Source organism: Manihot esculenta, chromosome 10 (genome assembly GCF_001659605.2).
Source record: "Manihot esculenta cultivar AM560-2 chromosome 10, M.esculenta_v8, whole genome shotgun sequence".
Taxonomy (NCBI): Eukaryota; Viridiplantae; Streptophyta; class Magnoliopsida; order Malpighiales; family Euphorbiaceae; genus Manihot; species Manihot esculenta.
The window spans coordinates 19,683,540-19,755,628 of record NC_035170.2 but is presented as its reverse complement, the minus strand read 5'-3'; the positions used below and the strand labels follow the sequence as shown (position 1 = coordinate 19,755,628).

The 72,089-nt window shown below is 40.6% G+C and overlaps 3 protein-coding genes across 3 annotated transcripts; 2 read left to right on the top strand and 1 right to left on the bottom strand.

The window, feature by feature from the left end:
• Window positions 1–35,808: 35,808 nt before the first annotated feature.
• Window positions 35,809–36,932, top strand: LOC110624208. The gene is made up of 3 exons (XM_021769323.1): window positions 35,809–36,235; window positions 36,407–36,589; window positions 36,751–36,932. Exons 1-3 carry the CDS (start codon window positions 35,809–35,811, stop codon window positions 36,930–36,932), a joined length of 792 nt encoding a protein of 263 aa, XP_021625015.1.
• Window positions 36,933–47,423: 10,491 nt separating this feature from the next.
• Window positions 47,424–54,035, top strand: LOC110624765 (mitotic checkpoint protein BUB3.2). Its single transcript, XM_021770059.2, has 9 exons — window positions 47,424–47,698; window positions 47,811–47,941; window positions 48,709–48,791; window positions 50,873–51,139; window positions 51,297–51,372; window positions 51,833–51,913; window positions 53,327–53,405; window positions 53,490–53,590; window positions 53,669–54,035. Exons 1-9 carry the CDS (start codon window positions 47,576–47,578, stop codon window positions 53,754–53,756), a joined length of 1,029 nt encoding a protein of 342 aa, XP_021625751.1. The 5' UTR covers window positions 47,424–47,575; the 3' UTR covers window positions 53,757–54,035.
• A 673-nt stretch (window positions 54,036–54,708) lies between these two features.
• LOC110624763 (ATP-dependent Clp protease proteolytic subunit-related protein 1, chloroplastic) lies at window positions 54,709–60,459 on the bottom strand. Its single transcript, XM_021770058.2, has 9 exons — window positions 60,096–60,459; window positions 57,782–57,897; window positions 57,401–57,604; window positions 57,204–57,308; window positions 57,003–57,065; window positions 56,585–56,696; window positions 55,392–55,453; window positions 55,103–55,285; window positions 54,709–55,020 (listed from the first exon to the last, which is right to left on the bottom strand). The coding sequence occupies exons 1-9, from the start codon at window positions 60,322–60,324 to the stop codon at window positions 54,937–54,939; spliced, it is 1,158 nt and encodes a 385-aa protein (XP_021625750.1). The 5' UTR covers window positions 60,325–60,459; the 3' UTR covers window positions 54,709–54,936.
• Window positions 60,460–72,089: the final 11,630 nt, after the last annotated feature.

Genomic DNA, 72,089 nt, shown 5'->3' with positions numbered 1-72,089 from the left:
GCCTCCCAAAGCTTTCAACATGCATATAACTCATCCAAAACATGCAAATATACATACATTGGCTCCTAGGGGCTTCAAACTAACTTAAACCCCAACTACAACACACAACAACAACACAAAAATCAACATACATGCTCAAAACATAACATTAACTCAAAAACCTAACTATGAGCTAAACATGCATTCTACCCCATAGATCTTGCATAAAACTTACTTTAAACATGAAATGAGCTTAAGATCGGCTCTTACCTCTTGAAGATCGAGAGAGAGACGTCCTAAACTCGAAGGTGGGAGATTTTGAGTTCTTGGACCTCAAAGCTCCAAAACTTGCTAAAAACTTGGAAATCTTCAAAACAAGATGAAAACTTGTGAAAATCTTGAAAGATTTGAAGAAAAGAACTCAAGGGTGGTGAGGAATGGCGTAAAAGCTCACCTTGGCCGAAAATGGGGAAAAAGCTCGCCCGTTTTCGGCTAAGGGACCCTTTTATAGTGGCTGGCCAGGCCACGTTTGGGGGCCGAAAGTGCCTCCGCATGCATGCCATGTTCGGCGGCCGAACCTGGGCTTCCCTCACTTATGCCTTCGGGGGCCTAAGGCTCACCCGAAAGGCATGCATGTTCGGCGGCCGAACTTTGAGTTTCGGCGGCCGAACCTGAGTTTTCCTCCAAGGTTGTTTTCATTCAAAAACTCAATTCCTCTTTACTTAAAATCATCAAAAACATTAAAACATTTCATGAAAACATGGTTTTACCCTTCTAGAGGTCTCCGACATCCGAGATTCCACCGGACGGTAGGAATTCCGATACCGGAGTCTAGCCGGGTATTACAACCAGGTAGAGGATTGCCACCAGTATGTGAGCATTGTGGCAGGAGACATGGCGGAATGTGCAGGAGATTAATTAGGGCTTGCTACTTATGTGGAAGCTTAGACCACTTTATGAGGGATTATCCTAGAGGCTAGTCAGTGCAACCTATACAGACAAAGAGATCTATGTTGACAAGGTCTAGAGGCAGAGATAGAGGTAGATGTGAATCTAGTAATATTCAGAGTCACAGAGTATCAGAGACAGTAGATAGACTAGACACTAAAGCACCTGCCAGAGCATATGCTATTTGTGCAAAGGAAGACCAGACAAACTAGATGTTATAGCTGGTAAATTTTCTATCTTTGGAAAATATGTTTATGCATTAATTGATCCTACTTCCACACATTCATACATCGGCATACCCATCAGTAATGAGAAGGGAACTCAAGTATAACCTTTAGAACTTGACATAGCAATGACTAATCCCTTAGGACATCTTGTAATTATGAGTAGGGTTTACAGAGATTGTCCTATATGTGTGCAAGGTCAAACCTTTTTAAGTGACTTGATAGAGTTACCTTTTAGAGAGTTTGATGTGATTTTGTGTTAGGAAACTCAGAGATTTACTGCAACCCAAACACGCAGCGGAAAAATAAAAAATCTCTGTTTTTCCTCCTCGGAATCCGTGTGCTTCGTTTAATTTAAAAGGAAGGATAAGGACTAACCTATTAAACTTGACAATAAGATACTATTGCGGATTGATGGTGCTGCTTTTCAACGAACACCCGCTATGGTATCCACACGAACGTCTTTTACCCTTCTAGAGTGCTAGCTCTCTCAAGATGGATAAACTATGTGCTTCCGATTTGCAACTCAAAACGAATTTTCGAAAAACCTTCACGCCACAATTCGCAGCAGCGGTTTTTATTCGTTTTTAGCCTTTTGTTTTCCCACAACTCTTTTCGTGAAAGAGTTGTATTCATAACCCACTATCACGATCTCGCAGATACTCAAATATCTTATGTGATAGAGTCCTTTATTTATAATTGTAACGACCCGAAAATCGGACCGCTACCGGCGCTAGGATCCAGATCGGCTTAAGGCCGCCGGGACCCGTAGCAAGCCTGACATACAACTTAAAAACCTGTTTAATCCCATACATGATCAACAACATACATAAAAAAAATTGAACTTTTCTCAGTCAAATACCAAACTCAACCTGTGCATGCATAAATCATAACTATATTCGTTAACCCCACATTGGAGTCCTCATCAATGCTCCAATGGGGTAACATTCATACATTAAGTTTGGTGGAACATAAACATCATAAAACATAGATCATGTTTACAAAAGGGATTACTATACAAACTCGGTCAAGCACATTTTCTAAACCTCAATCTCAAAATTCAACATTTACATGACATAACTATTCATAACTTTACATCATTTTACAATTTATCATGTCCACATTCTATCTATTACATATACATGACTTCATTCATCTTGACTTCTCTGCCTAGCCCGTACCTGCAAACCTGGGGGATTAGGGAGAGGGGTGAGCTACTAGAGCTCAGTGAGCAGAATAATAAAAACATTTGAATCATATGCCATAATGGAATGCAACACATCACAAACAAATCACATCACGGATGGTATTGTCACCAATAGTCCTCTACATTCCAAAGTGCCGGGACGTAGAATGGGTCAACCGGTCTTTTTCTTAAACATACCATAACATAACATTTCCAAGGTGCCGGGACGTAGAATGGGTCAACCGGACTTCCATACCATGACATACCGTACCATATCACATCATATCATATGAGGACTAAAGGATCATCCAATAACCAATCCACATCAACATCATAGAATGCAATGCAACATATTCGTGAATTCTAATGCAAACAACCTAGTATATCGCATGGCATTCATGATGCATGAATATGCTCAAAACTTTATAATTTATTCGCTTTGAAACGTAAAGGTTTATTCTACTCACCTCAGCTAGCTCTGACAATGACTGAAGCAGCTGACTTACTGCTGGGGTCCTCGGTTCCTCGGGTCTGAACCTACACAGGTGGACTCAAATGAGGGACCAACATACTAGAACATGACTCTAAAAACATCCCCCTAAAACACCTCAAAACAAACATGCAAAACATGCAAAGGAAGGCTGAACAGGGCACTTTCGGCGGCAGGTTCGGCGGCCGAAAGTCCCTCCAGAGCCAAAAGTCAGGCAGGTTCGGCGGCACCTTCGGCGGCCGAAAGTGCCCTCCAGAGACAAAAGTCCATTTTCGGGGGCACGCTTCGGCAGCCGAAAGGCTTACCTCCCAGGCAGGTTCGGCGGCCGAAACTCCTTCGGCTGCCGAACCTGGTTTCTGCCAAAAGGGCAAAAACTCGGCTCACACACGCACAAATGCCTCCCAAACATTCAATCATGCATACCACTCAAGCAAAACATGCGTAAACACATACATAAGCTCCTAGGGGCTTCAAACTATCCTAAACCCCATCTACAACACATCAACCATGCATATACAACATACATTGTCCATAAAACACATAAAACCTAAAAATGCTCAACTAACATAAACATACATTTCTACCCCATGAATCAACTTAAAACTTGTTTAAAACATATAGTGAGCTCAAGATCGGCCCTTACCTCTTGAAGATCGAGAGAAAAACGACCCTAGCTCGGAGATGGGAGAGATTGAGTTTCTTGAACCTCAAAGCTCCAAAACTTGCTTTATGCTAAAAAAATCTTCAAAACAAAGTTGCAAACTCATAAAAATCATGAAGAATGGAAGGAAGAAACTCAAGATTGGCGAGGGACGGCGGAGAGCTCACCTTGGCCGAAAATGGGGAGAAAAGCTCACCCGTTTCGGCTAAGAGACCCTTTTATAGGTGGCTGGCCAGGCCACATTCGGGTGCCGAACGTGCCTCCGCATGCATGCCATGTTCGGCGGCCGAACCTGGACTTCCCTCACTTATGCTTTCGGGGGCCTAAAGCACTCCCGAAGTGCATGCATGTTCGGTGCCCGAACTTGAGGTTCGGCGGCCGAACCTGAGTTTTTCTCCAAGACTATTTTCATGCAAAAACTCATTTTCCTTCTAGCTTAAAAACATAAAGTACATTAAAACATTTTACAAAACATGATTTTACCATTCTAAAGGTCTCCGACACTCGGGATTCCACCGGACGGTAGGAATTCCGATACCAGAGTCTAGCCGGGTATTACATTCTCCCCCCCTTAAGAACATTCGTCCCCGAATGTTCCTCAACTAGCACATGCAAGGCACACAACATAACATACATATAAAAGACATGAACTCACAAGGAACTAACCTTAGAAAAGATAAGGGTATTGCTGGAGCATGGACTCCCGTGTCTCCCAAGTGCATTCTTCCATATTGTGGTGGTTCCAAAGGACTTTCACCATCGGGATTTCCTTGTTCCTCAACTTCCTAATCTGGGTGTCTATGATCCGTACTGGCTGCTCAACATAGGTGAGATCTTCTTGGATCTCCACATCAGGCTCACTAAGAACCTTGCCCGGATCTGACACGAACTTCCTCAACATGGAAACATGGAAAACCGGATGGATTCTTTCCATTGAAGCAGGTAAATCCAGCTTGTACGACACATTCCCAATCTTTTGCAAGATTTCAAAGGGTCCGATGTATCGTGGGGCTAGTTTACCTTTCTTCCCGAAGCGAACCACTCCTTTCATAGGAGACACCTTGAGCAATACCAGATCTCCCTCTTGAAACTCTACCTGCCTCCTGCGGATGTCTGCATAACTCTTCTGTCTGCTTGCAGCAGTCTTGATCCTTTCTCTGATTATGGGTACCACCCTGCTGGTGATCTCTACTAGCTCAGGCCCTGCCAAGGCCTTTTCTCCAACCTCTTCCCAGCAAACAGGTGATCTGCACTTCCTCCCATACAAAGCTTCATATGGAGCCATCCCGATGCTAGCCTGATGGCTGTTATTGTAGGAAAAATCCACCAAAGGTAGATGCTGCCTCCAAGAACCGCCAAAGTCCAGCACACACATTCTGAGCATATCCTCTATTGTCTGGATGGTCCTTTCTGATTGTCCGTCCGTCTGTGGATGGAAAGCAGTGCTAAAATTCAACCTGGTACCCATGGCATTCTGCAGACTCCGCCAAAACCTGGAGATGAACTGGGGTCCTCTATCGAACACTATTGAAACAGGAACCCCATGCAGCCTGACGATCTCATCAACATACACCTGCGCCAACTTGTCCACAGAATAGCCACTCCTGATAGGGATGAAGTGAGCAGATTTGGTGAGTCTGTCCACAATCACCCATATGGAGTCCAATCTGTTGGACGTCGCCGGTAACCCCACTACGAAGTCCATAGCTATATTCTCCCATTTCCACTCTGGAATAGGTAGCGGGTTAAGCATTCCAGCCGGCTTCTGATGTTCCAGCTTCACCCTCTGACACACTTCGCAGGCTGACACAAACTGTGCCACTTCTCTCTTCATAGCTGGCCACCAATAAACTTTCTTCAAATCTTGATACATCTTGGTGGCTCCTGGGTGAACACTGTACCTGGCATTATGAGCTTCCCTCATAATGTCTCCCTTTAGACTGATGTCATCTGGTACACATAATCTGCTCCCATAGCGGAGGATCCCCTTACTGTCATATCTGAATTCACTATCTTTGCCTGACTGAACAGTCCTGGCAATCTTCACTAACTCTGGGTCCTCGTGCTGTTTCTGAGCCACCTGCTCCAGAAACACAGGTGTCACTCTCAACTGGGCTATCAAAGCACCTGTACCAGACAACTCAAACTGTAGATCTTCATCAATGAGCTTGTAAAACTCCTTCACCACTGGTCTCCTCTCCGCCGTGACGTGGGATAGACTGCCTAGTGATTTCCAGCTTAGGGCGTCTGCCACAACATTCGCCTTACCCGGATGGTACTGAATCTTGCAATCATAATCACTCAGCAGCTCTACCCATCTTCTCTGTCTCAAGTTCAAATCTCTTTGACTCAGGATGTACTGCAGGCTCTTATGATCTGTGAAGATCTCACATTTAACCCCATAGAGGTAGTGCCTCCACATCTTGAGTGCAAAGATTACTGCTGCCATCTCGAGGTCATGTGTGGGGTAATTCAACTCATGCTTCTTCAGCTGTCTAGAAGCATAAGCAATCACCCTTTCATTCTGCATTAACACACAACCCAATCCCACTCGGAATGCATCACAAAACACTGTGAAATCTTCATTGCTAGCTGGCAGAGCTAACACTGGTGTCGACGTTAACCTCTTCTTAAGCTCTTCAAAACTCTCTTCGCATTGGTCGGTCCACACAAACTTCTGATTCTTCCTGGTCAATCTGGTCAGAGGAGCCGCGATCTTAGAGAAGTCCTGAACGAACCTCCTGTAGTAACCTGCTAAACCCAAGAAACTCCTGATCTCTGTCACTGAAGTGGGTCTAGGCCAGTTAGCCACAGCTTCTACCTTCTTGGGGTCCACCTCTATTCCATTTTCCGATACAACATGCCCCAAGAATGAGATGCTCCTCAGCCAGAACTCACACTTGGAGAACTTGGCATACAAGCCATGTTCCCTCAAGGTCTGTAGAACCAACCTCAGATGATGGGCATGCTCCTCTGCATTCCTGGAATACACTAAGATATCATCTATGAAGACAATAACAAAGTGATCCAGGTATTGGCTAAACACTCTGTTCATGAGATCCATGAATACTGCAGGGGCATTGGTTAACCCGAACGGCATAACAAGGAACTCAAAATGCCCATATCTGGTCATGAAAGCTGTCTTTGGCACATCTTCCTCTCTTATCCTCAGCTGATGGTACCCAGATCTCAAATCTATTTTGGAGAAACAACCCGCTCCTGCTAGCTGGTCGAATAGATCATCGATCCTTGGCAAAGGGTACCTATTCTTGGTAGTGACTTTGTTCAACTGCCTGTAGTCGATACAAAGTCTAAGGGATCCATCTTTCTTTCTCACAAACAAGACTGGAGCACCCCAAGGTGAGGTACTCGGTCGGATGAAGTCCTTTTCTACCAGCTCTTGCAACTGTTCTTTTAATTCCTTCAACTCAGCTGGAGCCATCCTGTAGGGAGGGATAGAGATCGGTCGAGTTCCAGGCATTAATTCTATCTCGAACTCTATCTCCCTAGCAGGTGGTAAACCTAACAGCTCGTCTGGGAAGACATCTAAGAACTCTCTGACCACTGGCACCAAGGCGGGCTCTCTAACCTGACTGCTAAGCTCTCTCACATGAGCCAAATACCCCTGACATCCCTTCCTAAGCAACCTACGAGCCTGAAGAGCTGATATCAGACCTCTAGGTGTACCCCTCCTGTCTCCCCTAAAGACAACCTCTGACCCATCCTGACCTCTGAACCTGACTACTTTGTCCCTGCAGTCCAAGGTAGCACCATGGGTAGATAACCAGTCCATCCCTAGAATGACGTCAAAATCTGTCAAGTCTAGAACCACAAGGTCGGCGGAAAGGCATCTTCCCTCAACAAAGACTGGACTGCACTGGCAGACTGACTCTGCCACTGATGGATCACACTTGGGTCCACTGACCCAGAGAGGACACTCTAACCCAGAGATCATCAGACCCAACCTCTCTACGGCTTTCGGAGCAATAAAAGAATGAGATGCACCAGGGTCCATCAAGGCATACACATCTGAACAACCAATGACTAAGTTACCTGCCACCACGGTGTTAGATGCATCTGCCTCCTGCTGAGTCATCGTGAAGATCCGCGCTGGAGCTGATGGACCTTCACCTCTGAAACCCGCTGAAGAAGAGGCTGACCCTCTCCCTCTGCCTCTGCCACTGGCCTGAGTCGTGGCTGGAGCTGCTGGCTGCGCTACACTACCTGAAGCTGTCTGCTGGGACTGAGCCATAGGTTGTAACGACCCGAAAATCGGACCGCTACCGGCGCTAGGATCCGGGTCGACTTAAGGCCGCCGGGACCCGTAGCAAGCCTGACATATACCCTGTAAACCTGTTTAATCCCATACATGATCAACAAACATACATAAAAATTTAAACTTTTCCTTTCATTCATCCAACTCAACCTGAACATATATTGTGCATAGTCATAATCATAAACATAATCCCTCTGTGGGATCTCAACAATGCCCCAATGGGCAATACATCATGAGATGAGTTGGCTTACATAACATTATAAAACATTTTGATCATGTAATAAAAGGGATACCTCAATACATAATGTCAAGCACAATATCTAATCCTCAATATCATTACACATAACATAACTATCATAATACAACTGTCATGTCCACAAACTAACTATTACATACACTCTTCATATCTCTGGCTAACCTCCTGGTCTACCCTGTACCTGCACATCTGGGGTTAGGGGAGAGGGGTGAGCTACAAAGCCCAGTGAGCTGAACTATAAAACATTTTAACACTATGCTTTAATGAAATGCATCATAACACAGACAATTCACATAAGGGTTGGGTGAACTTGTCACCAATTAGTCCAAGCTAACATTGTGCCAGGCCGTAGCATGGGGTCCTGGTCTTCCTGTCATACATACATTACTTACCATTATTCCAGGGCCTCCTCTGGGCTCCTGGTCTTCGAGTCCACAATCGTGCCAGGCCGTAGAATGGGGTCCTGGTCTTTCATTTCCATGCCAGGCCGTAGAATGGGGTCCTGGTCTTCCTGTCATGGACTAATTGGGTCATCCAACATTCACCCACATCAACAACAATAGATGCAATGCGGCATATTCGTGAAGCTAATGCAATCATCCTATAGCATAATCATGATGCATGAAACATGATAAAACATTTAATTTAAAAGATTAAGTTTAGTTCCACTCACATCTGGCTGACTCTAACAACACCGAAGCAGCTGACCTCACTGCTGGGGTCCTCGGTTCCTCGGGTCCGAACCTACACAGGTGGACTCAAATGAGGGACCAAACATACTTGAACATAACTCTAAAATACTCCCCAAAAACCCCCTAAAACATCATGAACCAATCATACAAAAACATGCAAAGAAGGCCTGGACAGGGCACTTTCGGCGGCAGGTTCGGCGGCCGAAAGTCTCTCCAGAGCCGAAAGTCAGGCAGGTTCGGCGGCACCTTCGGCGACCGAACCTCCCAGACAGATCCAAAAGTCTTCTTTCAGGGGCAAGCTTCGGCAGCCGAATGCTGCCTCCACAAGGGGGTTCGGCGGCCGAAACTCCCTTCGGCGGCCGAACCTGGTTTCTGCCAGAAGGGCAGAAACTTGGTTCACATGAACCCCTTGCCTCCCAAAACCTCAAATCATGCATAAATCTCAACCAAAACATGCATACAAGTTCCTAGGGGTCTCAAACAATCATATACCCCAACTACAACACTTCAAACACACACAATCAACACACATTGTTCAAAACATCAATATTAACCCATAACCCAACATAAAACCTAACATGCATTTCTACCCATAGATCTTGCATAAAACTTATTTAAAACACATAAGGAGCTTAAGATCGGCTCTTACCTCTTGAAGATCGAGAGGGAGACGACCTAAACTTGGAGATCCACGAAAATGAGCTCCTGAGTTCCCAAAGCTCCAAAACTTGGTTTAAATGCTCAAAACTTGCAATGTGAGTTTAAAACTCAAGAAAAATGGAAGAGATTTGGAGGAAGAACACAAGAGTTGCAAAGGGAAGGTCGGAAGCTTGCTGTGGCCGAGAATGGGAGAAAACTCGCCCATTTCGGCTAAGCGCCCCTTTTTATAGGTGGCTGGCCAGGCCACGTTCGGGGGCCGAATGTGCCTCCGCATCCATGCAATGTTCGGCGGCCGAACTTGACTTTCGGCGGCCGAAACTGGACTTCCCTAACTCATGCTTTCGGGGGCCTAACGTGCCTCCAAAACGCATGCATGTTCGGCGGCCGAACTTGACTTTCGGCGGCCGAACCTGGGTTTTCCTCCAAGGACTTTTCATGCAAAAACTCATTTAATTTCATATTTAAAATCATAAAACACATTAAAACATTTTTATAAAACATGATTCTACCCTTCTAGAGGTCTCCGGCATCCGAGATTCCACCGGACGGTAGGAATTCCGATACCGGAGTCTAGCCGGGTATTACATTCTCCCCCCTTAAGAACATTCGTCCCCGAATGTTCCTCAACTAGTACATACGTAGCAAACAACATAGCATACATACATGAAATACATAGAGACTAACCTTAAAAGAGATGAGGATATTGCCGAAGCATAGACTCCCGTGTCTCCCAAGTACATTCTTCCAAATTGTGGTGGTTCCAAAGGACTTTCACCATCGGGATTTCCTTGTTCCTTAGCTTTCTGATCTGGGTGTCTATGATCCGTACTGGCTGCTCAACATAGGTGAGATCCTCTTGGATCTCCACATCAGGCTCACTAAGAACCTTGCCCGGATCTGATACGAACTTTCTCAACATAGAAACATGGAAAACCGGATGGATTCTCTCCATTGAAGCAGGCAAATCTAGCTTGTACGATACATTCCCAATCTTTTGCAAGACTTCAAAGGGTCCGATGTACCGCGGAGCCAGCTTACCCTTCCTCCCGAACCGAACCACTCCTTTCATTGGAGACACCTTGAGCAATACCAGATCCCCCTCCTGAAACTCTACTAGTCTTCTGCGGATGTCTGCATAACTCTTCTGTCTGCTTGCAGCCGTCTTAATTCTCTCTCTGATTATGGGTACCACCCTGCTGGTGATCTCTACTAGCTCAGGCCCTGCCAAGGCCCTTTCTCCAACTTCCTCCCAGCAAACAGGTGACCTGCACTTCCTCCCGTACAAAGCTTCATATGGAGCCATCCCGATGCTAGCATGATGGCTGTTATTGTAGGCAAATTCCACCAAAGGTAGATGCTGCCTCCAAGAACCGCCAAAGTCCAGCACACACATTCTAAGCATATCCTCGATAGTCTGGATGGTCCTCTCCGACTGTCCGTCCGTCTGGGGGTGGAAGGCAGTGCTGAAATCCAACCTAGTACCCATGGCATTCTGCAGACTCCGCCAAAACCTGGAGGTGAACTGGGGCCCTCTATCTGACACTATAGAAACAGGAACCCCATGCAGTCTGACTATCTCATCTACATACACCTGCGCCAACTTGTCCACAGAGTAGCCACTCCTGACAGGGATGAAGTGAGCAGATTTGGTGAGTCTGTCCACAATCACCCATATGGAGTCCAATCTGTTGGACGTCGCCGGTAACCCCACTACGAAGTCCATAGCTATATTCTCCCATTTCCACTCTGGAATAGGTAGCGGGTTAAGCATTCCAGCCGGCTTCTGATGTTCCAGCTTCACCCTCTGACACACTTTGCAGGCTGACACAAACTGTGCCACTTCTCTCTTCATAGCTGGCCACCAATAAACTTTCTTCAGATCTTGATACATCTTGGTGGCTCCAGGGTGAATGCTGTATCTTGCATTATGAGCCTCCCTCATAATGTCTCCTTTTAGCCCTATGTCATCTGGTACACATAAACGACTCCCATAGCGGAGGATCCCCTTGTTGTCAAATCTGAACTCCCTGTCCTTGCCTGACTGAACAGTCCTGGCAATCTTCACTAACTCTGGGTCCTCATGCTGTTTCTGAGCCACCTGCTCCAGAAACACGGGCGTCACTTTCAGCTGAGCAACCAAGGCACCTGTACCAGACAACTCCAACTGTAGACCTTCCTCAATGAGCTTGTAAAACTCCTTCACCACTGGCCTCCTCTCTGCCGATATGTGGGATAAACTGCCTAGTGACTTCCGGCTTAAGGCGTCTGCCACAACATTCGCCTTACCCGGATGGTACTGAATCTTGCAATCATAGTCACTCAGCAGCTCCACCCATCTCCTTTGTCTCAGATTCAGATCTCTTTGACTCAAGATGTACTGCAGGCTCTTATGATCTGTAAAGATCTCACATTTTACCCCATAGAGGTAGTGCCTCCACATCTTGAGTGCAAAGATTACTGCTGCCATCTCCAGGTCATGTGTGGGGTAATTCAACTCATGCTTCTTCAGCTGCCTAGAAGCATAAGCGATCACCCTCTCATTTTGCATTAGTACACAACCCAGTCCCACACGGGACGCATCACAAAAGACTGTAAAGTCCTCATCACTAGATGGCAGAGCTAAAACTGGTGCTGAAGTCAACCTCTTCTTAAGCTCTTCAAAACTCTCTTCGCACTGGTCGGTCCATAGAAACTTCTGATTCTTCCTGGTTAGTCTGGTCAGAGGAGCTGCTATCGCTGAGAAGTTCTGAACGAACCTCCTGTAGTAACCTGCCAAACCCAAGAAACTTCTAATCTCTGTCACTGAAGTGGGTCTAGGCCAGTTAGCCACAGTTTCTGTCTTCTTGGGGTCCACCTCAATCCCATTCTCTGACACTACATGCCCCAAGAACGAAATGCTCCTCAGCCAGAACTCACATTTAGAGAACTTGGCATACAAGCCATGTTCCCTCAAAGTCTGCAAGACCAACCGCAGATGATGGGCATTGCAATACCCGGCTAGACTCCGGTACCGAAATCCCTACCGTCCGGTGGGACCTCGGATGTCGGAAACCTCTAGAAGGGTAAAACCATGATTTTATGAAATGTTTTCATGTATTTCATGTTTTTAAGTAAGAATTAAATGAGTTTTTGCATGAAAAATCTTTGGAGGAAAACCCAGGTTCGGCCGCCGAACTTTGAGGTTCGGCCGCCGAACATGCATGCTTTCGGAGGGACCTTAGGCGCCCGAAAGTTTTGAGTGAGGGAAATGCAGGTTCGGCCGCCGAACTCCAAGTTCGGCCGCCGAACCTTGCATGCATGCGGAGGCACCTTCGGCCCCCGAACGTGGCCTGGCCAGTCACTATAAAAGGGACCCTTAGCCGAAATGGGCGAGGTTTTCTCCCATTTTCGGCCACAACAAGCTTCCGATCTCCCTCTCCTCAAATCTTGTGTTCTTTCACTAGATCTCCTCCATCTTTCTTGAGTTTTAAACCCACATTGCAAGTTTTAAGCTTTAAAGGCAAGTTTTGGAGCTTTGGAAACTCTGGAGCTCTTGTGCTTGGATCTCCGAGTTGAGTCGTCTCTTTCTCGATCTTCAAGAGGTAAGAGCCGATCTTAAGCTCAATGTATGTTTTAAATGAGTTTCATGAAGTTTTAAGGGGTAGAGAAGCATGTTAGAGTTAGTTGAGCATATATTAGGTTTATGTGATTTTTTGAACAATGTGGCTTGCTTGATGTGTGTTTGAAGTGTTGTAGTTGGGGTATATGTTTGTATGAGGCCCCTAGGAACTGGTATGATGTGTATGCATGAGTAGAAACAAGTTTATGCAGGTTTTGAGATGTTTTGGAGGCTGTGGACACAAGGGAGCCAAGTTTCTGCCCTTCGGCAGAAACTCAGGTTCGGCCGCCGAAAGTGACTTTCGGCCGCCGAACCCCCTTGTGGAGGCAGTTTCGGCTGCCGAAGCCTGCCCCCGAAACTCAAGGTTCGTCTCTGTCTGGGAGGTTCGGCCGCCGAAAGTGCCGCCGAACCTGCATGACTTTCGGCTGCAGAGGGACTTTCGGCCGCCGAACCTGCCGCCGAAAGTGCCCTGTTCAGCCATTTCTTGCATGTTTTCATGTGATGTTTTCAGGATGTTTTAGGGGGTTTTTGGGGAGCTTTTCAGAGTCACGTTCATGTATGTTTGGTGCCTCATTTGAGTCCACCTGTGTAGGTTCGGACCCGAGGAACCGAGACCCCCGGTTGTGAGATAGTTGTTCAGAGTTCATTGTCAAAGCTTCAGTTACCAGGTGAGTGGAACACCCCTTAAGTTTTAAAGTAAATGAATAAATGAATGAATCATAAAGCATTGCCCATGCATCATTATGCCATGCAATATTAGGTTGTTTGCATTAGAATGCACGAATATGTTGCATTGCATAATTTGTTGTTGATGTGGATGAACATTGAATGATCCATTAGCCCTTGTATGTCATGAGAGCCTATGTGAGTCCAGGTGTGCCTGCTACGGCTCTACGCCCCTGGCACTATGACTGTTTATGGAAGTCCGGGTGTGCCTGCTACGGCTCTACGCCCCCGGCACGTATAAGTAAGAAGGATAGGGGCTAAATGGTGACAAGTTCATCCTTGTTGTGGAATGTTTGTGTTATGACGCATACATGAAAGCATGAATAAGAAAAGAAATGAAAATAAAAGTTATTTGATAATAAAAATAAAAATGAATAATAATATACCTAAAAATGGTGGAATTAAAACAAATGTTTTTAGTTTCTGCTCACTGGGCTTTTAGCTCACCCCACTCCCCTTATCCCCAGAGTTGCAGGTGCAGGAGAGATCAAGAAGTCGGCTAGAGTGAAGTCAAGTCATATGTATGTAATAGCTAGAGTATGTGGACATGATATACGATAAGAATGTAATGTAAAGTTTGACAGTTATGTTTATGTAACTATGTTTTTGAGGTTAGAGTTGTACTTGACCATAGTATGTGTTAATCCCTTGGTATGTACATGATCTTATTTTATGATGTATATGTGAACCAACTCAACACTGAATGTATATTGCCATAGAGGCTTTGATGAAATCCCACAGAGGGATTAGTGTTTATGTATATGATGAATACAGTGCATGCACAGGTTGAGTTTGGTATATGAAGAAAAAGAAAAGTTTTTAATTCTTATGTATGTTTGTTGATCATGTATGGGATTAAACAGGTATACAGGATGTATGTAGGCTTGCTACGGGTCCCGGCGGCCTTAAGCCGATCTGGATCCTAGCGCCGGTAACGGGTCGGATTTCCGGGTCGTTACAGAGTGGTATCAGAGCCAGGTTCATATGATCGGACCTAGAGTGTCGGGCTCATAGATGTTCTAGAAGGTCAAGCACACTAGGAAAATCATGTCCACTAGGATAGGATATAGAGTCCTGTCTGTATGATGATATGATATGCCATGATGATATACATGTGCATAAATGCTATGATGTGATGCTATGTATGTGATGAGGGTTCATGTGTTTCCACATGAACCATATGATGCTAATGATTGTTTATGTTATGTGCTGTTTTTCAGAAGATAGAATGAGAGGAACTCGTCGATCTGCACGATTGACTGGAGTGCCACCTCAGGACGAGGGCGCTGATGCCCGTCCTCCAGCATTGCCTAGGGCAATGTCCAGTAGGTCCAACAGAGACAGAGTAGCTAGAGACCCTAGAAGGTCTTTGGATCTGGGAAGAAGCAGATCAGTAAGGGGAACAGTGCAGGGAGGAATGTCTGAGGATATGGAGGTAGATCAGAGGAGGGATGGCAGTCTTGGTGTGAGCATGCCGGAAGAGGGCATGGGAGAATCAGAAGGAGGCACTCAGGCCTCGAGTTATGTCCAGCCACATCACTACCCACCCTATTCACACCATCCAGGGTATTCGATGGGAGGTACATCGGATTACCCCAGTTTTAGCCCTTACCCTCCACATATGCCATACCCACCTTACTACCCACCATACTCTCAGTACCCCATGTACCCACCTCCACCTCCCTATACCAGTACAACAAACCCTACCCCAGGGGATGTTGTACCTCCACCACCACCAGTATCTACTGTCCCGGAAACACGAGTACCCAAACCTACCTCATCTGGAGGGAGCAAGGTCAAGATGACCGATTATATGAAGCTGGGTGCTCCCCAGTTTGAAACCGGTGATGATCCGTTCGTGTACTTGGAGCGGGTCAAGGCAATTACAGATGAGATAGGGGCTGACGACAGTAGAGCCATTCAGATGGCTGGGTTCACGTTTAAGTGCAAGAAGGCACGGGAATGGTTCAAGAATTATGTGAACCCGAGAGTGGACAGCATGAATTGGGAGGAGTTTGCAAACGAGTTTGCAGGTTGGGCTTTCCCTGATAGTTCAAGGGAATTGAAGATGATAGAATTCGAGCAGTTGAGGCAAACTGATGACATGAGTGTAGACGAGTACACAGACAGGTTCCTGGAGTTGTTGCCATATGCTGGGCTGAATTTGGACACAGATCAAAAGAAGTCAAGGAGATATATTATGAGGCTGCACTCCAGGTATTCCTCTTTGGTACAGTCAGCAGAGAGGGAGAGTTTCCATGCCATAGTAGATATGGCTAGGAGAATGGAGGCTAGTGCTATCGTTGAGGGGAAGGTAAAACAGTCAGTGGCACAGTCTTCTGGTTCCAAAACCCCAGGTGGGGAAAGGTTAGACTCTTCTTCTCTGAGTGCGGCAGTTGCAGGCAGTAAGAAGTGGGACAGAGGCCACAGAAAATCTAAGAAGAATAAGTTCTGGAACAAGATCAAGTCAGGTCTGGGTTTAGGCAGTGGCTCAAGCTCTGGCGCAGAGGTTACAGTATGTATGAGATGTGGGAGACCACACAAGGGAGTATGTCTGGCAGGGACAAACACATGTTTCAGATGCGGACAGGCGGGTCATTTGGCTCGAGACTGTCCTAGAGGAGCCTTTACAGCACCGTCTCAGCAGACAACCTCCGGCAGTGTGGTGCAGCCAGTAGCTCCAGCCGCAACACAGGCCAGTGGCAGAGGCAGAGGGAGAGGGTCAGCCTCTTCATCAGCAGGATACAGAGGCGAAGGTCCATCAGCTCCGGCACGGATCTTCACTATGACTCAGCAGGAGGCCAGCACATCCAACACCGTGGTGGCAGGTACTCTCATCATTGGTTGTTCTGATGTGTATGCCTTAATGGACCCGGGTGCATCTCATTCTTTTATTGCTCCGAGAGTCGTGGAGAGGGTAGGATTGATGGTCTCTGGGTTAGAGTGTCCCCTATGGGTCAGTGGACCCAAGTGTGACCCGTCAGTGGCAGAGGCAGTCTGCCAATGTAGTCCAGTTTTCATAGAGGGAAGATGCCTTTCCGCCGACCTTGTGGTTCTAGATTTGACAGATTTTGACGTCATTCTAGGGATGGATTGGTTATCGACCCATGGTGCTACCTTGGACTGTAGAGACAAGGTAGTCAGATTCAGAGATCAGGATGGGTCAGAGGTCGTCTTCAGAGGAGACAAGAGGGGTACACCTAGAGGTCTGATCTCAGCTCTTCAGGCTCGTAGGTTGCTTAGGAGGGGATGTCAGGGGTTTCTAGCTCATGTGAGGGAGTTAGATAGTCATGTCAGGGAGCCCGCCTCAATGCCTGTGGTGAGTGAGTTCTTAGATGTTTTCCCAGACGAGCTTCCAGGACTACCACCTGCAAGGGAGATAGAGTTTGAAATAGAGCTGATGCCTGGAACTAGGCCTATCTCTATCCCTCCCTACAGGATGGCGCCAGCAGAGTTGAAAGAGCTAAAGGAACAGTTGCAAGAACTGGTGGACAAGGGTTTCATCCGACCGAGTACCTCACCTTGGGGTGCTCCAGTGCTCTTTGTAAAGAAAAAGGATGGATCCCTTAGGCTTTGTATCGACTATAGACAGTTGAATAAAGCCACCATCAAGAACAAGTACCCTTTGCCGAGGATCGACGATCTATTCGACCAGCTAGCAGGAGCAGGTTGTTTCTCCAAAATAGATCTGAGATCAGGGTACCATCAGTTGAGGATAAGGAATGAAGATGTACCGAAGACAGCTTTCAGGACCAGGTATGGGCACTATGAGTTCCTTGTGATGCCGTTTGGGTTGACCAACGCCCCTGCAGCATTCATGGACCTCATGAACAGAGTATTCAGTCAGTATCTGGATCACTTCGTTATTGTCTTCATAGATGATATCTTAGTGTATTCCAGAAATGCAGAGGAGCATGCCCATCACCTGAGGATAGTTTTGCAGACCTTGAGAGAGCATGGCTTGTATGCCAAGTTCTCCAAGTGTGAGTTTTGGCTTAGGAGCATTTCATTCTTGGGGCACATTGTGTCAGAACAGGGTATTGAAGTAGACCCCAAGAAAGTAGAGGCTGTAGCTAACTGGCCTAGACCCACCACAGTGACCGAGATCAAAAGTTTTCTGGGTTTAGCAGGTTACTACAGGAGGTTCGTTCAGGACTTCTCAAAGATTGCTGCTCCTATGACCAAATTGACAAAGAAGAATCAGAAGTTCATATGGACCGATCAGTGTGAGGAAAGCTTTGAGGAGCTTAAGAGGAGGTTGACTTCAGCACCGGTGTTAGCTCTGCCAAAAGGTGATAATGACTTCTCAGTATATTGTGATGCGTCCCGTGTGGGACTGGGTTGTGTGCTAATGCAAAATGAGAGGGTGATCGCTTATGCTTCTAGGCAGCTGAAGAAGCATGAGCTGAATTACCCCACACATGACCTAGAGATGGCAGCAGTGATCTTTGCACTCAAGATGTGGAGGCATTACCTTTATGGGGTAAAGTGTGAGATCTTCACAGATCATAAGAGCCTGCAGTACATCCTGAGTCAGAGAGAACTGAACTTGAGGCAGAGGAGATGGGTAGAGCTGTTGAGTGACTATGATTGCAAGATTCAGTACCATCCGGGTAAGGCGAATGTTGTTGCAGACGCCCTAAGCCGGAAATCGCTCGGCAGTCTATCCCACATTTCAGCAGAGAGGAGGCCGGTGGTGAAGGAGTTTCACAGACTTATGAGTGAGGGATTACAGTTGGAGTTGTCTGGCACAGGTGCTTTGATTGCACAGATGAAGGTAACACCAGTGTTTCTGGAGCAGGTGGCTCAGAAACAGCATGAGGACCCAGAGTTAGTGAAGATTGCCAGGACTGTTCAGTCAGGCAAAGATAGTGAGTTCAGATTTGATGATAAGGGGATCCTCCGCTACGGGAACAGACTATGTGTGCCAGATGACATTGGTCTGAAGGGAGATATTATGGGGGAAGCCCATAATACCAGGTATAGTGTTCACCCTGGAGCCACCAAGATGTATCAGGATCTGAAGAGAGTGTATTGGTGGCCAGCTATGAAGAAGGACGTGGCACTGTTCGTGTCAGCCTGCGATGTGTGTCAGAGGGTGAAACTAGAGCATCAGAAGCCGGCTGGAATGCTTAACCCGCTACCTATTCCAGAATGGAAATGGGAGAACATAGCTATGGACTTCGTAGTGGGGTTACCGGCAACATCCAACAGACTAGACTCCATATGGGTGATTGTGGACAGACTCACCAAATCTGCTCACTTCATTCCAGTTAGGAGCAACTACTCTGTGGATAAGTTAGCGCAGGTTTATGTGGATGAAGTCGTCAGACTACATGGGGTCCCGGTATCTATAGTGTCAGATAGAGGGCCCCAGTTCACCTCCAGGTTTTGGCGGAGTCTGCAGAGTGCTATGGGTACCAGGTTAGATTTCAGTACTGCCTTCCACCCCCAGACCGATGGACAGTCAGAGAGGACCATCCAGACCGTAGAAGACATGCTCAGAATGTGTGTGCTAGATTTTGGCGGTTCTTGGAAGCAACATCTACCTTTGGTGGAGTTTGCCTACAATAACAGCTATCATGCTAGCATAGGGATGGCTCCATATGAAGCTTTATATGGGAGGAAGTGCAGGTCACCCGTTTGCTGGGAAGAGGTAGGAGAGAGGTCCTTAGCAGGGCCTGAGCTTGTAGAGATTACCAGCAGGGTGGTGCCCATGATCAGAGAAAGGATAAAGACTGCCACCAGCAGGCAGAAGAGTTATGCAGACATCCGCAGGAAACAGCTAGAGTTTCAGGAGGGGGATTTGGTTTTGCTCAAGGTGTCTCCTATGAAAGGAGTGGTTCGGTTCGGGAAGAAGGGTAAGTTAGCTCCACGGTACATCGGTCCTTTCGAGGTGCTTCAGAGGGTCGGTAATGTGTCGTACAAGCTGGACTTGCCTGCTTCGATGGGGAGAATCCATCCGGTTTTCCATGTTTCTCTATTACGGAAGTACGTGTCGGATCCTGGAAAGGTTCTTAGTGAGCCTGATATGGAGATCCATGAGGATCTCACCTATGTAGAACAGCCAGTGCGGATCCTAGACACTCAGATCAGAAAGTTGAGGAACAAGGAAATCCCGATGGTAAAGGTCCTTTGGAACCACCACAACTTAGAGGAATGCACCTGGGAGACACGGGAGTCCATGCTCCAGCAGTACCCCCATCTGTTTTGAGGTGAGTGTTAGTTGTTCTATGTGTTGCATGTATGATATGTTGTATGTTATGATTGATGCCATGCTTTGTATGTTAGTTGAGGAACATTCGGGGACGAATGTTCTTAAGGGGGAGAGAATGCAATACCCGGCTAGACTCCGGTACCGAAATCCCTACCGTCCGGTGGGACCTCGGATGTCGGAAACCTCTAGAAGGGTAAAACCATGATTTTATGAAATGTTTTCATGTATTTCATGTTTTTAAGTAAGAATTAAATGAGTTTTTGCATGAAAAATCTTTGGAGGAAAACCCAGGTTCGGCCGCCGAACTTTGAGGTTCGGCCGCCGAACATGCATGCTTTCGGAGGGACCTTAGGCGCCCGAAAGTTTTGAGTGAGGGAAATGCAGGTTCGGCCGCCGAACTCCAAGTTCGGCCGCCGAACCTTGCATGCATGCGGAGGCACCTTCGGCCCCCGAACGTGGCCTGGCCAGTCACTATAAAAGGGACCCTTAGCCGAAATGGGCGAGGTTTTCTCCCATTTTCGGCCACAACAAGCTTCCGATCTCCCTCTCCTCAAATCTTGTGTTCTTTCACTAGATCTCCTCCATCTTTCTTGAGTTTTAAACCCACATTGCAAGTTTTAAGCTTTAAAGGCAAGTTTTGGAGCTTTGGAAACTCTGGAGCTCTTGTGCTTGGATCTCCGAGTTGAGTCGTCTCTTTCTCGATCTTCAAGAGGTAAGAGCCGATCTTAAGCTCAATGTATGTTTTAAATGAGTTTCATGAAGTTTTAAGGGGTAGAGAAGCATGTTAGAGTTAGTTGAGCATATATTAGGTTTATGTGATTTTTTTGAACAATGTGGCTTGCTTGATGTGTGTTTGAAGTGTTGTAGTTGGGGTATATGTTTGTATGAGGCCCCTAGGAACTGGTATGATGTGTATGCATGAGTAGAAACAAGTTTATGCAGGTTTTGAGATGTTTTGGAGGCTGTGGACACAAGGGAGCCAAGTTTCTGCCCTTCGGCAGAAACTCAGGTTCGGCCGCCGAAAGTGACTTTCGGCCGCCGAACCCCCTTGTGGAGGCAGTTTCGGCTGCCGAAGCCTGCCCCCGAAACTCAAGGTTCGTCTCTGTCTGGGAGGTTCGGCCGCCGAAAGTGCCGCCGAACCTGCATGACTTTCGGCTGCAGAGGGACTTTCGGCCGCCGAACCTGCCGCCGAAAGTGCCCTGTTCAGCCATTTCTTGCATGTTTTCATGTGATGTTTTCAGGATGTTTTAGGGGGTTTTTTGGGGAGCTTTTCAGAGTCACGTTCATGTATGTTTGGTGCCTCATTTGAGTCCACCTGTGTAGGTTCGGACCCGAGGAACCGAGACCCCCGGTTGTGAGATAGTTGTTCAGAGTTCATTGTCAAAGCTTCAGTTACCAGGTGAGTGGAACACCCCTTAAGTTTTAAAGTAAATGAATAAATGAATGAATCATAAAGCATTGCCCATGCATCATTATGCCATGCAATATTAGGTTGTTTGCATTAGAATGCACGAATATGTTGCATTGCATAATTTGTTGTTGATGTGGATGAACATTGAATGATCCATTAGCCCTTGTATGTCATGAGAGCCTATGTGAGTCCAGGTGTGCCTGCTACGGCTCTACGCCCCTGGCACTATGACTGTTTATGGAAGTCCGGGTGTGCCTGCTACGGCTCTACGCCCCCGGCACGTATAAGTAAGAAGGATAGGGGCTAAATGGTGACAAGTTCATCCTTGTTGTGGAATGTTTGTGTTATGACGCATACATGAAAGCATGAATAAGAAAAGAAATGAAAATAAAAGTTATTTGATAATAAAAATAAAAATGAATAATAATATACCTAAAAATGGTGGAATTAAAACAAATGTTTTTAGTTTCTGCTCACTGGGCTTTTAGCTCACCCCACTCCCCTTATCCCCAGAGTTGCAGGTGCAGGAGAGATCAAGAAGTCGGCTAGAGTGAAGTCAAGTCATATGTATGTAATAGCTAGAGTATGTGGACATGATATACGATAAGAATGTAATGTAAAGTTTGACAGTTATGTTTATGTAACTATGTTTTTGAGGTTAGAGTTGTACTTGACCATAGTATGTGTTAATCCCTTGGTATGTACATGATCTTATTTTATGATGTATATGTGAACCAACTCAACACTGAATGTATATTGCCATAGAGGCTTTGATGAAATCCCACAGAGGGATTAGTGTTTATGTATATGATGAATACAGTGCATGCACAGGTTGAGTTTGGTATATGAAGAAAAAGAAAAGTTTTTAATTCTTATGTATGTTTGTTGATCATGTATGGGATTAAACAGGTATACAGGATGTATGTAGGCTTGCTACGGGTCCCGGCGGCCTTAAGCCGATCTGGATCCTAGCGCCGGTAACGGGTCGGATTTCCGGGTCGTTACAGGCATGCTCCTCTGCATTCCTGGAATACACCAAGATATCATCTATGAAGACAATAACGAAGTGATCCAGGTATTGACTAAACACTCTGTTCATGAGATCCATGAATGCTGCAGGGGCGTTGGTCAACCCGAACGGCATTACAAGGAACTCAAAATGCCCATATCTGGTCCTGAAAGCTGTCTTTGGTACATCCTCCTCCCTTATCCTTAGCTGATGGTACCCCGATCTCAGATCTATTTTGGAGAAACAACCCGCTCCTGTTAGCTGGTCGAATAGATCATCGATCTTTGGCAGAGGGTACCTATTCTTGGTAGTGACTTTGTTCAACTGCCTGTAGTCGATACAAAGTCTGAGAGATCCATCCTTCTTTCTCACGAACAAGACCGGAGCACCCCAAGGTGAGGTACTCTGTCGGATGAAACCCTTTTTTACCAGCTCTTGCAACTGTTCCTTCAACTCCTTCAACTCGGCTGGAGCCATCCTGTAGGGAGAGATAGAGATCGGTCTAGTTCCAGGCACCAACTCTATCCCGAACTCTATCTCCCTAGCAGGTGGTAAACCTGGAAGCTCATCAGGAAAGACATCCTGAAACTCTCTGACAACTGGCACCGAGGCCGGCTCCCTGACCTGACTGTCTAGCTCTCTCACATGAGCTAAGTACCCCTGACATCCCTTCCTAAGCAACCTACGAGCCTGAAGAGCTGATATCAGACCTCTAGGTGTGCCCCTCTTGTCTCCTCTAAAGACAACCTCTGACCCATTCTGATCTCTGAACCTGACTACCTTGTCCCTGTAGTCCAAGGTAGCACCATGGGTAGATAGCCAATCCATCCCTAGAATGACGTCAAAGTCTGTCAAATCTAGAACCACAAGGTCGGCGGAGAGGCATCTTCCCTCAACAAAAACTGGACTATACTGGTAGACTGACACTGCCACTGACGGGTCACACTTGGGTCCACTGACCCATAGGGGACACTCTAACCCAGAGACAATCAGACCCAACCTCTCAACGGCTCTCGGAGCAATAAATGAATGAGATGCACCCGGGTCCATTAATGCATCCACATCTGAACACCCAATGACGAGATTACCTGACACCACGGTGTTGGATGTGTTAGCCTCCTGCTGAGTCATGGTGAAGATCCTGGCTGGAGCTGATGGACCTTCACCTCGGGAACCAGAAGAAGAGGCTGCCCCTCTCCCTCTACCTCTGCCACTGCCCTGAGTCGTGGCTGGAACTGCTGGCTGTGCCACACTACCAGAAGCTGTCTGCTGGGGCTGGCCCATAAAAGGTGCTCTAGGACAATCCCGAGCCATGTGTCCCTCCTGTCCACATCTGAAACATGTGTTAGTCCCAGCTCGACACACTCCCCTGTGTGGTCTTCCACATCTCTGGCATTCTGTACCATCTGAGCCTGAGCTCGAGCCACCGCCAAATCCCAGACCGGATTTCAACTTGTTCCAAAACTTATTCTTCTTCGGCTTCCTGGTGGTGTTATCCCTCCTCTTCTTACCTGAGCTCTGAGAAGAGAACCCTGGTCCTCCTCTGCCTGGGGTCTTAACCCCTGAAGGCTGGGTCACTGACTGCTTCACTGACCCCTCAACTATAGCACTTGCTTCCATTCTTCGAGCCATATCCACCACAGTGTGGAAACTTTCTCTCTCAGCTGACTGAACTAACGAGGAGTACCTGGAATGCAGCTTCATAACATATTTCTTGGCTTTCTTCGTATCTGTATCTAGAGCTTGCCCTGAAAAAGGCAATAGCTCTAAGAATTTATCCGTGAACTCCTCTACACCCATGTGCTCTGACTGCCTCAGTTGCTCAAACTCAATCATCTTCAGTTCTCTAGAACTGTCTGGAAAAGCCCATCCAGCGAACTCATTCGCAAATTCTTCCCATGTCATACCGTCTAGTCTCGGGTCCACATAACATTTAAACCATTCCCGTGCCTTCTTACACTTTAAGGTGAACCCTGCCATCTGAATGGCCCTGCTGTCACTTGCCCCTAGCTCATCAGTTATTGTCTTCACCATTCTCAGATACTCAAAGGGGTCATCCCCTGACTTGTATTTGGGAGCATCTAGCTTGAGGTAATCTGTCATCTTTACCTTGCTCCCATCAGCTGAGCTAGGTCTAGGAGGTTGAGTAACCGGGGCTGCTGGTTCTGTAGGTGGTGGAGGTGGAGGTGCAGCATTCCCCGAGGTGGGGTTTGCCGGGTTTGGATAAAAAGGTGAGGGTGGATAAGCTGGGTACTGTGTGTAAGGTGGATAGAAAGGTGGATAAGGCATGTAGGTAGGGTAGGGGTTAAAGCTGGAGTAATCCGATGTACCTCCCATCGGATACCCTGAACCCTGTGGGAAGGGTGGATAGTGGGGTGGAAAACCATACCCCGAGGCCTGAACGCCTCCCTGAGATTCCCCTGTCCCTTCTTCCTCCATGCTCACATCCAAGTTCCCATTCCTCCTCTGATCCTCTCCTGTAACCTCCCTCACATCTGAAGAACTTCCTCCTCTATCTGTCCCCCTTCTGCTAGCATCAAAAGACCTTCTAGGGTCCCTTGACACTCTTTCTCTGTTGGCTCTACAAGACATTGCTCTAGGCAATGTGGGAGGACGGGCGCTCGTGCCCTCATCCTCAGGTGGCACTCCAGTTAATCTTGCAGATCGACGAGTTCCCCTCATCCTGTTTTCTGTAAGACAGTGCACATAATACAAGCATTAGCATCATATGGTTCATGTGGGCACACATGAACCCTCATCACATAAACATATCATAGCATCAATGCACATGTATATAATCATGGCATTTCACATCATCATGTAAGACAGGACTCCACATCCTATCCTAGTGGACATGACCTTTCCTATTGTGCTTGACCTTCTATAGCCTCTATGAGCCCGACACTCTAGGTCCGACCATATGAAACTAGGGCTCTGATACCATTCTGTAACGACCCGAAAATCGGACCGCTACCGGCGCTAGGATCCGGGTCGACTTAAGGCCGCCGGGACCCGTAGCAAGCCTGACATATACCCTGTAAACCTGTTTAATCCCATACATGATCAACAAACATACATAAAAATTTAAACTTTTCCTTTCATTCATCCAACTCAACCTGAACATATACTGTGCATAGTCATAATCATAAACATAATCCCTCTGTGGGATCTCAACAATGCCCCAATGGGCAATACATCATGAGATGAGTTGGCTTACATAACATTATAAAACATTTTGATCATGTAATAAAAGGGATACCTCAATACATAATGTCAAGCACAATATCTAATCCTCAATATCATTACACATAACATAACTATCATAATACAACTATCATGTCCACAAACTAACTATTACATACACTCTTCATATCTCTGGCTAACCTCCTGGTCTACCCTGTACCTGCACATCTGGGGTTAGGGGAGAGGGGTGAGCTACAAAGCCCAGTGAGCTGAACTATAAAACATTTTAACACTATGCTTTAATGAAATGCATCATAACACAGACAATTCACATAAGGGTTGGGTGAACTTGTCACCAATTAGTCCAAGCTAACATTGTGCCAGGCCGTAGCATGGGGTCCTGGTCTTCCTGTCATACATACATTACTTACCATTATTCCAGGGCCTCCTCTGGGCTCCTGGTCTTCGAGTCCACAATCGTGCCAGGCCGTAGAATGGGGTCCTGGTCTTTCATTTCCGTGCCAGGCCGTAGAATGGGGTCCTGGTCTTCCTGTCATGGACTAATTGGGTCATCCAACATTCACCCACATCAACAACAATAGATGCAATGCGGCATATTCGTGAAGCTAATGCAATCATCCTATAGCATAATCATGATGCATGAAACATGATAAAACATTTAATTTAAAAGATTAAGTTTAGTTCCACTCACATCTGGCTGACTCTGACAACACCGAAGCAGCTGACCTCACTGCTGGGGTCCTCGGTTCCTCGGGTCCGAACCTACACAGGTGGACTCAAATGAGGGACCAAACATACTTGAACATAACTCTAAAATACTCCCCAAAAACCCCCTAAAACATCATGAACCAATCATACAAAAACATGCAAAGAAGGCCTGGACAGGGCACTTTCGGCGGCAGGTTCGGCGGCCGAAAGTCTCTCCAAAGCCGAAAGTCAGGCAGGTTCGGCGGCACCTTCGGCAGCCGAACCTCCCAGACAGATCCGAAAGTCTTCTTTCAGGGGCAAGCTTCGGCAGCCGAATGCTGCCTCCACAAGGGGGTTCGGCGGCCGAAACTCCCTTCGGCGGCCGAACCTGGTTTCTGCCAGAAGGGCAGAAACTTGGTTCACATGAACCCCTTGCCTCCCAAAACCTCAAATCATGCATAAATCTCAACCAAAACATGCATACAAGTTCCTAGGGGTCTCAAACAATCATATACCCCAACTACAACACTTCAAACACACACAATCAACACACATTGTTCAAAACATCAATATTAACCCATAACCCAACATAAAACCTAACATGCATTTCTACCCATAGATCTTGCATAAAACTTATTTAAAACACATAAGGAGCTTAAGATCGGCTCTTACCTCTTGAAGATCGAGAGGGAGACGACCTAAACTTGGAGATCCACGAAAATGAGCTCCTGAGTTCCCAAAGCTCCAAAACTTGGTTTAAATGCTCAAAACTTGCAATGTGAGTTTAAAACTCAAGAAAAATGGAAGAGATTTGGAGGAAGAACACAAGAGTTGCAAAGGGAAGGTCGGAAGCTTGCTGTGGCCGAGAATGGGAGAAAACTCGCCCATTTCGGCTAAGCGCCCCTTTTTATAGGTGGCTGGCCAGGCCACGTTCGGGGGCCGAATGTGCCTCCACATCCATGCAATGTTCGGCGGCCGAACTTGACTTTCGGCGGCCGAAACTGGACTTCCCTAACTCATGCTTTCGGGGGCCTAACGTGCCTCCAAAACGCATGCATGTTCGGCGGCCGAACTTGACTTTCGGCGGCCGAACCTGGGTTTTCCTCCAAGGACTTTTCATGCAAAAACTCATTTAATTTCATATTTAAAATCATAAAACACATTAAAACATTTTTATAAAACATGATTCTACCCTTCTAGAGGTCTCTGGCATCCGAGATTCCACCGGACGGTAGGAATTCCGATACCGGAGTCTAGCCGGGTATTACATAGGTACTGTCCTAGGACACTCCCGAGCCATGTGTCCCTCTTGCCCGCATCTGAAGCAGGTTGCTGTCCCAGCCCGGCAAACTCTCTTGTGTGGCTTACCACACCTTGCACATACTGCATTATCCGCATCAGAGCTTGAGCCACTCCTTAATCCCAGACTGGACTTGATCTTGTTCCAGAACTTGTTCTTCTTCGGCTTCCTAGTGGTGTTACCCCACCTTTTGCTACCTGAAGCTGCTGCACTCAGAGAAGAAGAGCCTGGGGTCTTAGAACCAGAAGGCTGTGCCACTGACTGTTTAACTGTCCCCTGAATGATGGCACTGGCCTCCATTTTTCGAGCCATATCCACTATGGCATGGAAGCTCTCCCTATCTGCTGACTGAATTAAGGAGGAATACCTGGAGTGGAGTTTCATGATATACCTCCTTGACTTCTTCTGGTCTGAGTCAAGATTTTGTCCTGCAAATGGCAACAGCTCCAAGAATCTGTCTGTGAACTCATCCACACTCATCTCTTCTGTCTGCCTCAACTGTTCAAACTCTATCATCTTCAGCTCCCTTGAACTATCAGGGAAAGCCCATTCTGCAAACTCGTTTGCAAACTCTTCCCAAGACATGCTATCCACCCTCGGGTTCACATAATTCTTAAACCACTCATGGGCCTTCTTGCATTTTAGCGTGAACCCAGCCATCTGAATGGCTCTACTGTCATCCGCCCCAATCTCATCTGTAATCACTTTGACCCTTTCAAGATACACAAACGGGTCATCCCCTTTTTCATACTGAGGAGCACCAAGCTTCATGTAGTCGGTCATCTTGACCTTGCTCCCACCAGATGAGCTAGGCTTAGGTACTGGGATTTCTGGAACTGTGGGTTCTGCTGGTGGGGGAGGAGGAGCAGCATCCCCTGAGATAGGGTTTGTTGGATTTGGATAGTAGGGTGGAGGTGGGTACATTGGGTACTGTGGGTATGGTGGGTAGTAAGGTGGGTATGGCATTTGAGAAGGGTAAGGATTAAAGCTGGGGTAATCCGATATACCTCCCATCGAATACCCGGAATTTTGAGAAAAGGGTGGGTAGTGAGGTGGCTGAACAAATCCCGAGACCTGGGTGCCTCCTTGGGACTCTCCCATTCCCTCTTTCGACATGCTCACTCCTAAACTGCCATCCCTCCTCTGGTCCACATCCATCTCATCCCCCATCTCAACTGACATTCCTCCCTGAACTGTTCCCCTCACTGATCTGCTTCTACCCAGATCCAAAGACCTTCTAGGGTCTCTTACTGCTCGTTCTCTGCTGGACCTACTTGACATTGCCCTACGCAATGCTGGAGGACGGGCGCTCGTGCCCTCATCCTCAGGTGGTACTCCAGTCAATCGTGCAGATCGACGAGTTCCTCTCATCCTGTTTTCTGAAAAACAGCACACATCACATAAACATTAGCATCATATGGTTCATGTGGAAACACATGAACCCGCATCACATACATATCATTCATATCATAGCATTAATGCACATGTATATAATCATGGCATTTCACATCATCATATAAGGCAGGACTCAACATCCTATCCTAGTGGACATGACCTTTCCTATTGTGCTTGACCTTCAATGACATCTATGAGCCTGACACTCTAGGTTCGACCATATGAACCTAGGGCTCTGATACCATTCTGTAATGACCCGAAAACCGGACCGCTATCGGCGCTAGGATCCAGATCGGCTTAAGGCCGCCGGGACCCGTAGCAAGCCTGACATACAACCTAAAAACCTGTTTAATCCCATACATGATCAACAACATACATAAAAAAAATTGAACTTTTCTCAGTCAAATACCAAACTCAACCTGTGCATGCATAAATCATAACTATATTCGTTAACCCCACATTGGAGTCCTCATCAATGCTCCAATGGGGTAACATTCATATATTAAGTTTGGTGGAACATAAACATCATAAAACATAGATCATGTTTACAAAAGGGATTACTATACAAACTCGGTCAAGCACATTTTCTAAACCTCAATCTCAAAATTCAACATTTACATGACATAACTATTCATAACTTTACATCATTTTACAATTTATCATGTCCACATTCTATCTATTACATATACATGACTTCATTCATCTTGACTTCTCTGCCTAGCCCGTACCTACAAACCTGGGGGATTAGGGAGAGGGGTGAGCTACTAGAGCCCAGTGAGCAGAATAATAAAAACATTTGAATCATATGCCATAATGAAATGCAACACATCACAAACAAATCACATCACGGATGGTATTGTCACCAATAGTCCTCTACATTCCAAAGTGCCGGGACATAGAATGGGTCAACCGGTCTTTCTCTTAAACATATCATAACATAACATTTCCAAGGTGCCGGGACGTAGAATGGGTCAACCGGTCTTTCTCTTACATAGTGCCGAGACGTAGAATGGGTCAACCGGACTTCCATACCATGACATACCGTACCATATCACATTATATCATATGAGGACTAAAGGATCATCCAATAACCAATCCACATCAACATCATAGAATGCAATGCAACATATTCGTGAATTCTAATGCAAACAACCTAGTATATCGCATGGCATTCATGATGCATGAATATGCTCAAAACTTTATAATTTATTCGCTTTGAAACGTAAAGGTTTATTCTACTCACCTCAGCTAGCTCTGACAATGACTGAGGCAGCTGACTCACTGCTGGGGTCCTCGGTTCCTCGGGTCCGAACCTACACAGGTGGACTCAAATGAAGGACCAACATACTAGAACATGACTCTAAAAACATCCCCCAAAAACCCCCTAAAACACCTCAAAACAAACATGCAAAACATGCAAAGGAATGCTGAACAGGGCACTTTCGACGGCAGGTTCGGCGGCCGAAAGTCCCTCCAGAGCCTAAAGTCAGGCAGGTTCGGCGGCACCTTCGGCGGCCGAAAGTGCCCTCCAGAGACGAAAGTCCATTTTCGAGGGCACGCTTCGGCAGCCGAAAGGCTTACCTCCCAGGCAGGTTCGGCGGCCGAAACTCCTTCGGCTGCCGAACCTGGTTTCTACCAAAAGGGCAGAAACTCGGCTCACACACGCACAAATGCCTCCCAAACATTCAATCATGCATACCACTCAAGCAAAACATGCGTAAACACATACATAAGCTCCTAGGGGCTTCAAACTATCCTAAACCCCATCTACAACACATCAACCATGCATATACAACATACATTGTCCATAAAACACATAAAACCTAAAAATGCTCAACTAACATAAACATACATTTCTACCCCATGAATCAACTTAAAACTTGTTTAAAACATATAGTGAGCTCAAGATCGGCCCTTACCTCTTGAAGATCGAGAGGAAAACGAGCCTAGCTCGGAGATGGGAGAGATTGAGTTTCTTGAACCTTAAAGCTCCAAAACTTGCTTTATGCTAAAAAAATCTTCAAAACAAAGTTGCAAACTCATAAAAATCATGAAGAATGGAAAGAAGAAACTCAAGATCGGCGAGGGACGGCGGAGAGCTCACCTTGGCCGAAAATGGGGAGAAAAGCTCACCCGTTTCGGCTAAGGGACCCTTTTATAGGTGGCTGGCCAGGCCACATTCGTGGGCCGAACGTGCCTCCGCATGCATGCCATGTTCGGCGGCCGAACATAAGGTTCGGCGGCCGAACCTGGACTTCCCTCACTTATACTTTCAGGGGCCTAAAGCACTCCCGAAGTGCATGCATGTTCGGCGGCCGAACTTGAGGTTCGGCGGCCGAACCTGAGTTTTCCTCCAAGACTATTTTCATGCAAAAACTCATTTTCCTTCTAGCTTAAAAACATAAAGTATATTAAAATATTTTACAAAACATGATTTTACCCTTCTAGAGGTCTCCGACACCCGGGATTCCACCGGACGGTAGGAATTCCGATACCGGAGTCTAGCCGGGTATTACAATAACAGTTACAGATAGACTGCAGATCCTTTTAAATATTATTATATTATAATAATAAATAATTAATATTAATAATAATAACACTTTATTATTATTAATTATATTAATGGGTTTTGGGCTTTTAGCCCATTAATATGACATAGCACATTAACATCGTTCTTTTGTGTGTGACTCAATAGGCTCACATTAATTGGCAATAGGCCTAGTCCCACAAGGCCCATAAATTATAAGTGGCCTCTAGCAAGACGTTATGACTACCCGATTAATATGAGAATTGATAGTCCGATAAAGCCTAATAAATAGAATATGTATTAATCCCTTTGTCACACGATATCTAGTTTGAACATAAGTTATGGTCAATGTCAAACTTATAATGTTCAAACTTATGATTTCTTAATCTCTAAGTAGATTGATAAATTCAAATGATATTGATCACACTATAAATTCATTTGAGCACGGCCATGCATTTCTCAGTCTCACTTATCGAGGGGCCCAGAAGATATCTCTCTCAAAGAGATGGACAAATTCTATCTTGATTGTTCATTATCCTCTACATAATTTCTATTACGCTCAATCATAACCTTTATAATTGTCCGATTAAAAACAATGTTTGGTTATGTCAAAACATAACAGTCCTTATGTTGGAAATTATGACAATCTCAAGTCAAAGGATTAAGACATAACTACTTTGAGATTCACTTATGATAATAACCCATGTAGCGATCTCAGTGCGGGTCCATCCAATACTTTATTCTCTAACAAGTATCTATGATTATTGAATTATATCAACATATACATAATCATCTCATGATTATCAATCAATAACCATACTAGTTATATTTTATTATTATCAACATAATAATAAGTAATCAGGGATATTAATTATTATTATGTAACATGCAAATAAATAATAATGATAGTAAAAACCTCTTTTATTAATAATCAAAACGACATACAAAAAGGTCCAAGATAATGGCCTAGGGCAAATACACTAACAGTTTGGGCATGAATTGGTTGCCTATACATCATATTATAGTTGACTGTAAGTTAAAGCGAGTTACACTCAAAACATTAGAGGGTTCTGAGGTTATAGTTGTGGGTGAGAGGTTAGATTACCTCTCTAATGTCATATCTACCACTACAGCTAGGAGGTTGATTAGAAAAAGTTGTACAGCATATCTAGCTAGTGTGATTGAAACTAAGAAGGAAGGTCCTAGTGGGTTAAACCTACCCACAGTATGTCATTTTTCAGATGTATTTCCTGAAGAGTTGCCAGGGTTACCTCCAGAAAGGAAAGTGAATTTTGCTATAGAAGTTGTGCTAAGCACTGCACCTATTTCAGTTGCTCCTTACAGAATGGCTCCTACAGAATTGAAAGAGTTGAAAATATAGTTACAATAGTTACTTGAGAAGGGCTTTATTCGACCTAGTATTTTACCATGGGATGCACTAGTGTTGTTTGTGAAAAAGAAAGATGGATCTCTTCGATTGTGCATTGATTACAGACAGTTGAATAAGGTAACTATAAAGAATAAATATCCACTGCCCAGAATAGATGATTTATTTGATCAGTTAAAAGGGGCCAACATTTTCTCTAAGATATATTTGAGATCGGATTACCATCAATTGAGAGTTAAAGGGACAGATGTGCCTAAAACTGCATTCAGGACACGATATGGACATTATGAGTTCCTGGTTATGCCATTCGGGTTTACAAATGCACCTGCATCATTTATGAATCTGATGAATCGTATCTTCCATCCATACTTAGACCAGTTTATTGTAGTATTCATTGATGATATTCTGGTATACTCTAAAACTACGGAAGACCATGACAGATATTTGAGAGTAGTATTGCAGACTCTAAGGGAAAAGCAACTTTATGCTAATTTCAGTAAATGTGATTTTTGGCTCAATAAAATAATATTTTTGGGACATGTTGTATCAGTATAGGGAATCAGGGCAGATCCATAGAAGATTAAAGCTGTTCTGGAATGGAAGCCACCAAAGAATATTGCAAAGGTCAGGAGTTTCTTGGGTCTAGCCGGGTACTACAGACGGTTTGTGAAAGGGTTTTCACTTATAGCAACTCCATTGACTAAGTTATTACATAAGGATGTTAAGTATGTTTGGGATGATAGATGTTAGGCAAGCTTTGACAGATTAAAGACTATGCTCACTGAAGCATCTATACTTTCACAACCTATTTCTGGGAAAGAATTTGTGATATATAGTGATGCTTTTCACAATGGACTTGGATGTATTTTGATGCAAGAAGGTAAAGCGATTGCCTATGCTTCTAGACAGCTGAAGCCACATGAGAAGAACTATACTACCCATGATCTAGAGTTGGCTACTGATCAGTCCAAATTTAGACCATTTTATCATGATATTATTAATGTTAATTTACACTTTTTCTGTCTAATTTTGTGATTCTGATCTTATTTTGCAGAAAATGATGTAAAGAGGTAATTTGGAGAAAATGCTCTTAAAACTGCCTAAAATGGAACAAAGGAGAACAAGCATACCAAGTTGCAACTGAAGAGGAGATAAATAAGGAAAGTAATTTGAAATTCAAATTTTAAATCTTCAAGAGCATTCAAAATTCAAAATTCAGCTTATTCAATAAGCCAAATCTCAAGGAGATACACATTCAAAATTCAAAATTTAAAAGAAGGCTCCATCTCATCAATGCAAACTTGGGCAGCAAGTTGGACTTGGGCAGCAAGTTGGACTTGGGCAGCATACTTGGGCAGCAAGGAAGAGCTAAGGCAGCACATAAACACTATAAAAGATCATCATAAGGAGCCGTCCAAGGGAGATCACACCCATCTTCACTCTTGCAAGCCGCCGCACCTCCCTTTGCACTCCAAGGCCATTCGGCCACTTCTTCTCTTCTTCTTTTCTTTCTTTTTTTGGTTTTGTTTTAGCCATGAGTGGCTGAAACCTTTATTTCTAGTTGAAGATTGGTTGAAACTTTAGTTGTTTTATGGATTGGGAGATCTGAACATACATTGTTTATCTTTTATTTTTCAATATTTATGCAATTTCATGCTTAATTCCATTGTTGCTTTGTTATTTAGATCAATAAGGCCAATTGAATCTTGATTGCAAGGTAATAATTTGTTAGTTTGGATAGTTTTAAGTCCGTAATTGCTTGGATTATTCAAACACAAGTAACTCTTGGTGTAAAAACTAAGGAAATTGCATGATCTAGCGATATCACCATGCGTTTGGGTAGCTAGAATTAGGTCTCTCTGTTTCTTAATGCAATTGACAGTTGTTAGATGCCAAAGGCCCAAGGACGTTTCTTGGCAACTTATTGATTAGTGATTAGTTAGAGGACGTTCCCTAATTAATTTATGCTTAAGGAGGGATATGGTGGTGAGAAGCATCTTCCATCTCCATAACTAATTTATTGAATCAAACAAAAAACCTAAGTATCAATTATCAATCCTAACAACTGAAGTGGATCCAATTCTTCAACTAGAGCTTTTCTCATATTTGAATTCCTTTACTTTAATTATTTGCTTTATTTTATTACTTTCAGTATTAGTTTAATTCAATCAATCTCAAAACCTCCCCTTTTTATTTTACTTTCAGTTTATTTACTTCCAGTTTGTTTGCTTGGTCTTGATAAGGAAAATAGGTAAGTATCAATTCCCTGTGGATTCGATCCTTTTGCCACTATTTGCAGTTGTAAAATTATTGATAACCAAAAAGGTTATTTTTGACCGGCTTCGACAACCGTACAGTCAGCTGCCATAGTTTTTGCACTAAAAATATAGAGGCATTACTTATATGGTGAGAAATGTTATATCTATACAGATCATAAAAGTCTTAAACACTTACCCACACAAAAGGAGCTAAACCTGAGACAGAGAAGGAGCTAAACTTGAGACAGAGAAGATGGTTGGAGTTACTGAAAGATTATGATTGCATTATAGATTATCACACAGGCAAAGCTAATCTGGTAGCAGATGCACTCAGCAGGAAATCCTTATTTGCATTAAAAGCAATGAATGCACGGTTGACTATAGCGGATGATGGAGCTATCATTGCAGAATTGAAAGTTAGACCCAACTTATTACAACAAATTAAAGAAGAATAGAAATAAGATATAGAGATAGCTTTATGGATAGACAAGTACAAGAGAGGAAGAAGCAGAAGCATGTGATAAGTGATGATGATTACTTGTACTATGGTAACAAAATATGTGTACCTAAAATTGGAGCGTTGAAACAGAGTATTCTTATAGAGGCACACAATAGTCCATATGTTATGCATCTAGGTAGCACTAAGATGTATCAAGATCTGAAGGCACATTATTGATGGCCGGGTATGAAAAGAAATATAGTTAAATTTGTAATAAAATGTTTGATATGTCAACGGGTAAAAGCAGAACATCAAGTTCCATCAGGGTTATTGCAGCCTATCGCTATACTAGATGGAAATGGGATAGAATTACCATGGATTTTGTAACAGGATTGCCACTCTCACTAAGGAAGAAAGATGCTATCTGGGTAATAGTTGACAAGTTAACTAAATCAACATATTTCTTGCCAATCAAAATGGATTATACATTAGAAAAGTATGCAGAATTGTACATTAATGAAATTCTGAGACTACATGGTGTTCCTATCTCTATCATATTAGACAGAGATCCAAGATTCACATCCAGATTTTGGAAAAAACTACAAGAAGCTTTAAGGACAAGATTGAATTTTAATACAGCTTTTCATCATCAGACAGATGGCCAGTCAGAGAGAGTAATTCAAGTTTTGGAAGACATGCTCAGAAGTTGTGTAATTGAATTTGAAGGAAGCTGGGAAAGATATCTCCCACTAGTAGAATTTGCTTACAACAACATTTATTAGACTCGTATTAAAATGGCCCCTTATGAAGCATTGTATGGCAAAAAATATAGAACCCTATTATGCTGGAAAGAACTTAGTGAAGCTAAATTTGTAGGCTCAGAGTTGGTAAGACAGACTGAGGAGAAAGTGAAGATTATCAAAGAAAGATTGAAAGATGCAATAGATAGGCAAAAATCCTATGTAGATTTGAGAAGAAAAGATGTAGAATTTGTTGTTGGGGACAAAGTGTTTTTAAAAGTTTCGCCATGGAAGAAAGTGCTAAGATTTGGCAAGAAAGGTAAGCTAAACCCTCAGTTATTGGTCCATATGAAATAATTGAGCGTGTGGGTCCAATAGCCTACAAGCTAGCTTTACCTCTAGAGTTAGACAGAATACACAATGTCTTCCATGTATCCATGTTAAGAAGATATTGATCTGACCCGTCACATGTCATTTCAGCAGAAACTATTGATGTACAATCTTACCTAACTTATGAAAAAGAACCAATGAAAATTTTGGCAAAGGAAATGAAAGAGTTAAGAAATAAGAAGATTCCTTTAGTGAAACTGTTATGGAGAAATCACAAGGTAGAAGAAGCTACATGGGAGAGTGAAGAAGTTATGAAACAACAATATCCATAGCTATTCAAAGCAGGTAAAATTTCGAGGATGAAATTTCTTAAGAGGGAAAGAGTTATAACATTCTCAAACCCATAGCTAGAGTAGTGACATCGCTAGGTATGAGTTAGGCTATTTCACTACTAGAGTAAGTAGCATTAGAGGAGGTGCTAGCTTATCCCGAACTACTTAGGAGAGGTGCTAACATAACTCTAAGCTGCTAATAATTGAATAATAGAAAACTCATATAAAGAAACGGACAAGTCCAAAAATAAAGTAGACAATATGATTAGCGAGTCAGAAACGAGTCACTTTTGGGAGGTGCTTAGGGTTTCCTGACGTGCTTGCTCGAGGTACTTGTTTAAATCTGTCATGCTTACTTAAGTAAAAATGACTTCTAAAGGCTAAAAGTATAATTTAGTAGGTCAATCTATGAATATTGAAAGTTTGAAAACTAAATTGAAATATGGTAAAGAGTTTAATAGGTTAAAGTGTGAATATGAAAAGTTTAAAGACAAAATTTAGATTAGTCCTTTATGTTTTCCATCTCGTCACCTAAACCTTCCATGTGTCACCTAACTATGCATGAAAGAAATGACAAAGCAAAGTGAAAAAGTGGGTTGTCTTCTCCACCCACCTTATTGTCATAGCTCACACCATTGAAAAACCAAGATTTTGTTTTGTCTTCCTTTCACTAAATTCAAGCCAAAATCTCACAAAATCAACTTCTTTCTTTAACTAAAATTCACCCTAAGATTAATAGCTAAAGAAAGAGCCAAATATTAAAAGAATTGAATAAGAAAAGTTTAAGGTTTCATATACACCAAGTTTAAAAATCAAAGGTGAACTTATAAGTGTATAGGAAATAACATCTTTGTAACACTTCTTACCCGTCTATAAAATAGCTCAGTAAAGAATGTCGCATACTATACTATATGCAATTATATATGTGGACTTAAGTTAGCTTTTACATTATGAATTGTTATTTAGTTTGTTTAAATGCATGATGATTTACAGAACAATTTTAAATGGAGAAACTGCAAGAGTCTCCCCTGTTTATTAGCAATTATCCCTATGAAAAATAGTCATAAAATTTCAATATTTGCTCATTTCACATTATTAAATCCATAAATAGAACATAATAACTTAACATAGTAAACACATTTATTTATATTCGTACTATTTTCAACACTCATTTACAGACTCTTGGTAGACTACTAATGTACATGCCAAATATAAACAATCTCTTGTATAAAAGTTGTGAATAACTGGTTATGATGATATCTCTATGCTGATGCAGAACCAGGCCTCTTAATTGTTGCTTCCTTTATCTATTACCTGCGCATGAAAAAGTCCAACGTGCTGAGCTTATGCTCAGTGGGTGAATAACAATATATATATCATTCAAGTATAAAAAGAAATACTCATGATAGTTACAACGAAATCATTTTATATAAACGAATGAAAATTTTATGTGTCAGTGGGTGAAAAGTGGACAAATTAAGTCATGCAATTTTATAACTGTAAGATTATTCATATTTTGATAACCATCTTGTATGCATGCTTGTAAGGTATTAACAAGTCATATAATTAAATCTTAGCCCCTATAAACTCTTCGCAGAATCATCTAGCTAGATAAGAGAAAACCGTATCTGTATAGCACAAAGTGCCAAACTGTATGGCCTAAGGGTCGAATGTTGTGTCTGTATGGCTCAAAAGCCGAGAAACTTTATGACACATAGTGTGTCAAAAATATCATATCATGTAACCCATTAGGGCGCAGTACTGCTAAACTATATATGGCATGCCATACCCTTATTTTATCTATGACTCCCACTGAGGTTTACTAGGGTCAAGAATGCATATTTACATGTTAAATATTTATTAGTATTAAAATTATTCATTTAGATGCTTAACATATTGAAACAAGTAAATATGTCGAACTATTTATTCATAAGTAAGCACGTAGATAAAAAGAGTCCTTAAGAGCATACATATGTGTGTAATAGACCATATTCACTCATGAACATAATATTTAGTCATGAAAATATTACTATTTCATCAAGAATATGTGTGTAAAATTTTAGTCTATTAAGCTAGCACATGCATAAAGTAGGCATGTCAAGCTAGCACGTGCGTAATTTGGCCACAAAGCTAGCACGTCAATCCCTTTTAGGTCAACATTTAGATTTAGATTTGTTTCTGTCTAAGATTGTGTCACATTTCTAAGTATCTTATGAACATAACTAGACTCGCCTTTCTTCATGAACTTTGTGTATTTGTGTGTTAGCTTTATAACAAGATATATTGTATCTAATTCTGACATTCCTAACTTAAATTATGAATTTTTCTTTGCAAACTGCTCAATCAGGTTCTAACCAGTACAATTTGTTTTTAATCTAACAAAACATATCGTATGCATACAGATTCAAGCTTAACTTTCTTGTATAAAGTTTTAGTTATATTTCTCAGAGTTTATTTGGCACTGGTCTTAATTCATTTCATTGAATAAATCATTAGTTATGGTCTAAGAAATACATACTGTTTCGAATGCACAATTCCTTGTGACCAGCTTAGGTTCACTAGCAATTTGCATATAATTAGTTACAGATTCAGAATTTGATCACTCATAAAAATTTTAGCTTTTTGTCTTAGCTTTCATTTGGTATATGTTAGGCTTAATTTCAATGATTACACAATAAATTATGAGGTTTCCAATGTAGGCTGTCCTGTTGGAACATATTCTGCCAGTTTTGTGTTTTTGGCTCCCATATTGTATCTATGTGCTTTAAGCCTTCGAATTATCATTTCAACATTTATATTACAAATCCACACAATCAAAAGAGCATTTTCAGCAAATAAAATCAATCTCTAATTTTCCATATTCATGAGAAAATCAAAGAGAAAACATAATTTCATATAAACACCAAACCTTTTGCACAATTCTTTTCAAAATCTTTAGGTACACCTTAGTTATTCTTTTTCCTTGCCTTTCCCTTTTGATGTACCTTCCTCCTTTTGAATTTGTTCTTTATAAAGAATAAGAAAAACATAAGTTTCAATTCATTTAACAACATATAATTGATTGAAAACATTAAAGAATATGTTTGCCTAACCTAATTTTCAATTTCTATCACTTACCACTTAAGCACCTTAACTTCTCTCCTTCTTTCCTCCTTTTCTATGGTTCCTTTGCTAGTTATTACACTTAGGAAAGAATTTTGCATGAATGAAGATTTTATCTTTTTGGTGAAATATGGTGGAAAAGGAAGAAAACAAGAAAACTCACTTTGTCTTTTCTTTTTGGTGTAGCTACGGCAAACATGGAGCAAATGGAAGACACATTTTCCTTTCATAATTAGTCATGTCTTCATGTATGGCTAGGTGATACATGGTGGGTTTAGGTGAAAATATATAAAAAGATGGAGGCTAAACTTGGATTTTACTTTTAAACTTTCCATATTCACACTTTAACCTACTAAACTTTTTCACATGTTTCAATTTAGTTTTTAAACTTTCAATATTCATAGATTGACCTACTAAACTTACATTTTTGACCTTTAGAAGTTCATTTCATTTAGGTAAGCACGTCGGTTTTAGTAGGCACCTCAAGCTAACATGTCGGGAAAACCCTTAAGCACCTCCCGATAGCAACTTAATTCCGACCTGCTTATCACATTAGATGCTTTATTTTAAGATATGTCTGTTTACTTATTTAGGTTTTCTATGATTCAGTTATTACAGTTTAAGGATATTAAAATACTATTACTGGTCGTTCTTATTTTAACTCTACGTTTGGATGTATAATTCTATATGAAATGCAAGTTGGACCTCTGAACACAACTTTTAGTGCTCTATTTATAGGCGAATTGTGTGTCAGACGACTATGGATAAGCTAACATCTCCCTTATTCAGCTCGAGGTTAAGCTAGCACCTCCCCTAAAACTAATTACTCTAACTTTAGAATGGTACAATTTAAATTTAATAGTTGCTCTATTTCTACTTGTAGGTTTTGGAATGTGACAATCTTCTCATTTCTTCATGCATAAATTTGAATTATAAAGCTTTAATTTACAATTTATTTAATCATTCTCTAATATATAAATTGACCTAGGTGAAGAAACATCAAAGGAAAAGGAGATAGCTAGAGAATAGAAGAGGAAAAGAAAGAGAAATTCAAGAAAGGTTTGGTGTTTGTATGATTTTCTATTTTCCTTTGATTTTCTCATTGATATGTAAAGTTAGGGATTGATTTTACTTACTGAAAATGTTGCTTTGATTGTAAAAATATGTTATACGAAAGTTAGAAATGGTGTTTGAAAGGCTTAAAGTACAAACCTGGTAGGATAGATTTTAACAGGGCAGCATGTGTTAGTAACTTCATAACTTATTTGTAGTTATTGAAATTAGACCTAAAATATACCAAATGAAAGCTGAGATAAAGAGATAAAACTTTCATAAATTGACCAAATTCTGAATCTGTACGTAAATGATGTAAATTGCTAGTAAACCTAAACTGGACACAGTGATAGTGTATCCGGAACAGAGTGTATTGATTATACCATAACTAATTATGTACTCAATAAAATTTGTTAATACCAGTGTCAAATGAATCTTAAGAAGTATACCTAAAAATTTGTAGAAGACACTTAAGCTTAAATTTGTATGAAAATGCATAAATCTGATATGTTTTTTGATATTATAAACAAGTATCAATACTAGACTGATCAAGACCTTATTGAGCAGCTTGTAAATAAAAATTCATAACTTAAGTTAGGGTGATCAGATTTGTATAAATTATATCTTATTGGAAAGATAAGACATAAATTTACATTTGTTATGAAGAAACTAAAGTCAAATTATAACTCTAAACTGCTTGAAAAGTTTATGCAATATATAGCAGAATGCAGTTTTCTCAAATTGGAATGCATAGAAATTGACATGCTTGCTCAATCAGTGAGAATTACGCACGTACTTGCTTATCATACTTTGTTTTTCGCACATGCTTACTTAATAATAACACCTATTTATGCATGATAATTTGAGTAAAACTTGTCATTCTTTACATATTAATTTTATGAAATGCAAGAAGTGAATTGACTTGACGCAATATTGGAATGCTAAGTCAATAAAATTTTGCACTACTTGCCATGAGTTTCTCATCTTGTTAACCTTGACATATGATATATGTATTTTGAAAATGAATTCAAATAGCTTCAAATGACATGCATTTACATTGATATATTGAATTAATGATACTTGGCCCTAGTAAACTTAATAAGAGTCGAAGTTAGTTTAAAGGTATGGCATGCTATATGTGTAATACTCAGCTAGACTCCGGTATCGGAATTCCCACCGTCCGGTGGAATCTCAGATGTCGGAAGCCTCTAGTAGGGTAGAAACATGTTTTCATAAAATGTTTTAAGGTATTTCATGATTTTAAGTATAAAAACTAAATGAGTTTTGCATGAGAAGTCTTTGGAGGAAAACCCAGGTTCGGCCGCCGAAAGTCAAGTTCGGCCGCCGAACATGCATGCGTTTTGGAGGCACGTTAGGCCCCGAAAGCATGAGTTAGGGAAGTCCAGGTTCGGCCGCCGAAAGTCAAGTTCGGCCGCCGAACATTGCATGGATGCGGAGGCACATTCGGCCCCCGAACGTGGCCTGGCCAGCCACCTATAAAAGGGGCACTTAGCCGAAATGGGCGAGCTTTCTCCCATTTTCGGCCACAGCAAGCTTCCGACCTTCCCTTTGCAAATCTTGTGTTCTTCCTCTAAATCTCTTCCATTTTCCTTGAGTTTTAAACTCACATTGCAAGTTTTGAGCATTTAAACCAAGTTTTGGAGCTTTGGGAACTCAGGAGCTCATTTTCGTGGATCTCCAAGTTTAGGTCGTCTCCCTCTCGATCTTCAAGAGGTAAGAGCCGATCTTAAGCTCCTTATATGTTTTAAGTAAGTTTTAAGTTGTTTTATGGGTAGAGATGCATGTTTAGGCTTATTGATGAGTTTATGGGTTTTGATGTTTTGATGAACAATGTATGTTGTTTGTGTGTGTTGAAGTGTTGTAGTTGGGGTATTTGATAGTTTGAGACCCCTAGGTGTGATGTATGGTGTTTATGCATGTCTTAGAACAAGTTTATGCATGATTGGTGAGTTTAGGCAAAAATGCTTAAGGAAGCCAAGTTTCTGCCCTTTGGCAGAAACCAGGTTCGGCAGCCGAAGGGAGTTTCGGCCGCCGAACATGGCTTGAGAGGCAGCTTTAGGCTGCCGAAGCTTGCCCCCGAAAGTTGGAGTTTCGGCTCTGTCCGAGACTTTCGGCCGCCGAAGGTGCCGCCGAATATGCATGAGTTTCGCCTCTGTCTGGGAGTTTCGGCCGCCGAAGGTGCCGCCGAACCTGCCTGACTTTCGGATCTGGAGGGACTTCCGGCAGCCGAAGGTGCCGCCGAAAGTGCCCTGTCCAGCCTTTTCTTGCATGCTTCCTAGGAGTGTTTTGAGGTGTTTTTAGGAGGTTTTTGGGGGGTATGTTTAGAGTTATATTCTTGTTGTTTGGTGCCTCATTTGAGTCCACCTGTGTAGGTTCGGACCCGAGGAACCGAGACCCCCGGTTGTGAGATAGTCGTTCAGAGTTCGTTGTTAAAGCTTCAGTCACCAGGTGAGTGGAACAACCCCCTTAAGTTTTAAAGTAAAGTAAATGAATAAATGAATGAATCATAAAGCATTGCCCATGCATCATTATGCCATGCAATATTTCAGGATGTTTGCATTAGAATTCACGAATATGCTGCATTGCATAAAATGATGTTGATGTGGATGGTTGTTGGGTGATCCATAGTCCTCTGATGTTATGTTATGATGATATGTTATGGAAGACCAGCGAGGCCCATTCTACGCCCCTGGCACTATGTAAGAGAAAGACCAGCGAGGCCCATTCTACGCCCCTGGCACTTTAGAATGTTATGTTATGTAAGAGAAAGACCAGTGATGCCCATTCTACGCCCCTGGCATTTGGAGATGTTGAGGACTACTGGTGACAATACCATCCTTTATGTGATTAGCTGTGATGTGTTGCATTTCATGAAAGCATGATTAAGAAAAAGAAAGAAAAAGTTAAATAATATGATAAAATAAAATAATAATAATAATAATAATAAAATGAATAATAATATACCTAAAAATGGAGGAATTAAAGCAAATGTTTTTAGTTTCTGCTCATTGGGCTTTATAGCTCACCCCCTCTCCCCTAACCCCAGTCTTGCAGGTGCAGAGTAGATAGAGAAGTCAGCAGAGTAAGAGAAGTTTATGTAATAGCTTAGCTGTGGACATGGTTTGTTGGTAATGTAAAAGTATGAGATGTAATGTAATGTAAGTTTGATAATGTGCTTGACTAGAGTCTGTTGTATTCCCTGTACACATGGTCTTATATGAGATATAATGTTTTTATGATGCCTATGTAATCCAAGCCTATGTTATGTTATGTTACCCCATTGGAGTATTTGATGAGGACTCCAATGAGAGGTTTGTGTTATGTTTGTGCAACACAGGCTAGGCTTGGCAAAGAAATGTTTGAATGAAAGAAAAGTTTTAAATTTTTTTTTATGTATGTTGTTGACCATGTATGGGATTAAACAGGTTCACAGGATGTATGTTTGGCTTGCTACGGGTTCTGGCGGCCTTAAGCCGACCTGAATCCTAGCGCCGGTAGCGGTCCGGTTTCCGGGTCGTTACAATATGAATATACAGAGTTCGCAGTATTGCTACCGATACATGATCTATATTTGAGGTTACATATCAGGTACCTCATAAACATGGCCACAGAGCCCTACTATTACAATTTCGGCCTCTAAGCCTACTGTTTGACACCCTGTGCCTACCGTTATAATTCCTTATCTACCTAGTAGACCCTACTATGTATTTATAAGGGCTGAGAACCTAATTAAGATTAATACTCGATTTTATAAAATCATTAATGAATGTTAACATGTCTGCATCTATTACATGCACTAAGCTATGGTGATTTGCTATAAATGTGCAATAAAGGTAAAAGAAGATGTTTTTATTGAATGTGAAGGAAATTTTTGTCATGCACAATGATACATATGGCACTCATATTTTATACTAAGAAGATTGACAAGTATACTTTGTATCATGTTAACAACATTTGACTAGCTTTTAATTGTTTATTTAATTATTTATATACATGAATATGCTTGCTCTATTTTATTATTTGTTTGCAATCACCCACTGAGTATTAGCTCAGCATGTTGGTTTTTACCTCACGCAGTTTGTAGATAAAGTAGGCACACGGAGGTCATCAGAAGTCTACATCAGACATCAATGCCATTATCATAGCTAGTTGTTTTGTGTCTTTGAGTCATAGTACAGTTATATTTTGGCATGTACATATTAAATAGAGTAGGTTATGAAGGTTATATAAGTCAAAATATTGTAATCATATATGGATAAAGAGAAAGAGTTGAGCGTTTGCATATGATGAGATCCATGGAAAAATTAGGAGTGATGCTGCTATGAAATGTGTGCCAAATTAAAGAATAATAAGATGTCAAATGACAGTTGATAATTATACATGTGTTTTTCATATGTACTACAGGTTAAAGCGCTGATGAAACTAAGGAAACTTTGCCAAAATTTTAGTTTAAAATTCCACATTTACTTTAATCGCTTTATGAAATTTACTTGAGCTATATAATAACTTAGTAATTACAAATAAATAAAATTGTTTAGTTTTGATATATCTAAAAATGTATAGTTTGTGATAATCCTTGTTCGGACTACACTTTGATAGAGTAAGGGGTGTTACAGAAATTTTTTTTAAAATATGTGGAGAATTGTTATAAAATTAGTTAAGATTTCAAAAGGTTTTGTGGTCGTTGAAAATTTTACGGTCGTTAAAAATTTTACGGTCATTGAAAATTTTATTTCTGAGATTTTTTTGCTGTTGCAAATTTAATATTAAATCTGACCGTTATGATTTTATTATATTATCTCAAGATTTTTATAACCGCTTACGATGGCCATTTTTTCCACCATAAATAGTTTGTATTTTTACAAAAAAATACAATTTTATCTTTCTATTTTATTCTTTTTCTTCTCTATGTTTTCTGCTGAGTTATAAATTAGAGATATATCCTTATTGTTCTGATCCTGAAAATTAAATTTCAGAAGAACTTGTTTCATCCTGGAGGATTACAAAATAAATCTTTAAGCACAGTGTCCAACATGACTCATGTTTTATTATTTTATCATATTTTTCCAACACAGAAAACTATAGATAAAAATTAATGATAGAAAGAAAAAAAAAATAAATAGAAGAAAAAAAATATAAACTATGATCCAGACAAGAAAAGAAAAATCATATTTTACCCGGCTAAAATCAAAAACCACAAATACAAATGAAAGATGGATCCCTCCTCCAGCAAGTACCATTATAATAAATGTGGATGTTACCTTTAAAAAAGACACCCTAATAAAGGCATGAGTAGCTATAGTTTAGTTTGTAGAAAATTCACATGAGTTTTGATACATTGGCTCCTCAACTCTGCATGGACAAGTTTTTGCTGTTATTATAGCAATGAAATTGACGGAGAGAGTTGACCGGATCTGTTTGACTAACACTTTTAAGTGGCATTGCCATTTCGCTGTAGGAGCTTTTGTAATTAAATTATTGCACTATTTGTGTTTTTTAAATTTAAATATAAGTTTATAAGATATTTAACTATTCAAATATTTCTCTTATTTAACTCAAAGCCTGTTCATTAGTATGTTTCCTTTCAAAAAATAACTATTATATATATATATTAGATATAAGAATTGTGTTTTGAGTCTAGTAATATTTTTTTAGCTACTAAATTAAGTCAGATTAGATTATATATTACTTTCTCTGTACATTTTATTTGATATGAGTTAGATTAAAATAGAGTTTTTTAAAATAAAAATTTTATAAATTAAAGTTTATTTCTTTTTTTTTTTCCAGTTTTTATTGGCTTTTAAATATTTACATTTTTTATGTTTAAAAGGAATAACAGGGTTGTTTAATATATTTACAAGTTTTAAAAGAAAATATTCTTTAAGACCTTTCGATTCTAAAAATGATGGTAATATTAATAAATTAAAATCTATTGATTTTAAAAAAAAACTCACTTTTAACAAACATCAATATCTCTAAAACACAAATTCATTTTAACAATTTAAAAAAGTTTCAATTACTTAAAAATTTTCATTCCGACCAAAAAATAAGAAAATAAGAGTCTTAACTCTTAATATTATAGTTAATTAAACAAATAAAATTTAGCACTTTTTAAAATTTTATAAGTTTACAAATTGAATTAGTCCAACTAAATAATTCAACTCAAAATTTTTATTAATTTTAAAATAAAAACAGAATCATTACTTAGGAAAATAGAAAATAAAAAGCAAGCGCAGGGGAAGCATTTCATTAATATTATTTGTAAGCATCTCCATTGCTTGTCCCTTCTAATTTTAAAAAATTTAAATTAAGACCCCACTAGCCCTCTGTCCAAAAGCATTCAAAAACCTTAGCAACCGACTGCACATTCAAATTTTCGAATCTCCTTCCCTCTCTCTGCATCCCTCTAGCTAAACCCTAGCCAGTACCACTTCTCATCTTTCTCCTCTTTCGCAATCGATCCCGACATGACAGCTGTCGTCCCTCCGCCGGGCTCCGGCCGCGAGCTCTCCAGCCCACCTTCCGACGGAATATCCAACCTCCGCTTCTCTAATCACAGCGACCATCTCCTCGTCTCCTCTTGGGACAAGGTAGGCTGCTTCACTTTCAACATTTCCCTAGTGAAATCCCTAGCTCACTCTTGATTTCTCTGTTTTGGTGTTGCTTGGTGTCTGATTCTTTGCTTTTTGATTTGCTTTCTAGAGTGTGAGATTGTATGATGCGAGTGCTAATGCGTTGCGAGGAGAGTTTATGCATGGGGGACCAGTGCTTGATTGCTGCTTCCATGATGACTCCTCTGGGTTTAGCGCTAGTGCCGATAATACTGTGCGACGGTCAGTTCATTTTTACCTCTATTTTGCCCTTATGTTCTGTTTGGTTTTACAAAATGTTAGTATACTCCACTTTCCATTATAATTGCTGTATCTTAGCTTAGTTTTTGTTGTGAAGTATGCAATGTCGTAAAACAACAGTTTAAGAATTTCTTCATACTATAATATGCTGATCCTAGATTACAAGCTCTCTAAATTATATAAAGAGGTAAAAATGGTTTTGAAGCTTTGATAATAATCTAATATCAGTGTTATGCGTTATCTATTTAGCAAGAATGTGGAAAAGAATTTGGAAGAATTGAGATCTACCATACATCTTATGCATCTAGATTTAGTAATTACTGACTTCCCATGAATTAGCTATCTAGTTCAACCATTTAACATTCTTAGGATTTTGTAATGATTAGCTAGTCAAACAGTGGTGCAAAACATTTGTTTGTTCCCCTCGGTTCCTTTTTTAATTGCATTAATGATTACTCCAGTACTTCTTTTTCTGGTAGTAAACTAACTGTCTTTCATTTCCTCTCTTAAAATCAACACACACGCACACGCACACACACACACACACACATATCCTATGAGGTCTCAGAATGCAATTTTTGTTGGATAATTCATGCCCCACATTTTGTCTTTTTCTTTTTTCACTAAAGCTGCTCCAAAAGTATAGATGATAACAATGGACTCTTCAAGAATTCTCCATATTTATAAAGCCAGTAATATTTTTGGAGAAATTATCTATAAAACTTGAGATTTTAGAATTGATGTTTCAGGCTGGTTTTTAGCTATGGTAAGGAGGATATTTTGGGAAGGCATGATGCACCTGTTCGCTGTATTGAGTATTCATATGCAGCAGGTTTGTTAAATTAAAAACTGGGATTAACTTACTATTTTTTTGGTTTACTTATTATTGTATATTCTGCTGTACAATGATTGGATCAACTTCTTTCTTATTATAAGCTGCTTAATTTTATCTACGTCAGTGGGTGGAAAGGTTTTTGTTTTGATTAAAAGAATGCAAATCAGTTGAAATCTAGAACATGATTATGAAATAAATTTTAATTGGTTATATATTTTTTGTAGGCTTAATAAAAAAACCTTTATTTATCAGCTTGGTTACATTGCACTATATTCTTTTTTTTTGGGTCCCATTACTCATCTTTGCCTAATTTTTGGCCACATTGTTACACAACTAAACTTGTAATTTTTTCTTAAAATTCAAGCTTTTTTAAGGGACTTTATCATTTCAACTTTATTATTTTATCTCATTTAGTTTTAAAGTATCCAAAAAGAAAGACAAAGAAAAAATATATATAAAAAGTACAGAATTAGTGATGTTTATAAATAATTCATTTCAACTTTATCATTTTACCTCATTTACTTTTAAAGTATCCAAAAAGAAAGATGAAGAAAATATATATAAAAAGTGCAGAACTAGTGAAGTAATATTTGTAAATAATTTGCAATAAGTGTTTAAAATATTATGAAAAATACAAGTTTAGGTTTGCGATGGACCAAAAGATTAAGTAGAGGAGTGTGCTGGCACCACAAAAATAATAGGGTGCAAAGCCACAAAACTATGAAGTCTAGGGATGAAATGTATTAAGCCTATATGTCTTCTCTAGCTGATACTGTGGTATCTAGATTGTAGGAGTAGTTTGGTTTTTACTCATAAGGTGGAAAAGATAAACTAGAAACAACTTACAACAGCGTCCTTTGAATCTTAACTCACATTGTATTCAGGCCCAACTAGTCTAAATAGCTTTTTTATCCTGTCCACTGGACCCAAAATGATTCCAATTTATTTTATTAGTTATAGCTAGGGCTATATAAACCCTTCTCATTCTCTTTTACCACCAATGTTGGACTGCATCCCAAGCCTAGGACATTACAATCTGATGCTTTTAATAGGATTTTGGTTCTGCTAGCCACAGCCATTGATTTTGCAAGTTCATACCCTTCGACTGATGATTCTTGTATCTACTATCTACACATGAAAAAGTTGAAATTATCATAAAATTGGAAGTTTGCATTAGTAAGCACATAAATTATATAAACATGTAAATATTAGTATTCTGTAGGGCATTGTCTTTGGTGTCATGGCAGCCAATTTTACTATTAGAAAATAATTGACAGACTAGTTGGGAGGGTCAACCTAGTTGTGAGTTAAATCAGTTATGATACCTAGATGCTTTAACTTGGTGTGATATTGCTATTATATTTATGATGCATACATGTTTACTGGTATAAGGCCAGAAAGTAATATTTTTTGCCTCATGCCCTGCATAAACTCAAGCTTATTGTATTACTTACATCTCTAGTTTCTACAAGTTAAAGTCACGTTCCTTTTTTATTTTTTCTTATCAGCTGTAGTATTGAATGGTTAGGCAGTTGAGAAGATTTTATTGTCTTATTATCTTTTTATAATAAGCTTACTGCATAAATTATTTGGTAATTGTTGATAATTGTAGATGAAAGCTTTTATTAACAATTGGAGTGACTGATTTGCTTTGTAGTGTTTGTGAATGAGACATTGAGCCAAGTGACTAGGAATTGAGGGAAAAAGACTGTATTGTTTTTTCAGTTAGTAAATTTACTAAGGCCCTGCAAGTCAAGTACAAAAGCATGCAACAGATACCATGAGAAGAGAAACTGGATGAGATTTTTTCTTTTTGAAAAATGATCTGAAGATGTAGGTTTTGTAATCCATATGTGTGTGTGTGTGTATATATATACATAACTTATGATTGCGCTCTTCTATTTATTTAATTTCTATATTGAAGACATTACTTTTTGGTTGCTCTATCTATTGGCAGTGTATTGTTTATTTGTTCTTATACTTTTTTTCATCACAATGATGTAGTAATTAATAAGTTATCAGAGCATATAAAATGAATATAAGGTAGCAACCTTTCTCACTTCTGTTGATGATTGCAGGGCAAGTCATCACTGGTAGTTGGGACAAAACACTGAAATGTTGGGATCCCAGAGGAGCAAGTGGACAGGAGCGCACTCTCGTTGGCACATATCCACAACCTGAGCGTGTTTATTCTTTATCTCTTGTTGGCAATCGTTTAGTAGTAGCTACTGCAGGAAGACATGTAAATATTTATGATTTGCGAAATATGTCTCAACCTGAGCAACGAAGGGAATCTTCACTGAAATATCAAACTCGATGTGTGCGTTGTTATCCCAATGGTACAGGTATTGACCCTAACTGCCAAAGGGACAAGATATGCTTGTCTACCCCTTCCAAATAAAGACCATTGTTCTTTCTTTCTTGGGTTTTTATTAGGATTTCAGCCATTTGTTGAGGTAAACTTACCCGTTTGATACTTATCATCTAGATTACCATATGCAGGATATGCTCTTAGTTCAGTTGAAGGGAGGGTTGCAATGGAGTTTTTTGATCTTTCAGAGGCTAGTCAAGCAAAAAAGTATGCATCATTTGTCTCTCAACACTTTTAAGGAGCATGATTTGAAGTTGATCTTGCACTTCTCCTTGATTACTTTGTAGGCCTATCTATCTGTAGTATTTTGATAACGTGTGCTGGCAGTGCTAGATATCTATGGATGCATTCATGTAGTTCTCTTCCATGCATATTTATGCATGATAAAGTCTTCTTGATACATGCCCTTCTGGCAAGTTATAGTACATGATTATTTTGGCATTTCGTGCACTCCATGTTCTAAAATGCTAGAATTTCTTGTCATCCTTCTTGTTTTTGGCTCTTTAAGGCAGATGTCCACCCTGATTTTTTTCTTAGAAAGTCTAGTCAATAAATGGTCCTCTTCCCCCATCAGGGTATGATTATGTAAAAGGACAACATATGTATTAGTATGGTAGAATATCTTGTCTTTCATTTCTCTGTCTTGATGGATTTTAGGCTTTCGCAGATATGCATTCAAATGTCATCGAAAATCAGAGGCTGGAAGGGACATTGTCTATCCTGTAAATGCTATTGCATTTCATCCTGTGTAAGTTTCTCAAGATTCGTTATGGAATGAATTCATGAACTGTTTGATTGAGAAATACAAGGTATCTTTTTTTGGTAAATGGATTGTGTTTGGCCTGGTACAAAAAAATTCTAGCACATATAAGGTAATATAGGTTTTTTGTGTTTATGATAGCCCAGCAAAAGGTTAATAAAATTGTGTTCTAAATTGACTGCCTAGAAACTCAAGCCAGTATGTGTGGGGATGAGCATTCGTCAGTTCAGTTCAAAACCAAAGCAAACCGAATAAATCGAAAACCTAAATTTAAGTATTTGAAAACCCGAACCGAACTAGAGGAGAAACCAATCTGAATTGAACTAGTCTGATTCGGTTTGGTTTGGTCAGTTGGTCATTTTGTTGCATAGATCTGTTTTCAATATCTGTTTATTGATATGGGTTTGCACATTTCATGTTTGTAATAATGGAGATGAAGTTTCACAGGGAGAGACATCCGCATGAGTCTGGGGTTTTATCTGCTTTAATGAGGAACATGAACATCTGTAATTAGTTGCACCTACTTCTCTTAATATTCTGTAGTAAATGTTTCTTCCCTCCTTGAACCTTTCATTTGCAAACTTCCATCTATGCATCTATTAGAAAGCCTTGAGACCATTTTGAACCATAAGAACGGAATCTAAAACACTAATATAATGGGATAAAAATTATCCCATAAAACATTGTTCCCTAAATTTGAGCCATAAACCCAAGATTCATAGTGAGTGTGTTCATAAAAGGGAAATGCAAACGAGAAAAAAAGGAAGATAATCCCATTAAGCTATTAATTATACGTGTACAGCTTAAATCAAGAAACAGAATGACAAATCAAATAGAAATCTAAGAGGCAAGAAGGGAAAATCTGTGAGTTGTGTTTGCAGGTAGGAAAAGAAGGGAGGAGAAAGTAGATAGAGAAATTTGTTAAAAAAATTAATTAATAAAATTTCTTTGACTAGTGTCATACTAATAGTTAGAAAATATAATTTTTTCGATTTAGTAAGTGCCACATAATTTAATAAACCTTAAAAATCTGCTATTGAAGGTTGCAAAACGTTTTATGTTAATTAAATAAACATAAAGGGACTTTTATGTTACAAATAAAAAATGATGTACCTCACCGTTACATACACCTAAGTTACCATCCATGTAACTTACTCTAAAACGAAATCCTCTTTTTGCATGTTTCAATTGGAAAATACATGTATTTAAGTGCCCATCATAGTCATTTGAAGGCTTAAAATCAAAATTTTTGCAAGCTTTATTTGTATACCTTTTTTGTGCCCAGGATGATGGTGATGACGATAAATTTATGTAATCCTTTAAAGATTGGCAATAATAGCAACTCATTTTCATTCTGATTTTCTCCTTATTATTCTAGCCTCCTAATTATTCAACCTGCAGTTATGGTACATTTGCAACTGGAGGTTGTGATGGATTTGTTAATGTGTGGGACGGGAACAATAAAAAGAGGCTTTATCAGGTAACAGTTGCCAGACATTGGGTATTCTTAATTTACTTCTGGAACACTTGTACCCATTCTCTTAACCTTGTTCTTTTCTTCCAGTACTCAAAGTATCCGTCAAGCATTGCAGGACTCTCATTTAGCAGAGATGGTCGTCTGTTGGCTGTGGCATCAAGCTACACATTTGAAGAGGGAGACAAACCGTAAGAATCTCTCGTGTCCATACTAATAGCTACTAGTTCATTTTCAGTCGATACTAATAGCTACTAGTTCATTTTCAGGCACGAACCAGACGCTATATTTGTGCGCAGTGTAAATGAAATTGAAGTCAAGCCAAAACCAAAAGTGCTCCCCACCCCTCCTGCTTAATTAAATTGCTGAAGCCCCATTTTATGTGGTATTCTCAAATATACGTGGTAGTATTTAGTGATTTTCTATGGGCTTCATTTCTCTATTATGAAGCTGTCTAAACTTCATATGAAAACTGGTTTAATTGAGCAAGAATTCTTCTCCTTGTTTTTCTTTTCCTCTTTCGCCCTCAATATTTGAAGAAATCATTGTAGGTTTATGCTCAAAGCTGAACATGTTGGATTCTGTATATACTGGATTTCTATTTCTTTCTATATATGCAAATGTTTGTGAGCGCAAGCACTGGCCACTCTCTAGTATATATATTTTTAGCCTATAAAGCCTTCGGACCAGCCCAAGCTGTATTACAGTCGCCAAACTATGATGTAGCAATTCCTTCAAATTTTGTTGCTGGATTTAAATTTGCCTTAACTTTTACCTGTTTGGAATAAAAAAATTCCTAAGAATTTAATTTAATTTTTTTCCATAATTTTGGAATGGAAAAATTTTTTTTAACCTGTAAAATTTATAAATGATTTTATAAAAATTCATTTAAATTTTTATTTTTTAATAGCTAAACAAGGGCTATTTGATTTTAATTTAATCTGTATAGTCAAGTTTAACTATTGATTTTTGTTTTTTCTTAAGCCTGTTTCCCTTTACCTTCAATTGGACTCTGGCTGGGTTTAAGATTGTAATCTGAGATTGATCGCATATTCACATCTAGTTTCGCTAATTGAATTAAAATTCAATGGCTTCAAAGTGCAATCAACATAACGTTCATTACTTAATGTAGGACATTAAATAAAATTAAAAAAAAAAAAACTCACGCTCATAATTAAAGGATATCATAAGGAAAGGCCATGGGCGCATATTAGCATTCCTAACAAAATGCCCAATTTCCACCTTAAAATTTTGAATCTAGGAAAAATAAATTAAAAGTTTAAAAATGAAGTAAACCCAAAGCAACCTAAAGAACAAACAATTGAGGAGCTTGTATTACAGTATTTATCATGAGAAGCCCTTTGTTAGACATGTAAATTTGATACAACCCTTTTGCCCAAGGTACACATTGGCTGTGACATTATGAAACAAGAACATTAAACAAGGCCTACCTATCATAGGAACTAGCTCCACAATCAACTGTGTAGAGACTTCCTTGATAATTTCCTCCATATTATTGCGTTATACTACTTTCTAATTACCTAAATCCTGAAGGAGCTGCTCTCGGACCAGCAGCTGCTGCCCTCATGGCTTTTGATTGAGCAAGTAATGCATCATAATCCTGAACATTAAAAAACTCATTATCGAAGTGCAGGCTGGTGCGCGCAATGCAAAAGGAAACACAAGTACAACGAAAACCATACCCGCTTCTCAAATGCATCGTCACTTGAGTCGACTATCTTATCTGCAAGGCCATAGTCTATAGCTTCTTGTGCATTGAAATATTTAGGTCGACATATGTCTTTATTAATTTCTTCCTTTGTCTTCCCTGTTCCCTTTGCTAGCAGTTCAACGTAATAGTCGGTATTTGCATCCAGTTCCTTGGCCTGATTAAAAGAATTTTATAGAAATGTTTAAAGAACAATCAACACGCACGTGCACCGACACACACACAGACACAGGGACACACAGAGAGAGAAAGAGAGGGAGAACCTTAATCCACATATCTATTGCAGCCCCACTTGATTTGTTAACTTTTGGCATATACAGCTTTGCTGAAATCCATAATGACATTGTTAGAAGACATGGCAGTGTTGCACAAAACATATGATACTAGCAACCCTATTTCCTAAATTCCCATTGCAAATCCATCACTCTACTGTATGTAGCTATCAAGTATCAACAGGCTGTAAAGAAAATTTTTTAACTTCTCTGCTTGCCAACAATAAGAAAAAGGATTAATTACTATCAAGTCCCTGAGTTTTTATGAAATTAACTACTTTGTCCCCATTTTAAAATCACTCGATTAAAATGTCCCTATATTTTATAAAATTCAACTCTTTAGTTATTCTGTTAAAAAAATGTTAGTTATTCTGAATTATTTATATTGATTAGTCCCTATAATTTTAAATCTTCATACTATTTAGTCCCTCTGATCAAGCCTAAAATAAGTTGGCTAACGACTTCTTTGACAAAAGGCTAAAGAGTTTGATTTTACAAAACACATGGACGTTTTAATTGAGTAATTTTAAAATAGGGATGAAGTACTGTATTTTTTAAAGATTCAGAGACCTAATAGTAATTCTCCCTAAGAAAAAAAATACACACACAAGTTCCAAAACAAGATTATACGTCACAGGTTGCAAGCATGGAGAATCTACACAGGAAACTTATATCTAGAAAACAGGTAGGATATGGATTGAATTGAAAGAAGGAAAACAAGGTTGTATTGAACCTGTTCAATACGGAGGAAATGAATTCAAAGTTAGCAGCAGTCCCTGGGGATGTATGTACATTTGGGGGTGCACCCCATTGGCTACATGCCAAAGGGAAATTTTAAAAAGTGAAGGGAAGAAGTCAATTTGAATGAATGGAACTGATTCTTTAATGTTCTGAAAACAATTAAAAAATTGTGAGGCCATCTCTCAAAGTTCACTAGTTGTGTTTACTAAACAAGCAATTCAGCATCTCAGAAGATTAATCAATTTTGTGCTTGGCAACAAAAGCAATAAGAATTAAATAAATCCAACTATAATGCAGGAAAAGTACCCTGACTGTTAATTCATTAACCAGTGAGCAAAGATGAGAAAAATTACATATACTTCAACAGTTAAAAAATTGCAAAATACATACAACATAGATGCCATGCTAAAAGTTTAAAGCTTTATAGAAAAATAAGATCATACTGGATGAATTTGGCTGTAAAGCGCGATAACCCTTGGCCCCTATAGATAGAAGCATTGCTGCTTGACCATATGCCATGCCACAATTCACAGTATAGACAGTTGATTTGCAATACTTCAAACAAATAAAAAAGAACAGCACACAGTTAGTTTCAAACACATTAAATCATTGATGAAAAAGGACGATAAATTAATTGAAAACCATAAATATAACTACAAATATACAAACACCAAAACCCTATAATATAATATCAAGAAACGTGACCTTTTCACAAGATTTTAGAACTTATGATGATATATGCCAAGTTCCCAATTTTACTAGAGAATACAAGTTCTTGACCTTATTGGTTCAATTTATCTTGATTTATTGATGTTATTCATCTACAGAAAACTCATATCAGATGCATATCATGATACTTACAGCCATGGCATCAGCAATGGCATATGCCTCAGTTTCAGAACCAACAGTTTCCATCTTCTCATTCTATATTGCAAAAGGAAGCCAAAAAAACAAAGAAATGTTTTAGGAAGTGAATGAGATTCAGGAATCTTCAGAATGCTAGTCAGCATCTCAGTTAGAGATTCAAATTTCACTAGAAGGGGGAGAAAGGAATGACCCTACCTGTGTCCCAGACGAGTTAATGTAAAGATATATAGGCTTTGCAGAGTCGTCATAATCCAAATACAAGAACTGAGCAACAAGAAGCTCAGTGACAGCTGGGACAATCTGCAGGAGTCAGACACACAATATCAAGATGGTACAAGTAATGAGAATATTAATCCATTGAAGAACAGTAATGAGAAAGTGAAGTAGCTTACTGGCATTCCCAGATAACATATCCGAGCATCTAAGAGCAAAGAAGGCAAATCAGGAGGAGCACTCCTAGGCCTCCCGTATCCTCTGCCTCCTCCACGATACATGCTTACACTCATACTATATTTTGAAGGACCCCTATCCATCATGCCTGATGCACTGTACATACCTCCATAATCCAAATAATTCTTCCTAGAAGAGATACTATCCTTAAAGAGTTATCAAAAACCAAAAAATTATCAGGGTGACTGAATTTCAATAAGAATTAGGTTGTGGAATAAATTTTCCAACAAGCACCGAAAGACAGATTAGTAATATGCAATTGCTTATTAATAGATCAACTACATTTCAAATAGATTATTCAATTGAAAAATTAAAAAGAAAACCTCTGTAACACTTTCTGATTGTTGACGGACTGGATTATCTTCGGTCATGAACATGTCCAGTTGTGATGGAGTAAGGCCATAAAGATGTTGGGGTACATTCTTGTAATTATCCATCACTGCAGATGTTGCAGATAAAGAAGGAAAGTTTAGAGTTTGAATTATCTTGCTTCGGAATGAAACTCAAGATTCTGAGCACTTGGGAAATTCACAAGTCACATTATAATGATAGGGGCTCTTAAAAATTAAAATATACATGTGACATTATATATTCATAAAGAAGGAAGAAGGAAAAAATAAAACAACCAAATTTGTGCAAGCAAACCATAACATTTAGGGTTTAATCCTAACAGCAATCAGAGAAAAAAATATGTACAGAATAAGCCAAGAGAAAACAGTTCTTAATTGCCAATCAAGAATCCCCTCAAAAGAAAAGGACTCGGTTTGAATTATTTGGAGTTATGAGAAACAAAATAGATAGAGACATAATGAGCCAAGACACCCAATAAAGCTCAACACAGCTCGCTCAACTAGCCAAGCTCGAAGTTAATTTTTAGGTTTCTTTAGCTTGAGCTTACTAATAATTGACTTGTTTAAACTCCCAATTGGATCATTTATAAGCTCATCAATCAAATCAATTACATATTAATATATTAATTTTGTTATATTTACATATAATTGTGATTAAACAAATATAATATAATTATGTTGAACAAAATATAATTATAATAACAACATTGAAACTATAATTAAATTATGTAGCTACATGTCAAATATAATTTATGTCCATTATACTTTGATTAATAGTATCATTATAATTATTAATTTAATTTAATTTAATGGTCCATCATTAAATTAGGAGGCCTCTAAAAAAGAACTGGCCTCGCGTCAGATATTGGTTGCGCGGATCAGCAGCTTGCAACATCACATCTGGAACGACTGATCTATGAATCTAAAGCTTTACACGTGTGCTTTAGATAACAACTAATAAAAATATATTTAATAATTTGACTAATTAAGCTTGATGAATCAAGCTTGAGAGCTTGACAAATGAGCTGAATACAAGCCAGGCTTGTTAGCTTAATAGACAAAGTAAATGCAAGCCAAGCCCATGAGTTTGATAAATGAATTAAACTCAACCCAACCTCATCAACTTGATATATAAGCTAAATGCAAGCCAAGCTCAAGCTTAGCGAAAACCTGACAAAGCTGATCTCTTAAAGCTTAGCTGGGCTCAACTTATTTAGACACCTACATAAGTTAGCCTTGGCACTAGTATGCGTGTATTAAGATGAGTAAGATCTTTCTAAGCATATGAAAATAGGTTACTAACCCATCAGCCAATTATGCATCTTTTCATACTAAAGCAATTAAAAGTTCGTTAAGCAATAAAATTACCATTTTGAATTTTGTTTGTTGACTTATATTATTCTCAAAGGAATAAATAACTGTAGAACATCCAAATAGAAACTAAATGAAGCCATCTTGGCGAACTAAACAATCTATACAGTATACAGTAACCACCATTAGTTGATTGCATGTAGCAAAGTCCTTAATCACCATCTTGTGCCTTTCCAGCCTCTAGGCCTTTTTCTCCCTTTTGAAGGTAGTCAGCTAACAAAGTCTCAACTTCCTGGGAAGCACTTTGAAACCTTCTTATTTTGTTGCAAAGAAGTGGTGAGTTGAAGGGAAGTCCAACTTCTCTTTCACCAACCAACTTCCCGAAACCAAGTAAATTACTAAAGAATAGAGGCACTTTCTACATTAAATTGTATTGACAATACTATTCTATTTTCTAATACACTTCGTGGGAATTTTTATAAAATGAACTAAACAAAAAGCAGTGCACTTTAATCATATTTATGTCAAAACGATTCCATGGCCATAGCTGTCAATCATATTCGTATAATAAACATTCAGAAGCGCCTATCCGCCATTGAAGACCTTATTATTACTGAAAGTATCAGCTCAGTGCAATTCAAATAAAAGATGCAACTCAAATTGCATCTTTTAGCAGTTAGCACAGAATTGCATGTTAAGAAACCTATATTAAAACAAATAAAAAAAATTATCAGACTTAAAGGTTTATTGGCTAAGCCTTAATAGCGAAGCTGAGAACAGACCCAGTTAAGTGAAACTATAAGAAGAATTCAATATCCAGAATTCAGCTCTTTTCCATTGATAAACGATAATAGCTCAAAAACCCACAAATATTCTGTGATTGAGGAAACTAAAATCATTCCCATAACCAGCAATCAAAGAAACAAACGATAAAGCACTCAAAACAAAGAAATTAGCGAGAGAGAAAGAGACTAACATCCATCCTTGAGATTTTCTTGTCTGAACTGGCTGGGTATGTGGTCAAAAGACTTCCCAGATGCACAAGGGGGCTTGTAGCATCTCTGTTGAACCAGTTTCTGTTTTCTTGTATTGGTTAAGAAGACAAGATTGGTGTTAAAGAGAAAAGAGGATTTGGGGAATCCAGTAGAGGGACTCGCCAGTTCAGGAGTTGGAACGGAGAGCTGAGATAGGAGAGAGGTTGCCATGTTCGTCTATCAACACAAAGTTTGAAAGCGCTCAGTTTGAAGTCTCTATGCACATTTACTTGGCCGCAGCAAGGCGACGGACGATAGCGAAGCTTGAGGCTTCTGTGATTTGGAATTTTCAGGTTTATTTTTGTCTTCTTTTATTATTATTTTTAGATTATTGCAAAATATATAAGAGGAATTAAAATTTATTTTTATTTAATTAATAAAACTATAAATATGTTTCTCAATGTGTATCTGCGGTTTGTTTAAAAAAATATTTTTTATATTTTTTTAATATATAGAGCACTCACAAAATTTAATTAATAAAAAATATTTTTTTAATAAAAAATTAAATTATTTTTTCAAAAAATTTCTTTTAAAAAAAATCAATTTCAACCCATAAAAAATTTTTATGAAGATTTTTATATATAATTTTATTAATATGTTTTATTTTTTAAATTAAAATTAAAAATAAAAAATAAATTATATTATTGAAAATTTTAGAATCCAACATTAATAAATTAGCTGAATAGTTAACTCAAATATTTATTAACACAATTCATGTCCTTTAAATTTGGATAATTATTTTTTTATAAGTAATTACTATTAAATTCTTTTATGCAATTTCAAATTTCTATTCTTTTTTCATAAAAGCCATTTAAAAAAAAGTTTTATTTAAGACTAAGCAAAAAAATAATTATTTTTAGCTTTAACTCGTAAGTAGTAAAAAAATTTGAAATTAGCTTATCTATACTAATAAATTTATATATATATTGTATTTTACGTTCTAAAAAGAAAACAGTTTTTTTAATTAATCATTACTTAAGTTTCTTGTATATAATCTTAGAATAAATGACTTTAGAAGGAAAAAAGAATTAAAAACACTTGTTAACAGATAAAGGAAGAAAGAAATTATGACAGGATTTGGAGAGAATCTATGAGACGGGAATGTGAATAATTAGTTTAAGGAGGAATAGTGGTATGTGAAGAAAGAGAAGCATATAATCCATGATTGAGGTTTGAGGAATTTGTTTATTGAATTTGGTGGTGAGGGATTAGTGCTCTTGATTTAATTCATAGAAGTACGGGATTTGGTGTATTTCCATTAATTTCAATGTTCTGAACTCACAAAATAGGGTTTATCGTAGAGAATAAGTTTAATAAAGATTACACTCTCCTCTTTATTATTTTTTTTTCAAGTGACGTATAACCACTCTTATTACCATAACACATGAACCCGCATCACATACATCACATACATAGCATATCATTAATGCACATGCTGACAGAACGGTTGTCGAAGCCGGTCAAAATAAATAACCTTTTTAACTACCAACAATATTAAAACTGTAGACAGTGGTAAAAGGATCGTATCCACAGGGAATTGATACTTATTTACCTTCCTTGAGTAGACCAAATGAACAAACAGAAAATAAATAAACAATGAAAATAAATTGCGAGTAAAGTAAATAAGGGGGGGTTTGAGATTGATTTGATTAAACTAATGGTGGAAACAATAAAGTAAAGCAAATAATAAAAATAAAGAGAAAACAAATAAGAGAAAAGCTCTAGTTGAAGATTCGGATTCACTTTAAGTTGATGGGATTGATCATTGACTCATATGTTCCTTTGTTGATTCAATAAATTGGCCATGGAGATTGAAGAAGCTTCTCACATCCATTATCTCTCTTTTAGGTTAAATCAATTAGGGATAGTCCTCCAATTAATTACTAATTAACAATTGCCAAAGAACGTCTTTGAGCCACAGGCCTTATACAATAGTCAATCGCATAAAGAAATAGAGAGAACCAATTCTAGTCACCCACATGCATGGAGACAACACTAGATCATGCAATTTCCTTGGTTTTTACACCAAGTGTTCTTATATTTGAGCAATCCAAGCAAATACGGACTAAGATTATTCAAACAACAATATATTACCTTGAAATCAAAGATCAATAGAGATCCGCAAGACAAAGCAATAATATCTTAAAGCACCAAATTACATGAATATTGAAAAGCAACTAAAGATTAACCATGTAGTTCAAGTCTCTCAATCCAAAAATACAACCAAAGTTTCACCAAATCCTCAACTAGAAAAAAGGTTTCAGCCACTCATGGCTGAAACAAAAACTAAAAATAAAGAAAGGAAGAAAAAGAGAAGATGTCACTTGCAATCCCGTAGGTGTCTCCCAGGGGGAGTGTAAAGACCATGTAGAGGCTTCTTATGTGGCTTTTTATAGTTGAAAAGTGTTGCCCTAGGTCATACTTACTGCCCAAGAGGTATTTTCTGCCCAAGATGTGCCTGAAAAGGAAAGAATCGCGCTTTTCGGCTTCAGAAGGAAGGCTGCGCGAAAATGCACTGCGAAAGGAAGTTGATGCGCGCGGTTTGGTCTCAGAAAGGGAAGGAGGCGCAGATTGTGCTTCCTAAATAAGTTTAGATGCTGACCTTGCTTCCTAATTAGTGTAGAGGCTGCCCAAGGTGCTGCCCATGTGCAACTTGCTGCCCAAGTTGTTGCAAACGAGGAAAGAATCGGACTGCAAGGCTTCAGAAAGAAGTTGGCGCGCAGATTGCCTTCAGAATAGGAAAGGAGCGTACCTTGTGCTTGAAAAGGAAGGAAGAGCGATCCAAGGCTGCCAATAGAGGAAGAAAAGTCGTGGCTTGATGTTCATAAGGAAATATGCACGTACTAAGGCTTTCAGAAGAGGAAGGATGCGCGGATCATGCTTCCAGAAGAGGTGGCGCGCGCATGGATTGCAAAAGAGGCAGGAGAATGCAGTCATTAATGTGCAGAAGTGGAAAGATATATGTCCATTCTTTCCTTTTTAGGTGGAGCCTTCATTTGAATTTTAAACGCTGAACGCAGAAGAGGCAAGTGTGCCTTGATGAGACCTTGCTGCCTAAATTGGAAGATTTGACTGCTGCAGTACGTGCACATCTTTGAATAAGGAAAGAAAGATCTGCGATTCGAAATTCAAATAATTTCCTGACTGAGCTTTCCTTATTTGCTTTTGTCTCTGCACTTTCCTCATTTGAAGACTTTCCTTTTCTGAAAACCTGCCTTATTTGAAAACTTTCCTTTCTTAGCACATGTTCTAAACAAGGCAGGAAGGATTCTGCAGTTCGAATTCCGGACAGTTTGCTGGCTGCGCTCTTTGACTCTTTCCTTGTTTGGCACTTTCCATATATGAAACTTTCCTTATTTGGAACTTTCCATATATGAAAACTTTCCTTTTCTGGAACTTTCCATATTTGGCACTTTTTGGCAGTTTTAACCACATTTTCTCCAGAATGTCTTTTCACACCTAGTTTCTGTAGAACATGAACAAAACAACCAAATTAGGCAGAAACTGTGCAAATAAACATCATTAAGATCATGATAATATGGCCTAAAATGCGCTCTGTCACATGCATATAATTATGGCATTACACATCATCATTCAAGACAGGACTCTACATCCTATCCTAGTGGACATTATCTTTCCTATTGTGCTTGACCTTCTACAACATCCATGTGCCCGACACACTATAGGTCCGACCATATGAACCTAGAGCTCTGATACCAATCTGTAACGACCCGAAAATCCGGACCGCTACCGGCGCTAGGATCCAAATCGGCTTAAGGCCGCCGGGACCCGTAGCAAGCCAAACATAAACCTATAAACCTGTTTAGTCCCATACATGATCAAACATAACCATAACACTATAAACTTTTTCTTTTCCTTAACCAAGCTTAACCTGTGCATGCACATAACATAAACATAAACCACACACTGGAGCCCTCATCAATGCTCCAATGGGGTATCATAACATACATTAAGCTTGGTACATCATAAACATCTCAAAACATAGATCATGTATTCAAAAGGGATACACTGAATAAACCGGGGTTAAGCACAAATTCTAAACCTCAATAACATCATTACATTACATTACATGTCTATCATATTACATCATTTATCATGTCCACATCTAGCTATTACATAATCATAACTTTACTCCTGCTGACCTCCTAGTCTACCCTGTACCTGCAAACCTGGGGGTTAAGGGAATGGGGTGAGCTAAAAAGCCCAGTGAGCAGAACCATAAAACATTTTAATTATTCATGCTTTCATGGAATGCATCATAGCACAGACATTTCACATCAAGGACGGACTTGTCACCAATAACTCTCATCTCTCATAAACAATCATGCATTTGCCCGGACGCGTGGCATGGGCAGCCCTGGACTTTCTGGGTTACATACTGAGAGCTAGTGGGTCATCCAACATCCATCCACATCAACAGTAAAAATGCAATGTATCATATTCGTGATTACTAATGCAATACAACCTACATAAACATGGCATCTATGATGCATGGATCATGCTAAACATTTATTAAATTTAAAGATATAGTTCTGTTCTACTCACCTCTAGTTGATGCTCTAAGGACTCTGAAGCAGCTAGCACTGCTGACCTCCTCGGTTCCTCGGGTCCGAACCTACACAGATGGACTCAGATGAGGGACCAAACATACTGACATAGTCTAAACATTCCCCCAAAACCCCCCTAAAAACACCTAAAAATAATCATAGAAAACATGCAAGAAATGGCTGAACAGGGCACTTTCGGCGGCAGGTTCGGCGGCCAAAAGTCCCTCCAGAGCCGAAAGTCATGCACCTTCGGCGGCACTTTCGGCGGCCGAAGGTTCCTTCCAGAGACGAAACTCATGCATGTTCGGCGGCACTTTCGGCGGCCGAAACTCCCTTCCAGAGCCGAAAGTCCACTTTCGAGGGCAGAGTTCGGCAGCCGAAAGGCTTGCCTCACAGACAGGTTCGGCGGCCGAAAGTCCTTTCGGCTGCCGAACCTGGTTTCTCCCAAAAGGGCAGAAACTCAGCTCAACATGCATAAACGCCTCCCAACTCATACAATCATGCATTTTCCTATTCTACAACATGCATACTCAAGTATACAAGCTCCTAAGGGCTTCAAACTATCCTAAGCCTCAACTACAACACATCAAACAATCAACATTGCTCATAAACATAACATAAATCCATAAACTTCACATAAACCTACACATGCATTTTATAACGACCGGAAACCGGGCCGCTACCGGCGCTAGGATCCAGATCGGCTTAGGGCCGCCGGGACCCGTAGCAAGCCTGACATATAACCTGTGAACCTGTCAAATCCCATACATGATCATACATACTCATAAACCTGGAAACTTTTTCTTTCCATAAACCAAGCTCAACCTGTATATACATGTATATACTCATAACATAAGCATAGACCGCACACTGGAGCCTCATCAAATACTCCAATGGGGTATCATCATAACGTAAAGCTTGGTTAAACATTTACATCATAAAAACATAGATCATGTATACAAAAGGGATCACCATACACATAGGGTCAAGCACACCTCTAATCCTTAATATCATTTTTACATAACATGACTATTCAAAACTTTACAATACAACATTTTATAATTTATCATGTCCACATCTAACTATTACATACACATGACTTCATCCATCTTAACTTCTCTGTCTAGCCCGCACCTGCAACCCTGGGGGAATAGGGAAAGGGGTGAGCTACTAGAGCCCAGTGAGCAGAATAATAAAAACATTTAAATCATATGCCATAATGGAATGCAACACATCACAGACAAATCACATCACGGATGGTATTGTCACCGATAGTCCTCTACATTCCAAAGTGCTGGGACGTAGAATGGGTCAACCGGTCTTCCTCTTAAACATATCATAACATAACATTTCCAAGGTGCCGGGACGTAGAATGAGTCAACCGGTCTTTCTTTTACATAGTGCCGGGACGTAGAATGGGTCAACCGGACTTCCATACCATGACATACCATACCATATCACATCATATCATATGAGGACTAAAGGATCATCCAATAACCAATCCACATTAACATCATAGAATGCAATGCAACATATTCGTGAATTCTAATGCAAAAAACCTAGGATATCACATGGCATTCATGATGCATGAATATGCTCAAAACTTTATAATTTATTCGCTTTAAAATGTAAAGGTTTATTCTACTCACCTCAGCTAGCTCTGACAATGACTGAAGCAGCTGACTCACTGCTGGGGTCCTCGGTTCCTCGGGTCCGAACCTACACAGGTGGACTCAAATGAGGGACCAAACATACTAGAACATGACTCTAAAACATCCCCCAAAAACCCCCTAAAACACTTCAAAACAATCATGCAAAACATGCAAAGGAAGGCTAAACAGGGCACTTTCGGCGGCAGGTTCGGCGGCCGAAAGTCCCTCCAGAGCCGAAGGTCAGGCAGGTTCGGCGGCACCTTCGGCGGCCGAAAGTGCCCTCCAGAGACGAAAGTCTCTTTTCGGGGGCAAGCTTCGGCAGCCGAAAAGCCTGTCTCCCAGGCAGGTTCGGTGGCCGAAAGTCCTTCGACTGCCGAACCTGGTTTCTGCCAAAAGGGCAGAAACTCGGCTCCTCATGCACAATGCCTCCTAAAACCTTCAATCAAGCATTTTCCTTTTCTACAACATGCATACTCAAGCATAACAGCTCCTAGGGACTTCAAACTATCCTAAACCCCATCTACAACACATCAAACATGCATATCCAACATACATTGTCCATAAAACACATAAAACCTAACAATGCTCAACTAACATAAACATACATTTCTACCCCATGAATCAACTTAAAACTTGTTTAAAACATATAGTGAGCTCATGATCGGCCCTTACCTCTTGAAGATCGAGAGGAAAACGACCCTAGCTCAAAGATGGGAGAGATTGAGTTTCTTGAACCTCAAAGCTCCAAAACTTGCTTTATACTCGAAAATCTTCAAAACAAAGTGAAAACTTGTGAAAATCCAGGAAGATTTGAAGGAAGAAACTTGAAATCGGCGAAGGATGGCGGAGAGCTCACCTTGGCCGAAAATGGGGAGAAAAGCTCGCCCATTTCGGCTAAGGGACCCCTTTATAGGTGGCTGGCCAGGCCACTTTCGGGGGCCTAACGTGCCTCCGCATGCATGCCATGTTCGGCGGCCGAACATAAGGTTCGGCGGCCGAACCTGGACTTCCCTCACTTATGCTTTTGGGGGCCTAAAGCGCTCCCGAAGTACATGCATGTTCGGCGGCCGAACTTGAGGTTCGGCGGCCGAACCTGAGTTTTCCTCCAAGGCTATTTTCATGCAAAAACTCATTTTCCTTCTAGCTTAAAAACATAAAATACATTAAAACATTTTACAAAAACATGATTTTACCCTTCTAGAGGTCTCCGACACCCGAGATTCCACCAGACGGTAGGAATTCCGATACCGGAGTCTAGCCGGGTATTACATTTTCCCCCCTTAAGAACATTCGTCCCCGAATGTTCACCAAACAACACATAGCATGGCATACACATAACATACGTACAAAGCACATAAAACTTACTTTAGAAAAGATGGGGATATTGCTGGAGCATGGACTCCCGTGTCTCCCAGGTACACTCAATATTATGGTGATTCCAAAGGACTTTCACCATCGGGATTTCCTTGTTCCTTAGCTTTCTGATCTGGGTGTCTAGGATCCGTACTGGCTGCTCAACATAGGTGAGATCTTCTTGGATCTCCACATCAGGCTCACTAAGAACCTTGCCCGGATCTGAAACAAATTTCCTCAACATAGAAACATGGAAAACCAGCTGGATTCTCTCCATTGAAGCAGGCAAGTCCAGCTTGTACGATACATTCCCAATCTTTTGCAAGACTTCAAAGGGTCCGATGTATCGTGGAGCCAGTTTACCTTTCTTCTCGAACCGAATCACCCCTTTCATTGGAGACACCTTGAGCAAAACCAGATCCCCCTCCTGAAACTCTACTTACCTTCTGCGGATGTCTGCATAACTCTTCTGTCTGCTTGCAGCAGTCTTGATCCTTTCTCTGATTATGGGTACCACCCTGCTGGTGATCTCTACTAGCTCAGGCCCTGCCAAGGCCTTTTCTCCAACCTCTTCCCAGCAAACAGGTGATCTGCACTTCCTCCCATACAAAGCTTCATATGGAGCCATCCCGATGCTAGCATGATGGCTGTTATTGTAGGCAAACTCCACCAAAGGTAGATGCTGCCTCCAAGAACCGCCAAAGTCCAGCACACACATTCTGAGCATATCCTCTATTGTTTGGATGGTCCTCTCTGATTGTCCGTCCGTCTGTGGATGGAAGGCAGTACTGAAATCCAACCTGGTACCCATGGCATTCTGCAGACTCCGCCAAAACCTGGAGGTGAATTGGGGTCCTCTATCGGACACTATTGAAACAGGAACCCCATGCAGCCTGACGATCTCATCAACATACACCTGCGCCAACTTGTCCATAGAATAGCCACTCCTGACAGGGATGAAGTGAGCAGATTTGGTGAGTCTGTCCACAATCATCCATATGGAGTCCAATCTATTGGACGTCGCCGGTAACCCCACTACAAAGTCCATAGCTATGTTCTCCCATTTCCACTCTGGAATAGGTAGCGGGTTAAGCATTCCAGCCGGCTTCTGATGTTCCAGCTTCACCCTCTGACACACTTCGCAGGCTGACACAAACTGTGCCACTTCTCTCTTCATAGTTGGCCACCAATAAACTTTCTTCAGATCTTGATACATCTTGGTGGCTCCGGGGTGAACGCTGTATCTTGCATTATGAGCCTCTCTCATAATGTCTCCTTTTAGCCCTATGTCGTCTGGTACACACAATCGGCTCTCATAGCGGAGGATCCCCTTGTTGTCGAATCTGAACTCACTATCCTTGCCTGATTGAACAGTCCTGGCAATCTTCACTAACTCTGGGTCCTCATGCTGTTTCTGAGCCACCTGCTCCAGAAACACGGGTGCCACTCTCATCTGGGCAACTAAAGCACCTGTACCAGACAACTCCAACTGTAGACCTTCATTAATGAGCTCGTAAAACTCCTTCACCACCGGTCTCCTCTCAGCCGTGATGTGGGATAGACTGTGTAATACTCGGCTAGACTCCGGTATCGGAATTCCTACCGTCCGGTGGAATCTCGGATGTCAGAGACCTCTAGAAGGGTAAAACCATGTTTTCATAAAATGTTTTAATGTGTTTTATGGTTTTAAGCAAGATGGAAACGAGTTTTTGCATGAAAATAGCCTTGGAGGAAAACTCAGGTTCGGCCGCCGAAACTCAAGTTCGGCCGCCGAACATGCAGGCATTTCGGGTGTGCCTTAGGCCCCCGAAGGCATAAGTGAGGGAAGTCCAGGTTCGGCCGTCGAACCTCAAGTTCGGCCGCCGAACATGGCATGCATGCGGAGGCACGTTCGGCCCCCGAACGTGGCCTGGCCAGCCACTATAAAAGGGTCCCTTAGCCGAAAACGGGTGAACTTTTCTCCCCATTGTCGGCCAAGGTGAGCTCTCCGCCATCCCTCGCCATTTTGAGTTCCTTCTTTCAAATCTTTCAAGATTTTCACAAGTTTTTGCTTTGTTTTGAAGATTTTCGAGTTTAAAGCAAGTTTTGGAGCTTTGAGGTTCAAGAACTCAAATCTCTCCCATCTTCGAGCTAGGGTCGTTTTCCTCTCGATCTACAAAAGGTAAGGGCCGATCTTGAGCTCACTACATGTTTTTAACAAGTTTTAAGTTGATTCTTGAAGTAGAAATGCATATGTAGGGTTTTATGAGTTTTTGGGTTCATGTTGGTTTATGGGTAATGTATGTTGGATTTGTGTTGTTTGATGTGTTGTAGATGGGGTTTAGGATAGTTTGAAGCCCCTAGGAGCTTATATGCCTGAGTATGTGTGTTGTAGAATAGGATTATGCATGTTTATAAGGTTTGGGAGGCATTGGAGGCAAGAGGAGCCAAGTTTCTGCCCTTTTGCAGAAACCAGGTTCGGCAGCCGAAGGACTTTCGGCCGCCGAACATGGCTGGGGAGGCAAGCCTTTCGGCTGCCGAAGCCTGCCCCTGAAAGGAGACTTTCGTCTCTGTCTGGGAGTTTCGGCCGCCGAAAGTGCCGCCGAACATGCATGAGTTTCGCCTCTGTCTGGGAGTTTCGGCCGCCGAAGGTGCCGCCGAACCTGCCTGACTTTCGGCTCTGGAGGGACTTTCAGCCGCCGAACCTGCCGCCGAAAGTGCCCTGTTCAGCCTTCCTTTGCATGTTTTTGCATGATTGTTTTGAGGTATTTAGAGGGTTTTTGGGGGATGTTTTTAGAGTTATGTTCTAGTTGTTTGGTCCCTCATTTGAGTCCACCTGTGTAGGTTCGGACCCGAGGAACCGAGGACCCCAGCAGTGAGTCAGCTGCTTCAGTCATTGTCAGAGCTAGCCAGAGGTGAGTAGAATAAACCTTTATGATTTTAAGCAAATAAATTATAAAGTTTTTAGCACGTTCATGCATTATGAATGCCATGTGATGAATTAGGTTGTTTGCATTAGAATTCACGAATATGTTGCATTGCATTTATGATGTTGATGTGGATTGGTTATTGGATGATCCTTTGGTCCTCATATGATATGATGATGTTACGGCATGATATGGTATGGAAGTCCAGGTTGTACCCATTCTACGTCCCTGGCACTATGTAAGAGAAAGTCCTAGTTGTACCCATTCTACGTCCCTGGCACATTGGAATGTTATGATATGTTATGTAAAGAGTAAGACCGGTTGTACCCATTCTACTTCCTGGCACTTTGGAATGCAGAGGACTATTGGTGACAATACCATCCGAGATGTGATTTGTTGAGATGTGTTGCATTACATGATGGCATGAGAATTTAAATGTTGTTTTTCATTATTCTGCTCACTGGGCTCTAGTAGCTCACCCCTTTTCCCCAATCCCCCAGGATTGCAGGTACGAGCTAGACAGAGAAGTCAAGAGGAGTAAAGTCATGTGTTTGTAATAGATAGAAAGTGGACATGATAAATTGTAAGATGATGTAAAGTTGAATAGTCACATTATGTATAATGATATTGAGGATTAGAAGTTGTGCTTGACTCTATGGGTATTGTTATCCCTTTTATTGCATGATCTCAGATGTTTTATGATGTATATGTGGACCAACTCAACGTATGTTATGTCGCCCATTGGGGCTTTGATGAGATCCCACAGAGGGGTCAATGTTATGGTTATGTTTATGTTTAGTGCATGCACAGGTTGAGATTGGTACATGAGAAAATGAATGAACGAAAAGTTTTAATTTTTATGTATATTGTCGATCATGTATGGGATTAAACAGATTATCAGGATGCATGTTAGGCTTTCTACGGGTCCCGGCGGCCTTAAGTCGACCTGGATCCTAGCGCCGGTAGCGGTCCGATTTTCGGGTTGTTACAGAATGGTATCAGAGCCCTAGGTTCATATGATCGGACCTAGAGTGTCGGGCTCATAGATGTTATAGAAGGTCAAGCACAATAGGAAGATCATGTCCACTAGGATAGGATGTGGAGTCCTGTCTTGTTTAATGATGTGAAATGCCATGATTATATGCATGTGCATTAATGATATGTGATGAGGGTTCATGTGTGCCCACATGAACCATATGATGCTAATGTTTGCTTGTTATGTGCTGCCTTTCAGAGAACAGGATGAGGGGAACTCGTCGATCTGCACGATTGACTGGAGTACCACCTGAGGATGAGGGCACGAGCGCCCGTCCTCCTACATTGCCTAGGGCAATGTCATGTAGATCAAGCAGAGAAAGAGTGTCAAGGGACCCTAGAAGGTCTTTTGATGCTAGCAGAAGGGGGACAGATAGAGGAGGAAGTTCTTCAGATGTGAGGGAGGTTATGGAAGAGGACCA

What these genes read in the sequence shown, in the direction of transcription:
- LOC110624208 (XM_021769323.1), top strand. Translation starts at nt 35,809, where the DNA reads ATGTTTGATATGTCAACGGGTAAAAGCAGAACATCAAGTTCCATCAGG. An exon ending in TTTGGAAGACATGCTCAGAA is followed by an intron (nt 36,236 to 36,406) that starts GTTGTGTAATTG and finishes CTAAATTTGTAG; the next exon opens with GCTCAGAGTTGGTAAGACAG. An exon ending in GCTAAGATTTGGCAAGAAAG is followed by an intron (nt 36,590 to 36,750) that starts GTAAGCTAAACC and finishes ATGTCATTTCAG; the next exon opens with CAGAAACTATTGATGTACAA.
- LOC110624765 (XM_021770059.2), top strand. Translation starts at nt 47,576, where the DNA reads ATGACAGCTGTCGTCCCTCCGCCGGGCTCCGGCCGCGAGCTCTCCAGC. An exon ending in TCGTCTCCTCTTGGGACAAG is followed by an intron (nt 47,699 to 47,810) that starts GTAGGCTGCTTC and finishes TTTGCTTTCTAG; the next exon opens with AGTGTGAGATTGTATGATGC. An exon ending in ATAAAAAGAGGCTTTATCAG is followed by an intron (nt 53,406 to 53,489) that starts GTAACAGTTGCC and finishes CTTTTCTTCCAG; the next exon opens with TACTCAAAGTATCCGTCAAG.
- LOC110624763 (XM_021770058.2), bottom strand. Translation starts at nt 60,324, where the DNA reads ATGGCAACCTCTCTCCTATCTCAGCTCTCCGTTCCAACTCCTGAACTG. An exon ending in AGAAAATCTCAAGGATGGAT is followed by an intron (nt 57,898 to 60,095) that starts GTTAGTCTCTTT and finishes CAACATCTGCAG; the next exon opens with TGATGGATAATTACAAGAAT. An exon ending in ACGATGCATTTGAGAAGCGG is followed by an intron (nt 55,021 to 55,102) that starts GTATGGTTTTCG and finishes TTTAATGTTCAG; the next exon opens with GATTATGATGCATTACTTGC.